General features: G+C 49.1%; 8 non-coding genes across 8 annotated transcripts; all 8 read right to left on the bottom strand.

The window, feature by feature from the left end:
* Positions 1–27,773: 27,773 nt before the first annotated feature.
* Trnaa-cgc (transfer RNA alanine (anticodon CGC)) lies at positions 27,774–27,846 on the bottom strand. Its single transcript has one exon. It is a non-coding gene; the product is annotated as a tRNA-Ala (tRNA).
* Positions 27,847–29,353: 1,507 nt separating this feature from the next.
* Trnaa-cgc (transfer RNA alanine (anticodon CGC)) lies at positions 29,354–29,426 on the bottom strand. The gene has a single exon. It is a non-coding gene; the product is annotated as a tRNA-Ala (tRNA).
* A 3,088-nt stretch (positions 29,427–32,514) lies between these two features.
* Trnaa-cgc (transfer RNA alanine (anticodon CGC)) lies at positions 32,515–32,587 on the bottom strand. Its single transcript has one exon. It is a non-coding gene; the product is annotated as a tRNA-Ala (tRNA).
* Positions 32,588–45,231: 12,644 nt separating this feature from the next.
* On the bottom strand, positions 45,232–45,304 carry Trnaa-cgc (transfer RNA alanine (anticodon CGC)). Its single transcript has one exon. It is a non-coding gene; the product is annotated as a tRNA-Ala (tRNA).
* Positions 45,305–48,391: 3,087 nt separating this feature from the next.
* Positions 48,392–48,464, bottom strand: Trnaa-cgc (transfer RNA alanine (anticodon CGC)). The gene has a single exon. It is a non-coding gene; the product is annotated as a tRNA-Ala (tRNA).
* Positions 48,465–49,982: 1,518 nt separating this feature from the next.
* On the bottom strand, positions 49,983–50,055 carry Trnaa-cgc (transfer RNA alanine (anticodon CGC)). Its single transcript has one exon. It is a non-coding gene; the product is annotated as a tRNA-Ala (tRNA).
* A 16,109-nt stretch (positions 50,056–66,164) lies between these two features.
* Trnat-agu (transfer RNA threonine (anticodon AGU)) lies at positions 66,165–66,237 on the bottom strand. The gene has a single exon. It is a non-coding gene; the product is annotated as a tRNA-Thr (tRNA).
* Positions 66,238–71,574: 5,337 nt separating this feature from the next.
* Trnat-agu (transfer RNA threonine (anticodon AGU)) lies at positions 71,575–71,647 on the bottom strand. Its single transcript has one exon. It is a non-coding gene; the product is annotated as a tRNA-Thr (tRNA).
* Between the last annotated feature and the right edge of the window lie 442 nt (positions 71,648–72,089).

Raw genomic sequence — 72,089 nt, 5'->3', positions numbered from 1 at the left:
TAGGGGTGGGAGGAGGGTGCTTCCCGCTCACTAATAACAGCACGCTTGCCAATTGTGGATGCTAATCATTCGCTTGTATCTTCCTAGACACATCTGCAGGCTGAGAATTATTCCACTTGCATGGCAAGGTGCGCATGTAGGTGTGTTAAAAATTCTGGAGGCACTGGGTATTGATCCCAGTACCTCACGCTTACTAAGCGAGCGCTCTACCATCTGAGCTACGCCCGCCCCCCCCCGAAGACTAATGGTGCTACATACAGCCATATAGAAGACACAGACCCTTGCACTCCCATTATTCAGCAGACAAACACTACTCTCTATGTATCCGTTAGGGTGTCTTTCAAGTTTCGTGCATTCTGTATCGAATCGTAGTTGGCCACACTGAAAGTGGCACGTATAACGTCGAAAATAGAGTTCGGACACCGCTCTGAGTAAGACGAACGTGTTGTCCACCCTCTAGACTTCAATGAGGTTAAGCCGTGATACCTAAGACAGATCTGCACTCGATGACACCTCGATTACAGCCGGTCCCCACACTTACATCTTGCTCTCCTTACGTCAGTATACATCATTTCAGTTTGTGACGCTGGCTTTGCAACATCTTGCGTGCCTTTAGGTTCGCCGCGACCAACACTTACAATGCACTGCCCACAAAAAATTGGGGCGCCGCGGCTTGAACCCTGCACCTTTCTCATGCGAAGCGAACGCTCTACCATCTCAGCTACGCCCCAGGCACGACCAAACTGCGCTATTCCCCATTCTTTGCGACTCTGATGCGCACGGACACGATGGTTGGTTGGTTTGTAGCGGTGAAGGGAGCAGAGTACAAAGGCGCGGACACGTTCATATACACAAAAGTTCCAAGTAGTTTCGATGCTCTGGTATTACAAATGCAAATTCCGTCTGTTTTTAACGTCTTAAATTGAAAGAGCCGTCACAAATTGCTCCGTTTTCACTCCTTGTCGACAATCATACAGCACCTGAGGTAACAAACACATCTCGAGCCCCATTGTGCACTCCATTATTCATGCCAACTCAGTGCCTCGCTCTTTACTACTGTGTACTAATCTTGTCGTCCAACTGCAAAACACTGGGCCACAACAAGTTTCCGTGTCTCCATTGCACTGTGCATACTACAAAACGCTCCCCAAACTTGGCACTCACCCACGCAGCCGACTTTTCCGACTTTCCACGACGCTCACGCAACGCTCACGCTAGTGACAGCATTATTTATAGTTCGACGTCGCGCGAAAGCGAATGAGCACATTTCGCCTACGGCTTAGGCCGCCCTCCTAGAGTGGCTGCTCGGTGTCTGCAGGCAGCGAGGGTCTGCTAGCTTCCTGTGTTCGCACCTATGTCACCTGTGCTTGCTTGTCAGAGACAGACTATCGCAAAACATACAACTCACTCCATGAATTGATTGCTACGGCATCTGTTATCAGCAGTCACAACTAGCAACACCAGTAGCAGCCGACTGCACGCAAAGAATAGGAATGTGCCGTGGGATTTACGTGAACTCGGCGCAAGGCAGATCTTTCCGACATAGGCTTGAGAATCTTACGGGAACACTTGTACTGTTTCTAAATAAAGCGTAGGGGTGGGAGGAGGGTGCTTCCCGCGCACTAATAACAGCACGCTTGCCAATTGTGGATGCTAATCATTCGCTTGTATCTTCCTAGACACATCTGCAGGCTGAGAATTATTCCACTTGCATGGCAAGGTGCGCATGTAGGTGTGTTAAAAATTCTGGAGGCACTGGGTATTGATCCCAGTACCTCACGCTTACTAAGCGAGCGCTCTACCATCTGAGCTACGCCCGCCCCCCCGAAGACTAATGGTGCTACATACAGCCATATAGAAGACACAGACCCTTGCACTCCCATTATTCAGCAGACAAACACTACTCTCTATGTATCCGTTAGGGTGTCTTTCAAGTTTCGTGCATTCTGTATCGAATCGTAGTTGGCCACACTGAAAGTGGCACGTATAACGTCGAAAATAGAGTTCGGACACCGCTCTGAGTAAGACGAACGTGTTGTCCACCCTCTAGACTTCAATGAGGTTAAGCCGTGATACCTAAGACAGATCTGCACTCGATGACACCTCGATTACAGCCGGTCCCCACACTTACATCTTGCTCTCCTTACGTCAGTATACATCATTTCAGTTTGTGACGCTGGCTTTGCAACATCTTGCGTGCCTTTAGGTTCGCCGCGACCAACACTTACAATGCACTGCCCACAAAAAATTGGGGCGCCGCGGCTTGAACCCTGCACCTTTCTCATGCGAAGCGAACGCTCTACCATCTCAGCTACGCCCCAGGCACGACCAAACTGCGCTATTCCCCATTCTTTGCGACTCTGATGCGCACGGACACGATGGTTGGTTGGTTTGTAGCGGTGAAGGGAGCAGAGTACAAAGGCGCGGACACGTTCATATACACAAAAGTTCCAAGTAGTTTCGATGCTCTGGTATTACAAATGCAAATTCCGTCTGTTTTTAACGTCTTAAATTGAAAGAGCCGTCACAAATTGCTCCGTTTTCACTCCTTGTCGACAATCATACAGCACCTGAGGTAACAAACACATCTCGAGCCCCATTGTGCACTCCATTATTCATGCCAACTCAGTGCCTCGCTCTTTACTACTGTGTACTAATCTTGTCGTCCAACTGCAAAACACTGGGCCACAACAAGTTTCCGCGTCTCCATTGCACTGTGCATACTACAAAACGCTCCCCAAACTTGGCACTCACCCACGCAGCCGACTTTTCCGACTTTCCACGACGCTCACGCAACGCTCACGCTAGTGACAGCATTATTTATAGTTCGACGTCGCGCGAAAGCGAATGAGCACATTTCGCCTACGGCTTAGGCCGCCCTCCTAGAGTGGCTGCTCGGTGTCTGCAGGCAGCGAGGGTCTGCTAGCTTCCTGTGTTCGCACCTATGTCACCTGTGCTTGCTTGTCAGAGACAGACTATCGCAAAACATACAACTCACTCCATGAATTGATTGCTACGGCATCTGTTATCAGCAGTCACAACTAGCAACACCAGTAGCAGCCGACTGCACGCAAAGAATAGGAATGTGCAGTGGGATTTACGTGAACTCGGCGCAAGGCAGATCTTTCCGACATAGGCTTGAGAATCTTACGGGAACACTTGTACTGTTTCTAAATAAAGTGTAGGCGTGGGAGGAGGGTGCTTCCCGCGCACTAATAACAGCACGCTTGCCAATTGTGGATGCTAATCATTCGCTTGTATCTTCCTAGACACATCTGCAGGCTGAGAATTATTCCACTTGCATGGCAAGGTGCGCATGTAGGTGTGTTAAAAATTCTGGAGGCACTGGGTATTGATCCCAGTACCTCACGCTTACTAAGCGAGCGCTCTACCATCTGAGCTACGCCCGCCCCCCCCGAAGACTAATGGTGCTACATACAGCCATATAGAAGACACAGACCCTTGCACTCCCATTATTCAGCAGACAAACACTACTCTCTATGTATCCGTTAGGGTGTCTTTCAAGTTTCGTGCATTCTGTATCGAATCGTAGTTGGCCACACTGAAAGTGGCACGTATAACGTCGAAAATAGAGTTCGGACACCGCTCTGAGTAAGACGAACGTGTTGTCCACCCTCTAGACTTCAATGAGGTTAAGCCGTGATACCTAAGACAGATCTGCACTCGATGACACCTCGATTACAGCCGGTCCCCACACTTACATCTTGCTCTCCTTACGTCAGTATACATCATTTCAGTTTGTGACGCTGGCTTTGCAACATCTTGCGTGCCTTTAGGTTCGCCGCGACCAACACTTACAATGCACTGCCCACAAAAAATTGGGGCGCCGCGGCTTGAACCCTGCACCTTTCTCATGCGAAGCGAACGCTCTACCATCTCAGCTACGCCCCAGGCACGACCAAACTGCGCTATTCCCCATGCTTTGCGACTCTGATGCGCACGGACACGATGGTTGGTTGGTTTGTAGCGGTGAAGGGAGCAGAGTACAAAGGCGCGGACACGTTCATATACACAAAAGTTCCAAGTAGTTTCGATGCTCTGGTATTACAAATGCAAATTCCGTCTGTTTTTAACGTCTTAAATTGAAAGAGCCGTCACAAATTGCTCCGTTTTCACTCCTTGTCGACAATCATACAGCACCTGAGGTAACAAACACATCTCGAGCCCCATTGTGCACTCCATTATTCATGCCAACTCAGTGCCTCGCTCTTTACGACTGTGTACTAATCTTGTCGTCCAACTGCAAAACACTGGGCCACAACAAGTTTCCGCGTCTCCATTGCACTGTGCATACTACAAAACGCTCCCCAAACTTGGCACTCACCCACGCAGCCGACTTTTCCGACTTTCCACGACGCTCACGCTAGTGACAGCATTATTTATAGTTCGACGTCGCGCGAAAGCGAATGAGCACATTTCGCCTACGGCTTAGGCCGCCCTCCTAGAGTGGCTGCTCGGTGTCTGCAGGCAGCGAGGGTCTGCTAGCTTCCTGTGTTCGCACCTATGTCACCTGTGCTTGCTTGTCAGAGACAGACTATCGCAAAACATACAACTCACTCCATGAATTGATTGCTACGGCATCTGTTATCAGCAGTCACAACTAGCAACACCAGTAGCAGCCGACTGCACGCAAAGAATAGGAATGTGCAGTGGGATTTACGTGAACTCGGCGCAAGGCAGATCTCTCCGACATAGGCTTGAGAATCTTACGGGAACACTTGTACTGTTTCTAAATAAAGCGTAGGGGTGGGAGGAGGGTGCTTCCCGCTCACTAATAACAGCACGCTTGCCAATTGTGGATGCTAATCATTCGCTTGTATCTTCCTAGACACATCTGCAGGCTGAGAATTATTCCACTTGCATGGCAAGGTGCGCATGTAGGTGTGTTAAAAATTCTGGAGGCACTGGGTATTGATCCCAGTACCTCACGCTTACTAAGCGAGCGCTCTACCATCTGAGCTACGCCCGCCCCCCCGAAGACTAATGGTGCTACATACAGCCATATAGAAGACACAGACCCTTGCACTCCCATTATTCAGCAGACAAACACTACTCTCTATGTATCCGTTAGGGTGTCTTTCAAGTTTCGTGCATTCTGTATCGAATCGTAGTTGGCCACACTGAAAGTGGCACGTATAACGTCGAAAATAGAGTTCGGACACCGCTCTGAGTAAGACGAACGTGTTGTCCACCCTCTAGACTTCAATGAGGTTAAGCCGTGATACCTAAGACAGATCTGCACTCGATGACACCTCGATTACAGCCGGTCCCCACACTTACATCTTGCTCTCCTTACGTCAGTATACATCATTTCAGTTTGTGACGCTGGCTTTGCAACATCTTGCGTGCCTTTAGGTTCGCCGCGACCAACACTTACAATGCACTGCCCACAAAAAATTGGGGCGCCGCGGCTTGAACCCTGCACCTTTCTCATGCGAAGCGAACGCTCTACCATCTCAGCTACGCCCCAGGCACGACCAAACTGCGCTATTCCCCATTCTTTGCGACTCTGATGCGCACGGACACGATGGTTGGTTGGTTTGTAGCGGTGAAGGGAGCAGAGTACAAAGGCGCGGACACGTTCATATACACAAAAGTTCCAAGTAGTTTCGATGCTCTGGTATTACAAATGCAAATTCCGTCTGTTTTTAACGTCTTAAATTGAAAGAGCCGTCACAAATTGCTCCGTTTTCACTCCTTGTCGACAATCATACAGCACCTGAGGTAACAAACACATCTCGAGCCCCATTGTGCACTCCATTATTCATGCCAACTCAGTGCCTCGCTCTTTACTACTGTGTACTAATCTTGTCGTCCAACTGCAAAACACTGGGCCACAACAAGTTTCCGCGTCTCCATTGCACTGTGCATACTACAAAACGCTCCCCAAACTTGGCACTCACCCACGCAGCCGACTTTTCCGACTTTCCACGACGCTCACGCTAGTGACAGCATTATTTATAGTTCGACGTCGCGCGAAAGCGAATGAGCACATTTCGCCTACGGCTTAGGCCGCCCTCCTAGAGTGGCTGCTCGGTGTCTGCAGGCAGCGAGGGTCTGCTAGCTTCCTGTGTTCGCACCTATGTCACCTGTGCTTGCTTGTCAGAGACAGACTATCGCAAAACATACAACTCACTCCATGAATTGATTGCTACGGCATCTGTTATCAGCAGTCACAACTAGCAACACCAGTAGCAGCCGACTGCACGCAAAGAATAGGAATGTGCAGTGGGATTTACGTGAACTCGGCGCAAGGCAGATCTTTCCGACATAGGCTTGAGAATCTTACGGGAACACTTGTACTGTTTCTAAATAAAGCGTAGGGGTGGGAGGAGGGTGCTTCCCGCGCACTAATAACAGCACGCTTGCCAATTGTGGATGCTAATCATTCGCTTGTATCTTCCTAGACACATCTGCAGGCTGAGAATTATTCCACTTGCATGGCAAGGTGCGCATGTAGGTGTGTTAAAAATTCTGGAGGCACTGGGTATTGATCCCAGTACCTCACGCTTACTAAGCGAGCGCTCTACCATCTGAGCTACGCCCGCCCCCCCGAAGACTAATGGTGCTACATACAGCCATATAGAAGACACAGACCCTTGCACTCCCATTATTCAGCAGACAAACACTACTCTCTATGTATCCGTTAGGGTGTCTTTCAAGTTTCGTGCATTCTGTATCGAATCGTAGTTGGCCACACTGAAAGTGGCACGTATAACGTCGAAAATAGAGTTCGGACACCGCTCTGAGTAAGACGAACGTGTTGTCCACCCTCTAGACTTCAATGAGGTTAAGCCGTGATACCTAAGACAGATCTGCACTCGATGACACCTCGATTACAGCCGGTCCCCACACTTACATCTTGCTCTCCTTACGTCAGTATACATCATTTCAGTTTGTGACGCTGGCTTTGCAACATCTTGCGTGCCTTTAGGTTCGCCGCGACCAACACTTACAATGCACTGCCCACAAAAAATTGGGGCGCCGCGGCTTGAACCCTGCACCTTTCTCATGCGAAGCGAACGCTCTACCATCTCAGCTACGCCCCAGGCACGACCAAACTGCGCTATTCCCCATTCTTTGCGACTCTGATGCGCACGGACACGATGGTTGGTTGGTTTGTAGCGGTGAAGGGAGCAGAGTACAAAGGCGCGGACACGTTCATATACACAAAAGTTCCAAGTAGTTTCGATGCTCTGGTATTACAAATGCAAATTCCGTCTGTTTTTAACGTCTTAAATTGAAAGAGCCGTCACAAATTGCTCCGTTTTCACTCCTTGTCGACAATCATACAGCACCTGAGGTAACAAACACATCTCGAGCCCCATTGTGCACTCCATTATTCTTGCCAACTCAGTGCCTCGCTCTTTACTACTGTGTACTAATCTTGTCGTCCAACTGCAAAACACTGGGCCACAACAAGTTTCCGCGTCTCCATTGCACTGTGCATACTACAAAACGCTCCCCAAACTTGGCACTCACCCACGCAGCCGACTTTTCCGACTTTCCACGACGCTCACGCTAGTGACAGCATTATTTATAGTTCGACGTCGCGCGAAAGCGAATGAGCACATTTCGCCTACGGCTTAGGCCGCCCTCCTAGAGTGGCTGCTCGGTGTCTGCAGGCAGCGAGGGTCTGCTAGCTTCCTGTGTTCGCACCTATGTCACCTGTGCTTGCTTGTCAGAGACAGACTATCGCAAAACATACAACTCACTCCATGAATTGATTGCTACGGCATCTGTTATCAGCAGTCACAACTAGCAACACCAGTAGCAGCCGACTGCACGCAAAGAATAGGAATGTGCAGTGGGATTTACGTGAACTCGGCGCAAGGCAGATCTTTCCGACATAGGCTTGAGAATCTTACGGGAACACTTGTACTGTTTCTAAATAAAGCGTAGGGGTGGGAGGAGGGTGCTTCCCGCGCACTAATAACAGCACGCTTGCCAATTGTGGATGCTAATCATTCGCTTGTATCTTCCTAGACACATCTGCAGGCTGAGAATTATTCCACTTGCATGGCAAGGTGCGCATATAGGTGTGTTAAAAATTCTGGAGGCACTGGGTATTGATCCCAGTACCTCACGCTTACTAAGCGAGCGCTCTACCATCTGAGCTACGCCCGCCCCCCCGAATAACAGCACGCTTGCCAATTGTGGATGCTAATCATTCGCTTGTATCTTCCTAGACACATCTGCAGGCTGAGAATTATTCCACTTGCATGGCAAGGTGCGCATGTAGGTGTGTTAAAAATTCTGGAGGCACTGGGTATTGATCCCAGTACCTCACGCTTACTAAGCGAGCGCTCTACCATCTGAGCTACGCCCGCCCCCCCGAAGACTAATGGTGCTACATACAGCCATATAGAAGACACAGACCCTTGCACTCCCATTATTCAGCAGACAAACACTACTCTCTATGTATCCGTTAGGGTGTCTTTCAAGTTTCGTGCATTCTGTATCGAATCGTAGTTGGCCACACTGAAAGTGGCACGTATAACGTCGAAAATAGAGTTCGGACACCGCTCTGAGTAAGACGAACGTGTTGTCCACCCTCTAGACTTCAATGAGGTTAAGCCGTGATACCTAAGACAGATCTGCACTCGATGACACCTCGATTACAGCCGGTCCCCACACTTACATCTTGCTCTCCTTACGTCAGTATACATCATTTCAGTTTGTGACGCTGGCTTTGCAACATCTTGCGTGCCTTTAGGTTCGCCGCGACCAACACTTACAATGCACTGCCCACAAAAAATTGGGGCGCCGCGGCTTGAACCCTGCACCTTTCTCATGCGAAGCGAACGCTCTACCATCTCAGCTACGCCCCAGGCACGACCAAACTGCGCTATTCCCCATTCTTTGCGACTCTGATGCGCACGGACACGATGGTTGGTTGGTTTGTAGCGGTGAAGGGAGCAGAGTACAAAGGCGCGGACACGTTCATATACACAAAAGTTCCAAGTAGTTTCGATGCTCTGGTATTACAAATGCAAATTCCGTCTGTTTTTAACGTCTTAAATTGAAAGAGCCGTCACAAATTGCTCCGTTTTCACTCCTTGTCGACAATCATACAGCACCTGAGGTAACAAACACATCTCGAGCCCCATTGTGCACTCCATTATTCATGCCAACTCAGTGCCTCGCTCTTTACGACTGTGTACTAATCTTGTCGTCCAACTGCAAAACACTGGGCCACAACAAGTTTCCGCGTCTCCATTGCACTGTGCATACTACAAAACGCTCCCCAAACTTGGCACTCACCCACGCAGCCGACTTTTCCGACTTTCCACGACGCTCACGCTAGTGACAGCATTATTTATAGTTCGACGTCGCGCGAAAGCGAATGAGCACATTTCGCCTACGGCTTAGGCCGCCCTCCTAGAGTGGCTGCTCGGTGTCTGCAGGCAGCGAGGGTCTGCTAGCTTCCTGTGTTCGCACCTATGTCACCTGTGCTTGCTTGTCAGAGACAGACTATCGCAAAACATACAACTCACTCCATGAATTGATTGCTACGGCATCTGTTATCAGCAGTCACAACTAGCAACACCAGTAGCAGCCGACTGCACGCAAAGAATAGGAATGTGCAGTGGGATTTACGTGAACTCGGCGCAAGGCAGATCTTTCCGACATAGGCTTGAGAATCTTACGGGAACACTTGTACTGTTTCTAAATAAAGTCTAGGCGTGGGAGGAGGGTGCTTCCCGCGCACTAATAACAGCACGCTTGCCAATTGTGGATGCTAATCATTCGCTTGTATCTTCCTAGACACATCTGCAGGCTGAGAATTATTCCACTTGCATGGCAAGGTGCGCATGTAGGTGTGTTAAAAATTCTGGAGGCACTGGGTATTGATCCCAGTACCTCACGCTTACTAAGCGAGCGCTCTACCATCTGAGCTACGCCCGCCCCCCCGAAGACTAATGGTGCTACATACCGCCATATAGAAGACACAGACCCTTGCACTCCCATTATTTAGCAGACAAACACTACTCTCTATGTATCCGTTAGGGTGTCTTTCAGGTTTCGTGCATTCTGTATCGAATCGTAGTTGGCCACACTGAAAGTGGCACGTATAACGTCGAAAATAGAGTTCGGACACCGCTCTGAGTAAGACGAAGGTGTTGTCCACCCTCTAGACTTCAATGAGGTCAAGCCGTGATACCTAAGACAGATCTGCACTCGATGACACCTCGATTACAGCCGGTCCCCACACTTACATCTTGCTCTCCTTACGTCAGTATACATCATTTCAGTTTGTGACGCTGGCTTTGCAACATCTTGCGTGCCTTTAGGTTCGCCGCGACCAACACTTACAATGCACTGCCCACAAAAAATTGGGGCGCCGCGGCTTGAACCCTGCACCTTTCTCATGCGAAGCGAACGCTCTACCATCTCAGCTACGCCCCAGGCACGACCAAACTGCGCTATTCCCCATTCTTTGCGACTCTGATGCGCACGGACACGATGGTTGGTTGGTTTGTAGCGGTGAAGGGAGCAGAGTACAAAGGCGCGGACACGTTCATATACACAAAAGTTCCAAGTAGTTTCGATGCTCTGGTATTACAAATGCAAATTCCGTCTGTTTTTAACGTCTTAAATTGAAAGAGCCGTCACAAATTGCTCCGTTTTCACTCCTTGTCGACAATCATACAGCACCTGAGGTAACAAACACATCTCGAGCCCCATTGTGCACTCCATTATTCATGCCAACTCAGTGCCTCGCTCTTTACTACTGTGTACTAATCTTGTCGTCCAACTGCAAAACACTGGGCCACAACAAGTTTCCGCGTCTCCATTGCACTGTGCATACTACAAAACGCTCCCCAAACTTGGCACTCACCCACGCAGCCGACTTTTCCGACTTTCCACGACGCTCACGCTAGTGACAGCATTATTTATAGTTCGACGTCGCGCGAAAGCGAATGAGCACATTTCGCCTACGGCTTAGGCCGCCCTCCTAGAGTGGCTGCTCGGTGTCTGCAGGCAGCGAGGGTCTGCTAGCTTCCTGTGTTCGCACCTATGTCACCTGTGCTTGCTTGTCAGAGACAGACTATCGCAAAACATACAACTCACTCCATGAATTGATTGCTACGGCATCTGTTTTCAGCAGTCACAACTAGCAACACCAGTAGCAGCCGACTGCACGCAAAGAATAGGAATGTGCAGTGGGATTTACGTGAACTCGGCGCAAGGCAGATCTTTCCGACATAGGCTTGAGAATCTTACGGGAACACTTGTACTGTTTCTAAATAAAGTGTAGGCGTGGGAGGAGGGTGCTCCCCGCGCACTAATAACAGCACGCTTGCCAATTGTGGATGCTAATCATTCGCTTGTATCTTCCTAGACACATCTGCAGGCTGAGAATTATTCCACTTGCATGGCAAGGTGCGCATGTAGGTGTGTTAAAAATTCTGGAGGCACTGGGTATTGATCCCAGTACCTCACGCTTACTAAGCGAGCGCTCTACCATCTGAGCTACGCCCGCCCCCCCCCGAAGACTAATGGTGCTACATACAGCTATATAGGAGACACAGACCCTTGCACTCCCATTATTCAGCAGACAAACACTACTCTCTATGTATCCGTTAGGGTGTCTTTCAGGTTTCGTGCATTCTGTATCGAATCGTAGTTGGCCACACTGAAAGTGGCACGTATAACGTCGAAAATAGAGTTCGGACACCGCTCTGAGTAAGACGAAGGTGTTGTCCACCCTCTAGACTTCATTGAGGTTAAGCCGTGATACCTAAGACAGATCTGCACTCGATGACACCTCGATTACAGCCGGTCCCCACACTTACATCTTGCTCTCCTTACGTCAGTATACATCATATCAGTTTGTGACGCTGGCTTTGCAACATCTTGCGTGCCTTTAGGTTCGCCGCGACCAACACTTACAATGCACTGCCCACAAAAAATTGAGGCGCCGCGGCTTGAACCCTGCACCTTTCACATGCGAAGCGAACGCTCTACCATCTCAGATACGCCCCAGGCACGACCAAACTGCGCTATTCCCCATTCTTTGCGACTCTGATGCGCACGGACACGATGGTTGGTTGGTTTGTAGCGGTGAAGGGAGCAGAGTATAAAGGCGCGGACACGTTCATATACACAAAAGTTCCAAGTAGTTTCGATGCTCTGGTATTACAAATGCAAATTCCGTCTGTTTTTAACGTCTTAAATTGAAAGAGCCGTCACAAATTGCTCCGTTTTCACTCCTTGTCGACAATCATACAGCACCTGAGGTAACAAACACATCTCGAGCCCCATTGTGCACTCCATTATTCATGCCAACTCAGTGCCTCGCTCTTTACTACTGTGTACTAATCTTGTCGTCCAACTGCAAAACACTGGGCCACAACAAGTTTCCGCGTCTCCATTGCACTGCGCATAGTACAAAACGCTCCCCAAACTTGGCACTCACCCACGCAGCCGACTTTTCCGACTTTCCACGACGCTCACGCTAGTGACAGCATTATTTATAGTTCGACGTCGCGCCAAAGCGAATGAGCACATTCCGCCTACGGCTTAGGCAGCCCTCCTAGTGTGGCTGCTCGGTGTCTGCAGGCAGCGAGGGTCTGCTAGCTTCCTGTGTTCGCACCTATGTCACCTGTGCTTGCTTGTCAGAGACAGACTATCGCAAAACATACAACTCACTCCATGAATTGATTGCTACGGCATCTGTTATCAGCAGTCACAACTAGCAACACCAGTAGCAGCCGACTGCACGCAAAGAATAGGAATGTGCAGTGGGATTTACGTGAACTCGGCGCAAGGCAGATCTTTCCGACATAGGCTTGAGAATCTTACGGGAACACTTGTACTGTTTCTAAATAAAGTGTAGGCGTGGGAGGAGGGTGCTTCCCGCGCACTAATAACAGCACGCTTGCCAATTGTAGATGCTAATCATTCGCTTGTATCTTCCTAGACACATCTGCAGGCTGAGAATTATTCCACTTGCATGGCAAGGTGCGCATGTAGGTGTGTTAAAAATTCTGGAGGCACTGGGTATTGATCTCAGTACCTCACGCTTACTAAGCGAGCGCTCTACCATCTGAGCTACGCCCGTCACCCCGAAGACTAATGGTGCTACATACAGCCATATAGAAGACACAGACCCTTGAACTCCCATTATTCAGCAGACAAACACTACTCTCTATGTATCCGTTAGGGTGTCTTTCAGGTTTCGTGCATTCTGTATCGAATCGTAGTTGGCCACACTGAAAGTGGCACGTATAACGTCGAAAATAGAGTTCGGACACCGCTCTGAGTAAGACGAAGGTGTTGTCCACCCTCTAGACTTCAATGAGGTTAAGCCGCGATACCTAAGACAGATCTGCACTCGATGACACCTCGATTACAGCCGGTCCCCACACTTACATCTTGCTCTCCTTACGTCAGTATACATCATATCAGTTTGTGACGCTGGCTTTGCAACATCTTGCGTGCCTTTAGGTTCGCCGCGACCAACACTTACAATGCACTGCCCACAAAACATTGGGGCGCCGCGGCTTGAACCCTGCACCTTTCTCATGCGAAGCGAACGCTCCACCATCTCAGCTACGCCCTAGGCACGACCAAACCGCGCTATTCCCCATTCTTTGCGACTCTGATGCGCACGGACACGATGGTTGGTTGGTTTGTAGCGGTGAAGGGAGCAGAGTACAAAGGCGCGGACACGTTCATATACACAAAAGTTCCAAGTAGTTTCGATGCTCTGGTATTACAAATGCAAATTCCGTCTGTTTTTAACGTCTTAAATTGAAAGAGCCGTCACAAATTGCTCCGTTTTCACTCCTTGTCGACAATCATACAGCACCTGAGGTAACAAACACATCTCGAGCCCCATTGTGCACTCCATTATTCATGCCAACTCAGTGCCTCGCTCTTTACTACTGTGTACTAATCTTGTCGTCCAACTGCAAAACACTGGGCCACAACAAGTTTCCGCGTCTCCATTGCACTGCGCATAGTACAAAACGCTCCCCAAACTTGGCACTCACCCACGCAGCCGACTTTTCCGACTTTCCACGACGCTCACGCTAGTGACAGCATTATTTATAGTTCGACGTCGCGCCAAATCGAATGAGCACATTTCGCCTACGGCTTAGGCAGCCCTCCTAGTGTGGCTGCTCGGTGTCTGCAGGCAGCGAGGGTGTGCTAGCTTCCTGTGTTCGCACCTATGTCACCTGTGCTTGCTTGTCAGAGACAGACTATCGCAAAACATACAACTCACTCCATGAATTGATTGCTACGGCATCTGTTATCAGCAGTCACAACTAGCAACACCAGTAGCAGCCGACTGCACGCAAAGAATAGGAATGTGCAGTGGGATTTACGTGAACTCGGCGCAAGGCAGATCTTTCCGACATAGGCTTGAGAATCTTACGGGAACACTTGTACTGTTTCTAAATAAAGTGTAGGCGTGGGAGGAGGGTGCTTCCCGCGCACTAATAACAGCACGCTTGCCAATTGTGGATGCTAATCATTCGCTTGTATCTTCCTAGACACATCTGCAGGCTGAGAATTATTCCACTTGCATGGCAAGGTGCGCATGTAGGTGTGTTAAAAATTCTGGAGGCACTGGGTATTGATCCCAGTACCTCACGCTTACTAAGCGAGCGCTCTACCATCTGAGCTACGCCCGCCCCCCCCGAAGACTAATGGTGCTACATACAGCCATATAGAAGACACAGACCCTTGCACTCCCATTATTCAGCAGACAAACACTACTCTCTATGTATCCGTTAGGGTGTCTTTCAGGTTTCGTGCATTCTGTATCGAATCGTAGTTGGCCACACTGAAAGTGGCACGTATAACGTCGAAAATAGAGTTCGGACACCGCTCTGAGTAAGACGAAGGTGTTGTCCACCCTCTAGACTTCAATGAGGTTAAGCCGTGATACCTAAGACAGATCTGCACTCGATGACACCTCGATTACAGCCGGTCCCCACACTTACATCTTGCTCTCCTTACGTCAGTATACATCATATCAGTTTGTGACGCTGGCTTTGCAACATCTTGCGTGCCTTTAGGTTCGCCGCGACCAACACTTACAATGCACTGCCCACAAAAAATTGGGGCGCCGCGGCTTGAACCCTGCACCTTTCTCATGCGAAGCGAACGCTCTACCATCTCAGCTACGCCCCAGGCACGACCAAACTGCGCTATTCCCCATTCTTTGCGACTCTGATGCGCACGGACACGATGGTTGGTTGGTTTGTAGCGGTGAAGGGAGCAGAGTACAAAGGCGCGGACACGTTCATATACACAAAAGTTCCAAGTAGTTTCGATGCTCTGGTATTACAAATGCAAATTCCGTCTGTTTTTAACGTCTTAAATTGAAAGAGCCGTCACAAATTGCTCCGTTTTCACTCCTTGTCGACAATCATACAGCACCTGAGGTAACAAACACATCTCGAGCCCCATTGTGCACTCCATTATTCATGCCAACTCAGTGCCTCGCTCTTTACTACTGTGTACTAATCTTGTCGTCCAACTGCAAAACACTGGGCCACAACAAGTTTCCGCGTCTCCATTGCACTGCGCATAGTACAAAACGCTCCCCAAACTTGGCACTCACCCACGCAGCCGACTTTTCCGACTTTCCACGACGCTCACGCTAGTGACAGCATTATTTATAGTTCGACGTCGCGCCAAAGCGAATGAGCACATTCCGCCTACGGCTTAGGCAGCCCTCCTAGTGTGGCTGCTCGGTGTCTGCAGGCAGCGAGGGTCTGCTAGCTTCCTGTGTTCGCACCTATGTCACCTGTGCTTGCTTGTCAGAGACAGACTATCGCAAAACATACAACTCACTCCATGAATTGATTGCTACGGCATCTGTTATCAGCAGTCACAACTAGCAACACCAGTAGCAGCCGACTGCACGCAAAGAATAGGAATGTGCAGTGGGATTTACGTGAACTCGGCGCAAGGCAGATCTTTCCGACATAGGCTTGAGAATCTTACGGGAACACTTGTACTGTTTCTAAATAAAGTGTAGGCGTGGGAGGAGGGTGCTTCCCGCGCACTAATAACAGCACGCTTGCCAATTGTAGATGCTAATCATTCGCTTGTATCTTCCTAGACACATCTGCAGGCTGAGAATTATTCCACTTGCATGGCAAGGTGCGCATGTAGGTGTGTTAAAAATTCTGGAGGCACTGGGTATTGATCCCAGTACCTCACGCTTACTAAGCGAGCGCTCTACCATCTGAGCTACGCCCGTCACCCCGAAGACTAATGGTGCTACATACAGCCATATAGAAGACACAGACCCTTGCACTCCCATTATTCAGCAGACAAACACTACTCTCTATGTATCAGTTAGGGTGTCTTTCAGGTTTCGTGCATTCTGTATCGAATCGTAGTTGGCCACACTGAAAGTGGCACGTATAACGTCGAAAATAGAGTTCGGACACCGCTCTGAGTAAGACGAAGGTGTTGTCCACCCTCTAGACTTCAATGAGGTTAAGCCGCGATACCTAAGACAGATCTGCACTCGATGACACCTCGATTACAGCCGGTCCCCACACTTACATCTTGCTCTCCTTACGTCAGTATACATCATATCAGTTTGTGACGCTGGCTTTGCAACATCTTGCGTGCCTTTAGGTTCGCCGCGACCAACACTTACAATGCACTGCCCACAAAACATTGGGGCGCCGCGGCTTGAACCCTGCACCTTTCTCATGCGAAGCGAACGCTCCACCATCTCAGCTACGCCCTAGGCACGACCAAACCGCGCTATTCCCCATTCTTTGCGACTCTGATGCGCACGGACACGATGGTTGGTTGGTTTGTAGCGGTGAAGGGAGCAGAGTACAAAGGCGCGGACACGTTCATATACACAAAAGTTCCAAGTAGTTTCGATGCTCTGGTATTACAAATGCAAATTCCGTCTGTTTTTAACGTCTTAAATTGAAAGAGCCGTCACAAATTGCTCCGTTTTCACTCCTTGTCGACAATCATACAGCACCTGAGGTAACAAACACATCTCGAGCCCCATTGTGCACTCCATTATTCATGCCAACTCAGTGCCTCGCTCTTTACTACTGTGTACTAATCTTGTCGTCCAACTGCAAAACACTGGGCCACAACAAGTTTCCGCGTCTCCATTGCACTGCGCATAGTACAAAACGCTCCCCAAACTTGGCACTCACCCACGCAGCCGACTTTTCCGACTTTCCACGACGCTCACGCTAGTGACAGCATTATTTATAGTTCGACGTCGCGCCAAATCGAATGAGCACATTTCGCCTACGGCTTAGGCAGCCCTCCTAGTGTGGCTGCTCGGTGTCTGCAGGCAGCGAGGGTCTGCTAGCTTCCTGTGTTCGCACCTATGTCACCTGTGCTTGCTTGTCAGAGACAGACTATCGCAAAACATACAACTCACTCCATGAATTGATTGCTACGGCATCTGTTATCAGCAGTCACAACTAGCAACACCAGTAGCAGCCGACTGCACGCAAAGAATAGGAATGTGCAGTGGGATTTACGTGAACTCGGCGCAAGGCAGATCTTTCCGACATAGGCTTGAGAATCTTACGGGAACACTTGTACTGTTTCTAAATAAAGTGTAGGCGTGGGAGGAGGGTGCTTCCCGCGCACTAATAACAGCACGCTTGCCAATTGTGGATGCTAATCATTCGCTTGTATCTTCCTAGACACATCTGCAGGCTGAGAATTATTCCACTTGCATGGCAAGGTGCGCATGTAGGTGTGTTAAAAATTCTGGAGGCACTGGGTATTGATCCCAGTACCTCACGCTTACTAAGCGAGCGCTCTACCATCTGAGCTACGCCCGCCCCCCCCGAAGACTAATGGTGCTACATACAGCCATATAGAAGACACAGACCCTTGCACTCCCATTATTCAGCAGACAAACACTACTCTCTATGTATCCGTTAGGGTGTCTTTCAGGTTTCGTGCATTCTGTATCGAATCGTAGTTGGCCACACTGAAAGTGGCACGTATAACGTCGAAAATAGAGTTCGGACACCGCTCTGAGTAAGACAAAGGTGTTGTCCACCCTCTACACTTCAATGAGGTTAAGCCGTGATACCTAAGACAGATCTGCACTCGATGACACCTCGATTACAGCCGGTCCCCACACTTACATCTTGCTCTCCTTACGTCAGTATACATCATATCAGTTTGTGACGCTGGCTTTGCAACATCTTGCGTGCCTTTAGGTTCGCCGCGACCAACACTTACAATGCACTGCCCACAAAAAATTGAGGCGCCGCGGCTTGAACCCTGCACCTTTCTCATGCGAAGCGAACGCTCTACCATCTCAGCTACGCCCCAGGCACGACCAAACTGCGCTATTCCCCATTCTTTGCGACTCTGATGCGCACGGACACGATGGTTGGTTAGTTTGTAGCGGTGAAGGAAGCAGAGTACAAAGGCGCGGACACGTTCATATACACAAAAGTTCCAAGTAGTTTCGATGCTCTGGTATTACAAATGCAAATTCCGTCTGTTTTTAACGTCTTAAATTGAAAGAGCCGTCAGAAATTGCTCCGTTTTCACTCCTTGTCGACAATCATACAGCACCTGAGGTAACAAACACATCTCGAGCCCCATTGTGCACTCCATTATTCATGCCAACTCAGTGCCTCGCTCTTTACTACTGTGTACTAATCTTGTCGTCCAACTGCAAAACACTGGGCCACAACAAGTTTCCACGTCTCCATTGCACTGCGCATACTACAAAACGCTCCCCAAACTTGGCACTCACCCACGCAGCCGACTTTTCCGACTTTCCACGACGCTCACGCTAGTGACAGCATTATTTATAGTTCGACGTCGCGCCAAAGCGAATGTGCACATTTCGCCTACGGCTTAGGCCGCCCTCCTAGAGTGGCTGCTCGGTGTCTGCAGGCAGCGAGGGTCTGCTAGCTTCCTGTGTTCGCACCTATGTCACCTGTGCTTGCTTGTCAGAGACAGACTATCGCAAAACATACAACTCACTCCATGAATTGATTGCTACGGCATCTGTTGTCAGCAGTCACAACTAGCAACACCAGTAGCAGCCGACTGCACGCAAAGAATAGGAATGTGCAGTGGGATTTACGTGAAATCGGCGCAAGGCAGATCTTTCCGACATAGGCTTGAGAATCTTACGGGAACACTTGCACTGTTTCTAAATTAAGTGTAGGCGTGGGAGGAGGGTGCTTCCCGCGCACTAATAACAGCACGCTTGCCAATTGTGGATGCTAATCATTCGCTTGTATCTTCCTAGACACATCTGCAGGCTGAGAATTATTCCACTTGCATGGCAAGGTGCGCATGTAGGTGTGTTAAAAATTCTGGAGGCACTGGGTGTTGATCCCAGTACCTCACGCTTACTAAGCGAGCGCTCTACCATCTGAGCTACGCCCGCCCCCCCGAAGACTAATGGTGCTACATACAGCCATATAGAAGACACAGACCCTTGCACTCCCATTATTCAGCAGACAAACACTACTCTCTATGTATCCGTTAGGGTGTCTTTCAGGTTTCGTGCATTCTGTATCGAATCGTAGTTGGCCACACTGAAAGTGGCACGTATAACGTCGAAAATAGAGTTCGGACACCGCTCTGAGTAAGACGAAGGTGTTGTCCACCCTCTAGACTTCAATGAGGTTAAGCCGTGATACCTAAGACAGATCTGCACTCGATGACACCTCGATTACAGCCGGTCCCCACACTTACATCTTGCTCTCCTTACGTCAGTATACATCATATCAGTTTGTGACGCTGGCTTTGCAACATCTTGCGTGCCTTTAGGTTCGCCGCGACCAACACTTACAATGCACTGCCCACAAAAAATTGAGGCGCCGCGGCTTGAACCCTGCACCTTTCTCATGCGAAGCGAACGCTCTACAATCTCTGCTACGCCCCAGGCACGACCAAACTGCGCTATTCCCCATTCTTTGCGACTCTGATGCGCACGGACACGATGGTTGGTTGGTTTGTAGCGGTGAAGGGAGCAGAGTATAAAGGCGCGGACACGTTCATATACACAAAAGTTCCAAGTAGTTTCGATGCTCTGGTATTACAAATGCAAATTCCGTCTGTTTTTAACGTCTTAAATTGAAAGAGCCGTCACAAATTGCTCCGTTTTCACTCCTTGTCGACAATCATACAGCACCTGAGGTAACAAACACATCTCGAGCCCCATTGTGCACTCCATTATTCATGCCAACTCAGTGCCTCGCTCTTTACTACTGTGTACTAATCTTGTCGTCCAACTGCAAAACACCGGGCCACAACAAGTTTCCGCGTCTCCATTGCACTGCGCATACTACAAAACGCTCCCCAAACTTGGCACTCACCCACGCAGCCGACTTTTCCGACTTTCCACGACGCTCACGCAACGCTCACGCTAGTGACAGCATTATTTATAGTTCGACGTCGCGCAAAAGCGAATGAGCACATTTCGCCTACGGCTCAGGCCGCCCTCCTAGAGTGGCTGCTCGGTGTCTGCAGGCAGCGAGGGTCTGCTAGCTTCCTGTGTTCGCACCTATGTCACCTGTGCTTGCTTGTCAGAGACAGACTATCGCAAAACATACAACTCACTCCATGAATTGATTGCTACGGCATCTGTTTTCAGCAGTCACAACTAGCAACACCAGTAGCAGACGACTGCACGCAAAGAATAGGAATGTGCAGTGGGATTTACGTGAACTCGGCGCAAGGCAGATCTTTCCGACATAGGCTTGAGAATCTTACGGGAACACTTGTACTGTTTCTAAATAAAGTGTAGGCGTGGGAGGAGGGTGCTCCCCGCGCACTAATAACAGCACGCTTGCCAATTGTGGATGCTAATCATTCGCTTGTATCTTCCTAGACACATCTGCAGGCTGAGAATTATTCCACTTGCATGGCAAGGTGCGCATGTAGGTGTGTTAAAAATTCTGGAGGCACTGGGTGTTGATCCCAGTACCTCACGCTTACTAAGCGAGCGCTCTACCATCTGAGCTACGCCCGCCCCCCCGAAGACTAATGGTGCTACATACAGCCATATAGAAGACACAGACCCTTGCACTCCCATTATTCAGCAGACAAACACTACTCTCTATGTATCCGTTAGGGTGTCTTTCAGGTTTCGTGCATTCTGTATCGAATCGTAGTTGGCCACACTGAAAGTGGCACGTATAACGTCGAAAATAGAGTTCGGACACCGCTCTGAGTAAGACGAAGGTGTTGTCCACCCTCTAGACTTCAATGAGGTTAAGCCGTGATACCTAAGACAGATCTGCACTCGATGACACCTCGATTACAGCCGGTCCCCACACTTACATCTTGCTCTCCTTACGTCAGTATACATCATATCAGTTTGTGACGCTGGCTTTGCAACATCTTGCGTGCCTTTAGGTTCGCCGCGACCAACACTTACAATGCACTGCCCACAAAAAATTGAGGCGCCGCGGCTTGAACCCTGCACCTTTCTCATGCGAAGCGAACGCTCTACAATCTCAGCTACGCCCCAGGCACGACCAAACTGCGCTATTCCCCATTCTTTGCGACTCTGATGCGCACGGACACGATGGTTGGTTGGTTTGTAGCGGTGAAGGGAGCAGAGTATAAAGGCGCGGACACGTTCATATACACAAAAGTTCCAAGTAGTTTCGATGCTCTGGTATTACAAATGCAAATTCCGTCTGTTTTTAACGTCTTAAATTGAAAGAGCCGTCACAAATTGCTCCGTTTTCACTCCTTGTCGACAATCATACAGCACCTGAGGTAACAAACACATCTCGAGCCCCATTGTGCACTCCATTATTCATGCCAACTCAGTGCCTCGCTCTTTACTACTGTGTACTAATCTTGTCGTCCAACTGCAAAACACCGGGCCACAACAAGTTTCCGCGTCTCCATTGCACTGCGCATACTACAAAACGCTCCCCAAACTTGGCACTCACCCACGCAGCCGACTTTTCCGACTTTCCACGACGCTCACGCAACGCTCACGCTAGTGACAGCATTATTTATAGTTCGACGTCGCGCAAAAGCGAATGAGCACATTTCGCCTACGGCTCAGGCCGCCCTCCTAGAGTGGCTGCTCGGTGTCTGCAGGCAGCGAGGGTCTGCTAGCTTCCTGTGTTCGCACCTATGTCACCTGTGCTTGCTTGTCAGAGACAGACTATCGCAAAACATACAACTCACTCCATGAATTGATTGCTACGGCATTTGTTATCAGCAGTCACAACTAGCAACACCAGTAGCAGCCGACTGCACGCAAAGAATAGGAATGTGCAGTGGGATTTACGTGAACTCGGCGCAAGGCAGATCTTTCCGACATAGGCTTGAGAATCTTACGGGAACACTTGTACTGTTTCTAAATAAAGTGTAGGCGTGGGAGGAGGGTGCTTCCCGCGCACTAATAACAGCACGCTTGCCAATTGTGGATGCTAATCATTCGCTTGTATCTTCCTAGACACATCTGCAGGCTGAGAATTATTCCACTTGCATGGCAAGGTGCGCATGTAGGTGTGTTAAAAATTCTGGTGGCACTGGGTATTGATCCCAGTACCTTACACTTACTAAGCGAGCGCTCTACCATCTGAGCTACGCCCGCCCCCCCGAAGACTAATGGTGCTACATACAGCCATATAGAAGACACAGCCCCTTGCACTCCCATTATTCAGCAGACAAACACTACTCTCTATGTATCCGTTAGGGTGTCTTTCAGGTTTCGTGCATTCTGTATCGAATCGTAGTTGGCCACACTGAAAGTGGCACGTATAACGTCGAAAATAGAGTTCGGACACCGCTCTGAGTAAGACGAAGGTGTTGTCCACCCTCTAGACTTCAATGAGGTTAAGCCGTGATACCTAAGACAGATCTGCACTCGATGACACCTCGATTACAGCCGGTCCCCACACTTACATCTTGCTCTCCTTACGTCAGTATACATCATATCAGTTTGTGACGCTGGCTTTGCAACATCTTGCGTGCCTTTAGGTTCGCCGCGACCAACACTTACAATGCACTGCCCACAAAAAATTGGGGCGCCGCGGCTTGAACCCTGCACCTTTCTCATGCGAAGCGAACGCTCTACCATCTCAGCTACGCCCCAGGCACGACCAAACTGCGCTATTCCCCATTCTTTGCGACTCTGATGCGCACGGACACGATGGTTGGTTGGTTTGTAGCGGTGAAGGGAGCAGAGTACAAAGGCGCGGACACGTTCATATACACAAAAGTTCCAAGTAGTTTCGATGCTCTGGTATTACAAATGCAAATTCCGTCTGTTTTTAACGTCTTAAATTGAAAGAGCCGTCACAAATTGCTCCGTTTTCACTCCTTGTCGACAATCATACAGCACCTGAGGTAACAAACACATCTCGAGCCCCATTGTGCACTCCATTATTCATGCCAACTCAGTGCCTCGCTCTTTACTACTGTGTACTAATCTTGTCGTCCAACTGCAAAACACTGGGCCACAACAAGTTTCCGCGTCTCCATTGCACTGTGCATACTACAAAACGCTCCCCAAACTTGGCACTCACCCACGCAGCCGACTTTTCCGACTTTCCACGACGCTCACGCTAGTGACAGCATTATTTATAGTTCGACGTCGCGCCAAAGCGAATGAGCACATTTCGCCTACGGCTTAGGCAGCCCTCCTAGTGTGGCTGCTCGGTGTCTGCAGGCAGCGAGGGTCTGCTAGCTTCCTGTGTTCGCACCTATGTAACCTGTGCTTGCTTGTCAGAGACAGACTATCGCAAAACATACAACTCACTCCATGAATTGATTGCTACGGCATCTGTTATCAGCAGTCACAACTAGCAACACCAGTAGCAGCCGACTGCACGCAAAGAATAGGAATGTGCAGTGGGATTTACGTGAACTCGGCGCAAGGCAGATCTTTCCGACATAGGCTTGAGAATCTTACGGGAACACTTGTACTGTTTCTAAATAAAGTGTAGGCGTGGGAGGAGGGTGCTTCCCGCGCACTAATAACAGCACGCTTGCCAATTGTGGATGCTAATCATTCGCTTGTATCTTCCTAGACACATCTGCAGGCTGAGAATTATTCCACTTGCACGGCGAGGTGCGCATGTAGGTGTGTTAAAAATTCTGGAGGCACTGGGTATTGATCCCAGTACCTCACGCTTACTAAGCGAGCGCTCTACCATCTGAGCTACGCCCGCCCCCCCCCCCCCCCCCGAAGACTAATGGTGCTACATACAGCCATATAGAAGACACAGACCCTTGCACTCCCATTATTCAGCAGACAAACACTACTCTCTCTGTATCCGTTAGAGTGTCTTTCAGGTTTCGTGCATTCTGTATCGAATCGTAGTTGGCCACACTGAAAGTGGCACGTATAACGTCGAAAATAGAGTTCGGACACCGCTCTGAGTAAGACGAAGGTGTTGTCCACCCTCTAGACTTCAATGAGGTTAAGCCGTGATACCTAAGACAGATCTGCACTCGATGACACCTCGATTACAGCCGGTCCCCACACTTACATCTTGCTCTCCTTACGTCAGTATACATCATATCAGTTTGTGACGCTGGCTTTGCAACATCTTGCGTGCCTTTAGGTTCGCCGCGACCAGCACTTACAATGCACTGACCACAAAAAATTGAGGCGCCGCGGCTTGAACCCTGCACCTTTCTCATGCGAAGCGAACGCTCTACCATCTCAGCTACGCCCCAGGCACGACGAAACTGCGCTATTCCCCATTCTTTGCGACTCTGATGCGCACGGACACGATGGTTGGTTGGTTTGTAGCGGTGAAGGGAGCAGAGTACAAAGGCGCGGACACGTTCATATACACAAAAGTTCCAAGTAGTTTCGATGCTCTGGTATTACAAATGCAAATTCCGTCTGTTTTTAACGTCTTAAATTGAAAGAGCCGTCACAAATTGCTCCGTTTTCACTCCTTGTCGACAATCATACAGCACCTGAGGTAACAAACACATCTCGAGCCCCATTGTGCACTCCATTATTCATGCCAACTCAGTGCCTCGCTCTTTACTACTGTGTACTAATCTTGTCGTCCAACTGCAAAACACTGGGCCACAACAAGTTTCCGCGTCTCCATTGCACTGCGCATACTACAAAACGCTCCCCAAACTTGGCACTCACCCACGCAGCCGACTTTTCCGACTTTCCACGACGCTCACGCTAGTGACAGCATTATTTATAGTTCGACGTCGCGCCAAAGCGAATGAGCACATTTCGCCTACGGCTTAGGCCGCCCTCCTAGAGTGGCTGCTCGGTGTCTGCAGGCAGCGAGGGTCTGCTAGCTTCCTGTGTTCGCACCTATGTCACCTGTGCTTGCTTGTCAGAGACAGACTATCGCAAAACATACAACTCACTCCATGAATTGATTGCTACGGCATCTGTTATCAGCAGTCACAACTAGCAACACCAATAGCAGCCGACTGCACGCAAAGAATAGGAATGTGCAGTGGGATTTACGTGAACTCGGCGCAAGGCAGATCATTCCGACATAGGCTTGAGAATCTTACGGGAACACTTGCACTGTTTCTAAATTAAGTGTAGGCGTGGGAGGAGGGTGCTTCCCGCGCACTAATAACAGCACGCTTGCCAATTGTGGATGCTAATCATTCGCTTGTATCTTCCTAGACACATCTGCAGGCTGAGAATTATTCCACTTGTATGGCAAGGTGCGCATGTAGGTGTGTTAAAAATTCTGGAGGCACTGGGTATTGATCCCAGTACCTCACGCTTACTAAGCGAGCGCTCTACCATCTGAGCTACGCCCGCCCCCCAGAAGACTAGTGGTGCTACATACAGACATATAGAAGACACAGACCCTTGCACTCCCATTATTCAGCAGACAAACACTACTCTCTATGTATCCGTTAGGGTGTCTTTCAGGTTTCGTGCATTCTGTATCGAATCGTAGTTGGCCACACTGAAAGTGGCACGTATAACGTCGAAAATAGAGTTCGGACACCGCTCTGAGTAAGACGAAGGTGTTGTCCACCCTCTAGACTTCAATGAGGTTAAGCCGTGATACCTAAGACAGATCTGCACTCGATGACACCTCGATTACAGCCGGTCCCCACACTTACATCTTGCTCTCCTTACGTCAGTATACATCATATCAGTTTGTGACGCTGGCTTTGCAACATCTTGCGTGCCTTTAGGTTCGCCGCGACCAACACTTACAATGCACTGCCCACAAAAAATTGAGGCGCCGCGGCTTGAACCCTGCACCTTTCTCATGCGAAGCGAACGCTCTACCATCTCAGCTACGCCCCAGGCACGACCAAACTGCGCTATTCCCCATTCTTTGCGACTCTGATGCGCACGGACACGATGGTTGGTTGGTTTGTAGCGGTGAAGGGAGCAGAGTATAAAGGCGCGGACACGTTCATATACACAAAAGTTCCAAGTAGTTTCGATGCTCTGGTATTACAAATGCAAATTCCGTCTGTTTTTAACGTCTTAAATTGAAAGAGCCGTCACAAATTGCTCCGTTTTCACTCCTTGTCGACAATCATACAGCACCTGAGGTAACAAACACATCTCGAGCCCCATTGTGCACTCCATTATTCATGCCAACTCAGTGCCTCGCTCTTTACTACTGTGTACTAATCTTGTCGTCCAACTGCAAAACACTGGGCCACAACAAGTTTCCGCGTCTCCATTGCACTGCGCATACTACAAAACGCTCCCCAAACTTGGCACTCACCCACGCAGCCGACTTTTCCGACTTTCCACGACGCTCACGCAACGCTCACGCTAGTGACAGCATTATTTATAGTTCGACGTCGCGCCAAAGCGAATGAGCACATTTCGCCTACGGCTTAGGACGTTCTCATAGCGTGGCTGCTCGGTGTCTGCATGCAGCGAGGGTCTGCTAGCTTCCTGTGTTCGCACCTATGTCACCTGTGCTTGCTTGTCAGAGACAGACTATCGCAAAACATACAACTCACTCCATGAATTGATTGCTACGGCATTTGTTATCAGCAGTCACAACTAGCAACACCAGTAGCAGCCGACTGCACGCAAAGAATAGGAATGTGCAGTGGGATTTACGTGAACTCGGCGCAAGGCAGATCTTTCCGACATAGGCTTGAGAATCTTACGGGAACACTTGTACTGTTTCTAAATAAAGTGTAGGCGTGGGAGGAGGGTGCTTCCCGCGCACTAATAACAGCACGCTTGCCAATTGTGGATGCTAATCATTCGCTTGTATCTTCCTAGACACATCTGCAGGCTGAGAATTATTCCACTTGCATGGCAAGGTGCGCATGTAGGTGTGTTAAAAATTCTGGAGGCACTGGGTATTGATACCAGTACCTCTCGCATACTAAGCAAGCGCTCTACCATCTGAGCTGCGCCCGCCCCCCGACGACTAATGGTGCTACATACAGCCATATAGACGACACATACCCTTGCACTCCCATTAATCAGCAGACAAACACTACTCTCTATGTATCCGTTAGGGTGTCTTTCAGGTTTCGTGCATTCTGTATCGAATCGTAGTTGGCCACACTGAAAGTGGCACGTATAACGTCGAAAATAGAGTTCGGACACCGCTCTGAGTAAGACGAAGGTGTTGTCCACCCTCTAGACTTCAATGAGGTTAAGCCGTGATACCTAAGACAGATCTGCACTCGATGACACCTCGATTACAGCCGGTCCCCACACTTACATCTTGCTCTCCTTACGTCAGTATACATCATATCAGTTTGTGACGCTGGCTTTGCAACATCTTGCGTGCCTTTAGGTTCGCCGCGACCAACACTTACAATGCACTGCCCACAAAAAATTGAGGCGCCGCGGCTTGAACCCTGCACCTTTCACATGCGAAGCGAACGCTCTACCAACTGAGCTACGCCCCAGGCACGACCAAACTGCGCTATTCCCCATTCTTTGCGACTCTGATGCGCACGGACACGATGGTTGGTTGGTTTGTAGCGGTGAAGGGAGCAGAGTACAAAGGCGCGGACACGTTCATATACACAAAAGTTCCAAGTAGTTTCGATGCTCTGGTATTACACATGCAAATTCCGTCTGTTTTTAACGTCTTAAATTGAAAGAGCCGTCACAAATTGCTCCGTTTTCACTCCTTGTCGACAATCATACAGCACCTGAGGTAACAAACACATCTCGAGCCCCATTGTGCACTCCATTATTCATGCCAACTCAGTGCCTCGCTCTTTACTACTGTGTACTAATCTTGTCGTCCAACTGCAAAACACTGGGCCACAACAAGTTTCCGCGTCTCCATTGCACTGCGCATACTACAAAACGCTCCCCAAACTTGGCACTCACCCACGCAGCCGACTTTTCCGACTTTCCACGACGCTCACGCTAGTGACAGCATTATTTATAGTTCGACGTCGCGCCAAAGCGAATGAGCACATTTCGCCTACGGCTTAGGCCGCCCTCCTAGAGTGGCTGCTCGGTGTCTGCAGGCAGCGAGGGTCTGCTAGCTTCCTGTGTTCGCACCTATGTCACCTGTGCTTGCTTGTCAGAGACAGACTATCGCAAAACATACAACTCACTCCATGAATTGATTGCTACGGCATCTGTTATCAGCAGTCACAACTAGCAACACCAGTAGCAGCCGACTGCACGCAAAGAATAGGAATGTGCAGTGGGATTTACGTGAACTCGGCGCAAGGCAGATCTTTCCGACATAGGCTTGAGAATCTTACGGGAACACTTGTACTGTTTCTAAATAAAGTGTAGGCGTGGGAGGAGGGTGCTTCCCGCGCACTAATAACAGCACGCTTGCCAATTGTGGATGCTAATCATTCGCTTGTATCTTCCTAGACACATCTGCAGGCTGAGAATTATTCCACTTGCATGGCAAGGTGCGCATGTAGGTGTGTTAGAAATTCTGGAGGCACTGGGTATTGATCCCAGTACCTCTCGCATACTAAGCGAGCGCTCTACCATCTGAGCTACGCCCGCCCCCCACGAAGACTAATGGTGCTACATACAGCCATATAGACGACACAGACCCTTGCACTCCCATTATTCAGCAGACAAACACTACTCTCTATGTATCCATTAATGTGTAATTCAGGTTTCGTGCATTCTGTATCGAATCGTAGTTTGCCACAATGAAAGTGGCACGTATAACGTTGAAAATAGAGTTCGGACACCGCTCTGAGTAAGACGAACGTGTTGTCCACCCTCTAGACTTCAATGAGGTTAAGCCGTGATACCTAAGACAGATCTGTACTCGATGACACCTCGATAACAGCCGGTCCCCACACTTACATCTTGCTCTCCTTACGTCAGTATACATCATATCAGTCTGTGACGCTGGCTTTGCAACATCTTGCGTGCCTTTAGGTTCGCCGCGACCAACACTTACAATGCACTGACCACAAAAAATTGAGGCGCCGCGGCTTGAACCCAGCACCTTTCACATGCGAAGCGAACGCTCTACCAACTGAGCTACGCCCCAGGCACGACCAAACTGCGCTATTCCCCATTCTTTGCGACTCTGATGTGCACGGACACGATGGTTGGTTGGTTTGTAGCGGTGAAGGGAGCAGAGTATAAAGGCGCGGACACGTTCATATACACAAAAGTTCCAAGTAGTTTCGATGCTCTGGTATTACAAATGCAAATTCCGTCTGTTTTTAACGTCTTAAATAGAAAGAGCCGTCACAAATTGCTCCGTTTTCACTCCTTGTCGACAATCATACAGCACCTGAGGTAACAAACACATCTCGAGCCCCATTGTGCACTCCATTATTCATGCCAACTCAGTGCCTCGCTCTTTACTACTGTGTACTAATCTTGTCGTCCAACTGCAAAACACTGGGCCACAACAAGTTTCCGCGTCTCCATTGCACTGCGCATACTACAAAACGCTCCCCAAACTTGGCACTCACCCACGCAGCCGACTTTTCCGACTTTCCACGACGCTCACGCTAGTGACAGCATTATTTATAGTTCGACGTCGCGCCAAAGCGAATGAGCACATTTCGCCTACGGCTTAGGCCGCCCTCCTAGAGTGGCTGCTCGGTGTCTGCAGGCAGCGAGGGTCTGCTAGCTTCCTGTGTTCGCACCTATGTCACCTGTGCTTGCTTGTCAGAGACAGACTATCGCAAAACATACAACTCACTCCATGAATTGATTGCTACGGCATCTGTTATCAGCAGTCACAACTAGCAACACCAGTAGCAGCCGACTGCACGCAAAGAATAGGAATGTGCAGTGGGATTTACGTGAACTCGGCGCAAGGCAGATCTTTCCGACATAGGCTTGAGAATCTTACGGGAACACTTGTACTGTTTCTAAATAAAGTGTAGGCGTGGGAGGAGGGTGCTTCCCGCGCACTAATAACAGCACGCTTGCCAATTGTGGATGCTAATCATTCGCTTGTATCTTCCTAGACACATCTGCAGGCTGAGAATTATTCCACTTGCATGGCAAGGTGCGCATGTAGGTGTGTTAGAAATTCTGGAGGCACTGGGTATTGATCCCAGTACCTCTCGCATACTAAGCGAGCGCTCTACCATCTGAGCTACGCCCGCCCCCCACGAAGACTAATGGTGCTACATACAGCCATATAGACGACACAGACCCTTGCACTCCCATTATTCAGCAGACAAACACTACTCTCTATGTATCCATTAGGGTGTACTTCAGGTTTCGTGCATTCTGTATCGAATCGTAGTTTGCCACAATGAAAGTGGCACGTATAACGTTGAAAATAGAGTTCGGACACCGCTCTGAGTAAGACGAACGTGTTGTCCACCCTCTAGACTTCAATGAGGTTAAGCCGTGATACCTAAGACAGATCTGTACTCGATGACACCTCGATAACAGCCGGTCCCCACACTTACATCTTGCTCTCCTTACGTCAGTATACATCATATCAGTCTGTGACGCTGGCTTTGCAACATCTTGCGTGCCTTTAGGTTCGCCGCGACCAACACTTACAATGCACTGACCACAAAAAATTGAGGCGCCGCGGCTTGAAACCAGCACCTTTCACATGCGAAGCGAACGCTCTACCAACTGAGCTACGCCCCAGGCACGACCAAACTGCGCTATTCCCCATTCTTTGCGACTCTGATGTGCACGGACACGATGGTTGGTTGGTTTGTAGCGGTGAAGGGAGCAGAGTATAAAGGCGCGGACACGTTCATATACACAAAAGTTCCAAGTAGTTTCGATGCTCTGGTATTACAAATGCAAATTCCGTCTGTTTTTAACGTCTTAAATAGAAATAGCCGTCACAAATTGCTCCGTTTTCACTCCTTGTCGACAATCATACAGCACCTGAGGTAACAAACACATCTCGAGCCCCATTGTGCACTCCATTATTCATGCCAACTCAGTGCCTCGCTCTTTACTACTGTGTACTAATCTTGTCGTCCAACTGCAAAACACCGGGCCACAACAAGTTTCCGCGTCTCCATTGCACTGCGCATACTACAAAACGCTCCCCAAACTTGGCACTCACCCACGCAGCCGACTTTTCCGACTTTCCACGACGCTCACGCTAGTGACAGCATTATTTATAGTTCGACGTCGCGCCAAAGCGAATGAGCACATTTCGCCTACGGCTTAGGCCACCCTCCTAGAGTGGCTGCTCGGTGTATGCAGGCAGCGAGGGTCTGCTAGCTTCCTGTGATCGCACCTATGTCACCTGTGCTTGATTGTCAGAGACAGACTATCGCAAAACATACAACTCACTCCATGAATTGATTGCTACGGCATCTGTTATCAGCAGTTACAACTAGCAACACAAGTAGCAGCCGACTGCACGCAAAGAATAGGAATGTGCAGTGGGATTTACGTGAACTCGGCGCAAGGCAGATCTTTCCGACATAGGCTTGAGAATCTTACGGGAACACTAGTACTGTTTCTAAATTAAGTGGTGGCGTGGAAGGAGGGTGCTTCCCGCGCACTAATTACAGCACGCTTGCCAATTGTGGATGCTAATCATTCGCTTGTATCTTCCTGGCACACATCTGCAGGCTGAGAATTATTCCACTTGCATGGCAAGGTGCGCATGTAGGTGTGTTAAAAATTCGGGAGGCACTGGGTATTGATCCCAGTACCTCTCGCATACTAAGCGAGCGCTCTACCATCTGAGCTACGCCCGCCCCCCACGAAGACTAATGGTGCTACATACAGCCATATAGACGACACAGACCCTTGCACTCCCATTATTCAGCAGACAAACACTACTCTCTATGTATCCATTAGGGTGTACTTCAGGTTTCGTGCATTCTGTATCGAATCGTAGTTGGCCACAATGAAAGTGGCACGTATAACGTTGAAAATAGAGTTCGGACACCGCTCTGAGTAAGACGAACGTGTTGTCCACCCTCTAGACTTCAATGAGGTTAAGCCGTGATACCTAAGACAGATCTGCACTCGATGACACCTCGATAACAGCCGGTCCCCACACTTACATCTTGCTCTCCTTACGTCAGTATACATCATATCAGTCTGTGACGCTGGCTTTGCAACATCTTGCGTGCCTTTAGGTTCGCCGCGACCAACGCTTACAATGCACTGACCACAAAAAATTGAGGCGCCGCGGCTTGAACCCTGCACCTTTCACATGCGAAGCGAACGCTCTACCAACTGAGCTACGCCCCAGGCACGACCAAACTGCGCTATTCCCCATTCTTTGCGACTCTGATGCGCACGGACACGATGGTTGGTTGGTTTGTAGCGGTGAAGGGAGCAGAGTACAAAGGCGCGGACACGTTCATATACACAAAAGTTCCAAGTAGTTTCGATGCTCTGGTATTACAAATGCAAATTCCGTCTGTTTTTAACGTCTTAAATTGAAAGAGCCGTCACAAATTGCTCCGTTTTCACTCCTTGTCGACAATCATACAGCACCTGAGGTAACAAACACATCTCGAGCCCCATTGTGCACTCCATTATTCATGAAAACTCAGTGCCTTGCTCTTTACCACTGTGTACCAATCTTGTCGTCCAACTACAAAACACTGGGCCACAACAAGTTTCCGCGTCTCCATTGCACTGCGCATACTACAAAACGCTCCCCAAACTTGGCACTCACCCACGCAGCCGACTTTTCCGACTTTCCACGACGCTCACGCAACGCTTACGCTAGTGACAGCATTATTTATAGTTCGACGTCGCGCCAAAGCGAATGAGCACATTTCGCCTACGGCTTAGGCCGCCCTCCTAGAGTGGCTGCTCGGTGTCTGCAGGCAGCGAGGGTCTGCTAGCTTCCTGTGTTCGCACCTATGTAACCTGTGCTTGCTTGTCAGAGACAGACTATCGCAAAACATACAACTCACTCCATGAATTGATTGCTACGGCATCTGTTATCAGCAGTCACAACTAGCAACACCAGTAGCAGCCGACTGCACGCAAAGAATAGGATTGTGCAGTGGGATTTACGTGAACTCGGCGCAAGGCAGATCTTTCCGACATAGGCTTGAGAATCTTACGGGAACACTTGTACTGTTTCTAAATTAAGTGGTGGCGTGGAAGGAGGGTGCTTCCCGCGCACTAATTACAGCACGCTTGCCAATTGTGGATGCTAATCATTCGCTTGTATCTTCCTGGCACACATCTGCAGGCTGAGAATTATTCCACTTGCATGGCAAGGTGCGCATGTAGGTGTGTTAGAAATTCTGGAGGCACTGGGTATTGATCCCAGTACCTCTCGCATACTAAGCGAGCGCTCTACCATCTCAGCTACGCCCGCCCCCCACGAAGACTAATGGTGCTACATACAGCCATATAGACGACACAGACCCTTGCACTCCCATTATTCAGCAGACAAACACTACTCTCTATGTATCCATTAGGGTGTACTTCAGGTTTCGTGCATTCTGTATCGAATCGTAGTTGGCCACAATGAAAGTGGCACGTATAACGTTGAAAATAGAGTTCGGACACCGCTCTGAGTAAGACGAACGTGTTGTCCACCCTCTAGACTTCAATGAGGTTAAGCCGTGATACCTAAGACAGATCTGCACTCGATGACACCTCGATAACAGCCGGTCCCCACACTTACATCTTGCTCTCCTTACGTCAGTATACATCATATCAGTCTGTGACGCTGGCTTTGCAACATCTTGCGTGCCTTTAGGTTCGCCGCGACCAACGCTTACAATGCACTGACCACAAAAAATGGAGGCGCCGCGGCTTGAACCCTGCACCTTTCACATGCGAAGCGAACGCTCTACCAACTGAGCTACGCCCCAGGCACGACCAAACTGCGCTATTCCCCATTCTTTGCGACTCTGATGCGCACGGACACGATGGTTGGTTGGTTTGTAGCGGTGAAGGGAGCAGAGTACAAAGGCGCGGACACGTTCATATACACAAAAGTTCCAAGTAGTTTCGATGCTCTGGTATTACAAATGCAAATTCCGTCTGTTTTTAACGTCTTAAATTGAAAGAGCCGTCACAAATTGCTCCGTTTTCACTCCTTGTCGACAATCATACAGCACCTGAGGTAACAAACACATCTCGAGCCCCATTGTGCACTCCATTATTCATGAAAACTCAGTGCCTTGCTCTTTACCACTGTGTACCAATCTTGTCGTCCAACTACAAAACACTGGGCCACAACAAGTTTCCGCGTCTCCATTGCACTGCGCATACTACAAAACGCTCCCCAAACTTGGCACTCACCCACGCAGCCGACTTTTCCGACTTTCCACGACGCTCACGCAACGCTTACGCTAGTGACAGCATTATTTATAGTTCGACGTCGCGCCAAAGCGAATGAGCACATTTCGCCTACGGCTTAGGCCGCCCTCCTAGAGTGGCTGCTCGGTGTCTGCAGGCAGCGAGGGTCTGCTAGCTTCCTGTGTTCGCACCTATGTAACCTGTGCTTGCTTGTCAGAGACAGACTATCGCAAAACATACAACTCACTCCATGAATTGATTGCTACGGCATCTGTTATCAGCAGTCACAACTAGCAACACCAGTAGCAGCCGACTGCACGCAAAGAATAGGAATGTGCAGTGGGATTTACGTGAACTCGGCGCAAGGCAGATCTTTCCGACATAGGCTTGAGAATCTTACGGGAACACTTGTACTGTTTCTAAATTAAGTGGTGGCGTGGAATGAGGGTGCTTCCCGCGCACTAATTACAGCACGCTTGCCAATTGTGGATGCTAATCATTCGCTTGTATCTTCCTAGACACATCTGCAGGCTGAGAGTTATTCCACTTGCATGGCAAGGTGCGCATGTAGGTGTGTTAAAAATTCTGGAGGCACTGGGTATTGATCCCAGTACCTCTCGCATACTAAGCGAGCGCTCTACCATCTCAGCTACGCCCGCCCCCCACGAAGACTAATGGTCTACATACAGCCATATAGACGACACAGACCCTTGCACTCCCATTATTCAGCAGACAAACACTACTCTCTATGTATCCATTAGGGTGTACTTCAGGTTTCGTGCATTCTGTATCGAATCGTAGTTGGCCACAATGAAAGTGGCACGTATAACGTTGAAAATAGAGTTCGGACACCGCTCTGAGTAAGACGAACGTGTTGTCCACCCTCTAGACTTCAATGAGGTTAAGCCGTGATACCTAAGACAGATCTGCACTCGATGACACCTCGATAACAGCCGGTCCCCACACTTACATCTTGCTCTCCTTACGTCAGTATACATCATATCAGTCTGTGACGCTGGCTTTGCAACATCTTGCGTGCCTTTAGGTTCGCCGCGACCAACGCTTACAATGCACTGACCACAAAAAATGGAGGCGCCGCGGCTTGAACCCTGCACCTTTCACATGCGAAGCGAACGCTCTACCAACTGAGCTACGCCCCAGGCACGACCAAACTGCGCTATTCCCCATTCATTGCGACTCTGATGTGCACGGACACGATGGTTGGTTGGTTTGTAGCGGTGAAGGGAGCAGAGTATAAAGGCGCGGACACGTTCATATACACAAAAGTTCCAAGTAGTTTCGATGCTCTGGTATTACAAATGCAAATTCCGTCTGTTTTTAACGTCTTAAATTGAAAGAGCCGTCACAAATTGCTCCGTTTTCACTCCTTGTCGACAATCATACAGCACCTGAGGTAACAAACACATCTCGAGCCCCATTGTGCACTCCATTATTCATGCCAACTCAGTGCCTCGCTCTTTACTACTGTGTACTAATCTTGTCGTCCAACTGCAAAACACTGGGCCACAACAAGTTTCCGCGTCTCCATTGCACTGCGCATACTACAAAACGCTCCCCAAACTTGGCACTCACCCACGCAGCCGACTTTTCCGACTTTCCACGACGCTCACGCAACGCTCACGCTAGTGACAGCATTATTTATAGTTCGACGTCGCGCCAAGGCGAATGAGCACATTTCGCCTACGGCTTAGGCCACCCTCCTAGAGTGGCTGCTCGGTGTATGCAGGCAGCGAGGGTCTGCTAGCTTCCTGTGTTCGCACCTATGTCACCTGTGCTTGATTGTCAGAGACAGACTATCGCAAAACATACAACTCACTCCATGAATTGATTGCTACGGCATCTGTTATCAGCAGTCACAACTAGCAACACAAGTAGCAGCCGACTGCACGCAAAGAATAGGAATGTGCAGTGGGATTTACGTGAACTCGGCGCAAGGCAGATCTTTCCGACATAGGCTTGAGAATCTTACGGGAACACTTGTACTGTTTCTAAATAAAGTGTATGCGTGGGAGGAGGGTGCTTCCCGAGCACTAATAACAGCACGCTTGCCAATTGTGGATGCTAATCATTCGCTTGTATCTTCCTAGACACATCTGCAGGCTGAGAATTATTCCACTTGCATGGCAAGGTGCGCATGTAGGTGTGTTACAAATTCCGGAGGCACTGGGTATTGATCCCAGTACCTCTCGCATACTAAGCGAGCGCTCTACCATCTGAGCTACGCCCGCCCCCCACGAAGACTAATGGTGCTACATACAGCCATATAGACGACACAGACCCTTGCACTCCCATTATTCAGCAGACAAACACTACTCTCTATGTATCCATTAGGGTGTACTTCAGGTTTCGTGCATTCTGTATCGAATCGTAGTTGGCCACAATGAAAGTGGCACGTATAACGTTGAAAATAGAGTTCGGACACCGCTCTGAGTAAGACGAACGTGTTGTCCACCCTCTAGACTTCAATGAGGTTAAGCCGTGATACCTAAGACAGATCTGCACTCGATGACACCTCGATAACAGCCGGTCCCCACACTTACATCTTGCTCTCCTTACGTCAGTATACATCATATCAGTCTGTGACGCTGGCTTTGCAACATCTTGCGTGCCTTTAGGTTCGCCGCGACCAACACTTACAATGCACTGACCACAAAAAATTGAGGCGCCGCGGCTTGAACCCTGCACCTTTCACATGCGAATCGAACGCTCTACCAACTGAGCTACGCCCCAGGCACGACCAAACTGCGCTATTCCCCATTCTTTGCGACTCTGATGCGCACGGACACGATGGTTGGTTGGTTTGTAGCGGTGAAGGGAGCAGAGTACAAAGGCGCGGACACGTTCATATACACAAAAGTTCCAAGTAGCTTCGATGCTCTGGTATTACAAATGCAAATTCCGTCTGTTTTTAACGTCTTAAATTGAAAGAGCCGTCACAAATTGCTCCGTTTTCACTCCTTGTCGACAATCATACAGCACCTGAGGTAACAAACACATCTCGAGCCCCATTGTGCACTCCATTATTCATGCCAACTCAGTGCCTCGCTCTTTACTATTGTGTACTAATCTTGTCGTCCAACTGCAAAACACTGGGCCACAACAAGTTTCCGCGTCTCCATTGCACTGCGCATACTACAAAACGCTCCCCAAACTTGGCACTCACCCACGCAGCCGACTTTTCCGACTTTCCACGACGCTCACGCAACGCTCACGCTAGTGACAGCATTATTTATAGTTCGACGTCGCGCCAAGGCGAATGAGCACATTTCGCCTACGGCTTAGGCCACCCTCCTAGAGTGGCTGCTCGGTGTATGCAGGCAGCGAGGGTCTGCTAGCTTCCTGTGTTCGCACCTATGTCACCTGTGCTTGATTGTCAGAGACAGACTATCGCAAAACATACAACTCACTCCATGAATTGATTGCTACGGCATCTGTTATCAGCAGTCACAACTAGCAACACAAGTAGCAGCCGACTGCACGCAAAGAATAGGAATGTGCAGTGGGATTTACGTGAACTCGGCGCAAGGCAGATCTTTCCGACATAGGCTTGAGAATCTTACGGGAACACTTGTACTGTTTCTAAATAAAGTGTATGCGTGGGAGGAGGGTGCTTCCCGCGCACTAATTACAGCACGCTTGCCAATTGTGGATGCTAATCATTCGCTTGTATCTTCCTAGACACATCTGCAGGCTGAGAATTATTCCACTTGCATGGCAAGGTGCGCATGTAGGTGTGTTACAAATTCCGGAGGCACTGGGTATTGATCCCAGTACCTCTCGCATACTAAGCGAGCGCTCTACCATCTGAGCTACGCCCGCCCCCCACGAAGACTAATGGTGCTACATACAGCCATATAGACGACACAGACCCTTGCACTCCCATTATTCAGCAGACAAACACTACTCTCTATGTATCCATTAGGGTGTACTTCAGGTTTCGTGCATTCTGTATCGAATCGTAGTTGGCCACAATGAAAGTGGCACGTATAACGTTGAAAATAGAGTTCGGACACCGCTCTGAGTAAGACGAACGTGTTGTCCACCCTCTAGACTTCAATGAGGTTAAGCCGTGATACCTAAGACAGATCTGCACTCGATGACACCTCGATAACAGCCGGTCCCCACACTTACATCTTGCTCTCCTTACGTCAGTATACATCATATCAGTCTGTGACGCTGGCTTTGCAACATCTTGCGTGCCTTTAGGTTCGCCGCGACCAACACTTACAATGCACTGACCACAAAAAATTGAGGCGCCGCGGCTTGAACCCTGCACCTTTCACATGCGAATCGAACGCTCTACCAACTGAGCTACGCCCCAGGCACGACCAAACTGCGCTATTCCCCATTCTTTGCGACTCTGATGCGCACGGACACGATGGTTGGTTGGTTTGTAGCGGTGAAGGGAGCAGAGTACAAAGGCGCGGACACGTTCATATACACAAAAGTTCCAAGTAGCTTCGATGCTCTGGTATTACAAATGCAAATTCCGTCTGTTTTTAACGTCTTAAATTGAAAGAGCCGTCACAAATTGCTCCGTTTTCACTCCTTGTCGACAATCATACAGCACCTGAGGTAACAAACACATCTCGAGCCCCATTGTGCACTCCATTATTCATGCCAACTCAGTGCCTCGCTCTTTACTACTGTGTACTAATCTTGTCGTCCAACTGCAAAACACTGGGCCACAACAAGTTTCCGCGTCTCCATTGCACTGCGCATACTACAAAACGCTCCCCAAACTTGGCACTCACCCACGCAGCCGACTTTTCCGACTTTCCACGACGCTCACGCAACGCTCACGCTAGTGACAGCATTATTTATAGTTCGACGTCGCGCCAAGGCGAATGAGCACATTTCGCCTACGGCTTAGGCCACCCTCCTAGAGTGGCTGCTCGGTGTATGCAGGCAGCGAGGGTCTGCTAGCTTCCTGTGTTCGCACCTATGTCACCTGTGCTTGATTGTCAGAGACAGACTATCGCAAAACATACAACTCACTCCATGAATTGATTGCTACGGCATCTGTTATCAGCAGTCACAACTAGCAACACAAGTAGCAGCCGACTGCACGCAAAGAATAGGAATGTGCAGTGGGATTTACGTGAACTCGGCGCAAGGCAGATCTTTCCGACATAGGCTTGAGAATCTTACGGGAACACTTGTACTGTTTCTAAATAAAGTGTAGGCGTGGGAGGAGGGTGCTCCCCGAGCACTAATAACAGCACGCTTGCCAATTGTGGATGCTAATCATTCGCTTGTATCTTCCTCGACACATCTGCAGGCTGAGAATTATTCCACTTGCATGGCAAGGTGCGCATGTAGGTGTGTTACAAATTCCGGAGGCACTGGGTATTGATCCCAGTACCTCTCGCATACTAAGCGAGCGCTCTACCATCTGAGCTACGCCCGCCCCCCACGAAGACTAATGGTGCTACATACAGCCATATAGACGACACAGACCCTTGCACTCCCATTATTCAGCAGACAAACACTACTCTCTATGTATCCATTAGGGTGTACTTCAGGTTTCGTGCATTCTGTATCGAATCGTAGTTGGCCACAATGAAAGTGGCACGTATAACGTTGAAAATAGAGTTCGGACACCGCTCTGAGTAAGACGAAGGTGTTGTCCACCCTCTAGACTTCAATGAGGTTAAGCCGTGATACCTAAGACAGATCTGCACTCGATGACACCTCGATAACAGCCGGTCCCCACACTTACATCTTGCTCTCCTTACGTCAGTATACATCATATCAGTCTGTGACGCTGGCTTTGCAACATCTTGCGTGCCTTTAGGTTCGCCGCGACCAACACTTACAATGCACTGACCACAAAAAATTGAGGCGCCGCGGCTTGAACCCTGCACCTTTCACATGCGAATCGAACGCTCTACCAACTGAGCTACGCCCCAGGCACGACCAAACTGCGCTATTCCCCATTCTTTGCGACTCTGATGCGCACGGACACGATGGTTGGTTGGTTTGTAGCGGTGAAGGGAGCAGAGTACAAAGGCGCGGACACGTTCATATACACAAAAGTTCCAAGTAGCTTCGATGCTCTGGTATTACAAATGCAAATTCCGTCTGTTTTTAACGTCTTAAATTGAAAGAGCCGTCACAAATTGCTCCGTTTTCACTCCTTGTCGACAATCATACAGCACCTGAGGTAACAAACACATCTCGAGCCCCATTGTGCACTCCATTATTCATGCCAACTCAGTGCCTCGCTCTTTACTACTGTGTACTAATCTTGTCGTCCAACTGCAAAACACTGGGCCACAACAAGTTTCCGCGTCTCCATTGCACTGCGCATACTACAAAACGCTCCCCAAACTTGGCACTCACCCACGCAGCCGACTTTTCCGACTTTCCACGACGCTCACGCAACGCTCACGCTAGTGACAGCATTATTTATAGTTCGACGTCGCGCCAAGGCGAATGAGCACATTTCGCCTACGGCTTAGGCCACCCTCCTAGAGTGGCTGCTCGGTGTATGCAGGCAGCGAGGGTCTGCTAGCTTCCTGTGTTCGCACCTATGTCACCTGTGCTTGATTGTCAGAGACAGACTATCGCAAAACATACAACTCACTCCATGAATTGATTGCTACGGCATCTGTTATCAGCAGTCACAACTAGCAACACAAGTAGCAGCCGACTGCACGCAAAGAATAGGAATGTGCAGTGGGATTTACGTGAACTCGGCGCAAGGCAGATCTTTCCGACATAGGCTTGAGAATCTTACGGGAACACTTGTACTGTTTCTAAATAAAGTGTATGCGTGGGAGGAGGGTGCTCCCCGAGCACTAATAACAGCACGCTTGCCAATTGTGGATGCTAATCATTCGCTTGTATCTTCCTAGACACATCTGCAGGCTGAGAATTATTCCACTTGCATGGCAAGGTGCGCATGTAGGTGTGTTACAAATTCCGGAGGCACTGGGTATTGATCCCAGTACCTCTCGCATACTAAGCGAGCGCTCTACCATCTGAGCTACGCCCGCCCCCCACGAAGACTAATGGTGCTACATACAGCCATATAGACGACACAGACCCTTGCACTCCCATTATTCAGCAGACAAACACTACTCTCTATGTATCCATTAGGGTGTACTTCAGGTTTCGTGCATTCTGTATCGAATCGTAGTTGGCCACAATGAAAGTGGCACGTATAACGTTGAAAATAGAGTTCGGACACCGCTCTGAGTAAGACGAACGTGTTGTCCACCCTCTAGACTTCAATGAGGTTAAGCCGTGATACCTAAGACAGATCTGCACTCGATGACACCTCGATAACAGCCGGTCCCCACACTTACATCTTGCTCTCCTTACGTCAGTATACATCATATCAGTCTGTGACGCTGGCTTTGCAACATCTTGCGTGCCTTTAGGTTCGCCGCGACCAACACTTACAATGCACTGACCACAAAAAATTGAGGCGCCGCGGCTTGAACCCTGCACCTTTCACATGCGAATCGAACGCTCTACCAACTGAGCTACGCCCCAGGCACGACCAAACTGCGCTATTCCCCATTCTTTGCGACTCTGATGCGCACGGACACGATGGTTGGTTGGTTTGTAGCGGTGAAGGGAGCAGAGTACAAAGGCGCGGACACGTTCATATACACAAAAGTTCCAAGTAGCTTCGATGCTCTGGTATTACAAATGCAAATTCCGTCTGTTTTTAACGTCTTAAATTGAAAGAGCCGTCACAAATTGCTCCGTTTTCACTCCTTGTCGACAATCATACAGCACCTGAGGTAACAAACACATCTCGAGCCCCATTGTGTACTCCATTATTCATGCCAACTCAGTGCCTCGCTCTTTACTACTGTGTACTAATCTTGTCGTCCAACTGCAAAACACTGGGCCACAACAAGTTTCCGCGTCTCCATTGCACTGCGCATACTACAAAACGCTCCCCAAACTTGGCACTCACCCACGCAGCCGACTTTTCCGACTTTCCACGACGCTCACGCTAGTGACAGCATTATTTATAGTTCGACGTCGCGCCAAAGCGAATGAGCACATTTCGCCTACGGCTTAGGCCGCCCTCCTAGAGTGGCTGCTCGGTGTCTGCAGGCAGCGACGGTCTGCTAGCTTCCTGTGTTCGCACCTATGTAACCTGTGCTTGCTTGTCAGAGACAGACTATCGCAAAACATACAACTCACTCCATGAATTGATTGCTACGGCATCTGTTATCAGCAGTCACAACTAGCAACACCAGTAGCAGCCGACTGCACGCAAAGAATAGGAATGTGCAGTGGGATTTACGTGAACTCGGCGCAAGGCAGATCTTTCCGACATAGGCTTGAGAATCTTACGGGAACACTTGTACTGTTTCTAAATTAAGTGGTGGCGTGGAAGGAGGGTGCTTCCCGCGCACTAATTACAGCACGCTTGCCAATTGTGGATGCTAATCATTCGCTTGTATCTTCCTAGACACATCTGCAGGCTGAGAATTATTCCACTTGCATGGCAAGGTGCGCATGTAGGTGTGTTAAAAGTTCTGGAGGCACTGGGTATTGATCCCAGTACCTCTCGCATACTAAGCGAGCGCTCTACCATCTGAAATACGCCCGCCCCCCACGAAGACTAATGGTGCTACATACAGCCATATAGACGACACAGACCCTTGCACTCCCATTATTCAGCAGACAAACACTACTCTCTATGTATCCATTAGGGTGTACTTCAGGTTTCGTGCATTCTGTATCGAATCGTAGTTGGCCACAATGAAAGTGGCACGTATAACGTTGAAAATAGAGTTCGGACACCGCTCTGAGTAAGACGAACGTGTTGTCCACCCTCTAGACTTCAATGAGGTTAAGCCGTGATACCTAAGACAGATCTGCACTCGATGACACCTCGATAACAGCCGGTCCCCACACTTACATCTTGCTCTCCTTACGTCAGTATACATCATATCAGTCTGTGACGCTGGCTTTGCAACATCTTGCGTGCCTTTAGGTTCGCCGCGACCAACGCTTACAATGCACTGACCACAAAAAATGGAGGCGCCGCGGCTTGAACCCTGCACCTTTCATATGCGAAGCGAACGCTCTACCAACTGAGCTACGCCCCATGCACGACCAAACTGCGCTATTCCCCATTCTTTGCGACTCTGATGCGCACGGACACGATGGTTGGTTGGTTTGTAGCGGTGAAGGGAGCAGAGTACAAAGGCGCGGACACGTTCATATACACAAAAGTTCCAAGTAGTTTAGATGCTCTGGTATTACAAATGCAAATTCCGTCTGTTTTTAACGTCTTAAATTGAAAGAGCCGTCACAAATTGCTCCGTTTTCACTCCTTGTCGACAATCATACAGCACCTGAGGTAACAAACACATCTCGAGCCCCATTGTGCACTCCATTATTCATGAAAACTCAGTGCCTCGCTCTTTACCACTGTGTACCAATCTTGTCGTCCAACTACAAAACACTGGGCCACAACAAGTTTCCGCGTCTCCATTGCACTGCGCATACTACAAAACGCTCCCCAAACTTGGCACTCACCCAAGCAGCCGACTTTTCCGACTTTCCACGACGCTCACGCAACGCTTACGCTAGTGACAGCATTATTTATAGTTCGACGTCGCGCCAAAGCGAATGAGCACATTTCGCCTACGGCTTAGGCCGCCCTCCTAGAGTGGCTGCTCGGTGTCTGCAGGCAGCGACGGTCTGCTAGCTTCCTGTGTTCGCACCTATGTCACCTGTGCTTGCTTGTCAGAGACAGACTATCGCAAAACATACAACTCACTCCATGAATTGATTGCTACGGCATCTGTTATCAGCAGTCACAACTAGCAACACCAGTAGCAGCCGACTGCACGCAAAGAATAGGAATGTGCAGTGGGATTTACGTGAACTCGGCGCAAGGCAGATCTTTCCGACATAGGCTTGAGAATCTTACGGGAACACTAGTACTGTTTCTAAATTAAGTGGTGGCGTGGAAGGAGGGTGCTTCCCGCGCACTAATTACAGCACGCTTGCCAATTGTGGATGCTAATCATTCGCTTGTATCTTCCTAGACACATCTGCAGGCTGAGAATTATTCCACTTGCATGGCAAGGTGCGCATGTAGGTGTGTTAAAAATTCTGGAGGCACTGGATATTGATCCCAGTACCTCTCGCATACTAAGCGAGCGCTCTACCATCTGAGCTACGCCCGCCCCCCACGAAGACTAATGGTGCTACATACAGCCATATAGACGACACAGACCCTTGCACTCCCATTATTCAGCAGACAAACACTACTCTCTATGTATCCATTAGGGTGTACTTCAGGTTTCGTGCATTCTGTATCGAATCGTAGTTGGCCACAATGAAAGTGGCACGTATAACGTTGAAAATAGAGTTCGGACACCGCTCTGACTAAGACGAACGTGTTGTCCACCCTCTAGACTTCAATGAGGTTAAGCCGTGATACCTAAGACAGATCTGCACTCGATGACACCTCGATAACAGCCGGTCCCCACACTTACATCTTGCTCTCCTTACGTCAGTATACATCATATCAGTCTGTGACGCTGGCTTTGCAACATCTTGCGTGCCTTTAGGTTCGCCGCGACCAACACTTACAATGCACTGACCACAAAAAATTGAGGCGCCGCGGCTTGAACCCTGCACCTTTCACATGCGAAGCGAACGCTCTACCAACTGAGCTACGCCCCAGGCACGACCAAACTGCGCTATTCCCCATTCTTTGCGACTCTGATGCGCACGGACACGATGGTTGGTTGGTTTGTAGCGGTGAAGGGAGCAGAGTACAAAGGCGCGGACACGTTCATATACACAAAAGTTCCAAGTAGCTTCGATGCTCTGGTATTACAAATGCAAATTCCCTCTGTTTTTAACGTCTTAAATTGAAAGAGCCGTCACAAATGGCTCCGTTTTCACTCCTTGTCGACAATCATACAGCACCTGAGGTAACAAACACATCTCGAGCCCCATTGTGCACTCCATTATTCATGCCAACTCAGTGCCTCGCTCTTTACTACTGTGTACTAATCTTGTCGTCCAACTGCAAAACACTGGGCCACAACAAGTTTCCGCGTCTCCATTGCACTGCGCATACTACAAAACGCTCCCCAAACTTCGCACTCACCCACGCAGCCGACTTTTCCGACTTTCCACGCCGCTCACGCTAGTGACAGCATTATTTATAGTTCGACGTCGCGCCAAAGCGAATGAGCACATTTCGCCTACGGCTTAGGCCGCCCTCCTAGAGTGGCTGCTCGGTGTCTGCAGGCAGCGACGGTCTGCTAGCTTCCTGTGTTCGCACCTATGTAACCTGTGCTTGCTTGTCAGAGACAGACTATCGCAAAACATACAACTCACTCCATGAATTGATTGCTACGGCATCTGTTATCAGCAGTCACAACTAGCAACACCAGTAGCAGCCGACTGCACGCAAAGAATAGGAATGTGCAGTGGGATTTACGTGAACTCGGCGCAAGGCAGATCTTTCCGACATAGGCTTGAGAATCTTACGGGAACACTAGTACTGTTTCTAAATTAAGTGGTGGCGTGGAAGGAGGGTGCTTCCCGCGCACTAATTACAGCACGCTTGCCAATTGTGGATGCTAATCATTCGCTTGTATCTTCCTAGACACATCTGCAGGCTGAGAATTATTCCACTTGCATGGCAAGGTGCGCATGTAGGTGTGTTAAAAATTCTGGAGGCACTGGATATTGATCCCAGTACCTCTCGCATACTAAGCGAGCGCTCTACCATCTGAGCTACGCCCGCCCCCCACGAAGACTAATGGTGCTACATACAGCCATATAGACGACACAGACCCTTTCACTCCCATTATTCAGCAGACAAACACTACTCTCTATGTATCCATTAGGGTGTACTTCAGGTTTCGTGCATTCTGTATCGAATCGTAGTTGGCCACAATGAAAGTGGCACGTATAACGTTGAAAATAGAGTTCGGACACCGCTCTGACTAAGACGAACGTGTTGTCCACCCTCTAGACTTCAATGAGGTTAAGCCGTGATACCTAAGACAGATCTGCACTCGATGACACCTCGATAACAGCCGGTCCCCACACTTACATCTTGCTCTCCTTACGTCAGTATACTTCATATCAGTCTGTGACGCTGGCTTTGCAACATCTTGCGTGCCTTTAGGTTCGCCGCGACCAACACTTACAATGCACTGACCACAAAAAATTGAGGCGCCGCGGCTTGAAACCTGCACCTTTCACATGCGAAGCGAACGCTCTACCAACTGAGCTACGCCCCAGGCACGACCAAACTGCGCTATTCCCCATTCTTTGCGACTCTGATGCGCACGGACACGATGGTTGGTTGGTTTGTAGCGGTGAAGGGAGCAGAGTACAAAGGCGCGGACACGTTCATATACACAAAAGTTCCAAGTAGCTTCGATGCTCTGGTATTACAAATGCAAATTCCCTCTGTTTTTAACGTCTTAAATTGAAAGAGCCGTCACAAATGGCTCCGTTTTCACTCCTTGTCGACAATCATACAGCACCTGAGGTAACAAACACATCTCGAGCCCCATTGTGCACTCCATTATTCATGCCAACTCAGTGCCTTGCTCTTTACTACTGTGTACTAATCTTGTCGTCCAACTGCAAAACACTGGGCCACAACAAGTTTCCGCGTCTCCATTGCACTGCGCATACTACAAAACGCTCCCCAAACTTGGCACTCACCCACGCAGCCGACTTTTCCGACTTTCCACGCCGCTCACGCTAGTGACAGCATTATTTATAGTTCGACGTCGCGCCAAAGCGAATGAGCACATTTCGCCTACGGCTTAGGCCGCCCTCCTAGAGTGGCTGCTCGGTGTCTGCAGGCAGCGACGGTCTGCTAGCTTCCTGTGTTCGCACCTATGTAACCTGTGCTTGCTTGTCAGAGACAGACTATCGCAAAACATACAACTCACTCCATGAATTGATTGCTACGGCATCTGATATCAGCAGTCACAACTAGCAACACCAGTAGCAGCCGACTGCACGCAAAGAATAGGAATGTGCAGTGGGATTTACGTGAACTCGGCGCAAGGCAGATCTTTCCGACATAGGCTTGAGAATCTTACGGGAACACTTGTACTGTTTCTAAATAAAGTGTAGGCGTGGGAGGAGGGTGCTTCCCGCGCACTAATAACAGCACGCTTGCCAATTGTGGATGCTAATCATTCGCTTGTATCTTCCTAGACACATCTGCAGGCTGAGAATTATTCCACTTGCATGGCATGGTGCGCATGTAGGTGTGTTAAAAGTTCTGGAGGCACTGGGTATTGATCCCAGTACCTCACGCTTACTAAGCGAGCGCTCTACCATCTGAGCTACGCCCGCCCCCCCCGAAGACTAATGGTGCTACATACAGCCATATAGAAGACACAGCCCCTTGCACTCCCATTATTCAGCAGACAAACACTACTCTCTATGTATCCGTTAGGGTGTCTTTCAGGTTTCGTGCATTCTGTATCGAATCGTAGTTGGCCACACTGAAAGTGGCACGTATAACGTCGAAAATAGAGTTCGGACACCGCTCTGAGTAAGACGAAGGTGTTGTCCACCCACTAGACTTCAATGAGGTTAAGCCGTGATACCTAAGACAGATCTGCACTCGATGACACCTCGATTACAGCCGGTCCCCACACTTACATCTTGCTCTCCTTACGTCAGTATACATCATATCAGTTTGTGACGCTGGCTTTGCAACATCTTGCGTGCCTTTAGGTTCGCCGCGACCAACACTTACAATGCACTGACCACAAAAAATTGAGGCGCCGCGGCTTGAACCCTGCACCTTTCACATGCGAAGCGAACGCTCTACCAACTGAGCTACGCCCCAGGCACGACCAAACTGCGCTATTCCCCATTCTTTGCGACTCTGATGCGCACGGACACGATGGTTGGTTGGTTTGTAGCGGTGAAGGGAGCAGAGTACAAAGGCGCGGACACGTTCATATACACAAAAGTTCCAAGTAGTTTCGATGCTCTGGGATTACAAATGCAAATTCCGTCTGTTTTTAACGTCTTAAATTGAAAGAGCCGTCACAAATTGCTCCGTTTTCACTCCTTGTCGACAATCATACAGCACCTGAGGTAACAAACACATCTCGAGCCCCATTGTGCACTCCATTATTCATGCCAACTCAGTGCCTCGCTCTTTACTACTGTGTACTAATCTTGTCGTCCAACTGAAAAACACTGGGCCACAACAAGTTTCCGCGTCTCCATTGCACTGCGCATACTACAAAACGCTCCCCAAACTTGGCACTCACCCACGCAGCCGACTTTTCCGACTTTCCACGACGCCCACGCAACGCTCACGCTAGTGACAGCATTATTTATAGTTCGACGTCGCGCCAAAGCGAATGAGCACATTTCGCCTACGGCTTAGGCCGCCCTCCTAGAGTGGCTGCTCTTTGTCTGCAGGCAGCGAGGGTCTGCTAGCTTCCTGTGTTCGCACCTATGTCATCTGTGCTTGCTTGTCAGAGACAGACTATCGCAAAACATACAACTCACTCCATGAATTGATTGCTACGGCATCTGTTATCAGCAGTCACAACTAGCAACACCAGTAGCAGCCGACTGCACGCAAAGAATAGGAATGTGCAGTGGGATTTACGTGAACTCGGCGCAAGGCAGATCTTTCCGACATAGGCTTGAGAATCTTACGGGAACACTTGTACTGTTTCTAAATAAACTGGTGGCGTGGGAGGAGGGTGCTTCCCGCGCACTAATAACAGCACGCTTGCCAATTGTGGATGCTAATCATTCGCTTGTATCTTCCTAGACACATCTGCAGGCTGAGAATTATTCCACTTGCATGGCAAGGTGCGCATGTAGGTGTGTTAAAAATTCTGGGGGCACTGGATATTGATCCCAGTACCGCTCGCATACTAAGCGAGCGCTCTACCATCTGAGCTACGCCCGCCCCCCACGTAGACTAATGGTGCTACATACAGCCATATAGACGACACAGACCCTTGCACTCCCATTATTCAGCAGACAAACACTACTCTCTATGTATCCGTTAGGGTGTCTTTCAGGTTTCGTGCATTCTGTATCGAATCGTTGTTGGCCACACTGAAAGTGGAACGTATAACGTCGAAAATAGAGTTCGGACACCGCTCTGAGTAAGACGAAGGTGTTGTCCACCCTCTAGACTTCAATGAGGTTAAGCCGTGATACCTAAGACAGATCTGCACTCGATGACACCTCGATAACAGCCGGGCCCCACACTTACATCTTGCTCTCCTTACGTCAGTATACATCATATCAGTCTGTGACGCTGGCTTTGCAACATCTTGCGTGCCTTTAGGTTCCCCGCGACCAACACTTACAATGCACTGACCACAAAAAATTGAGGCGCCGCGGCTTGAACCCTGCACCTTTCACATGCGAAGCGAACGCTCTACCAACTGAGCTACGCCCCAGGCACGACCAAACTGCGCTATTCCCATTCTTTGCGACTCTGATGCGCACGGACACGATGGTTGGTTGGTTTGTAGCGGTGAAGGGAGCAGAGTACAAAGGCGCGGACACGTTCATATACACAAAAGTTCCAAGTAGTTTCGATGCTCTGGTATTACACATGCAAATTCCGTCTGTTTTTAACGTCTTAAATTGAAAGAGCCGTCACAAATTGCTCCGTTTTCACTCCTTGTCGACAATCATACAGCACCTGAGGTAACAAACACATCTCGAGCCCCATTGTGCACTCCATTATTCATGCCAACTCAGTGCCTCGCTCTTTACTACTGTGTACTAATCTTGTCGTCCAACTGCAAAACACTGGGCCACAACAAGTTTCCGCGTCTCCATTGCACTGCGCATACTACAAAACGCTCCCCAAACTTGGCACTCACCCACGCAGCCGACTTTTCCGACTTTCCACGACGCTCACGCAACGCTCACGCTAGTGACAGCATTATTTATAGTTCGACGTCGCGCGAAAGCGAATGAGCACATTTCGCCTACGGCTTAGGCCGCCCTCGTAGAGTGGCTGCTCGGTGTCTGCAGGCAGCGAGGGTCTGCTAGCTTCCTGTGTTCGCACCTATGTCACCTGTGCTTGCTTGTCAGAGACAGACTATCGCAAAACATACAACTCACTCCATGAATTGATTGCTACGGCATCTGTTTTCAGCAGTCACAACTAGCAACACCAGTAGCAGCCGACTGCTCGCAAAGAATAGGAATGTGCAGTGGGATTTACGTGAACTCGGCGCAAGGCAGATCTTTCCGACATAGGCTTGAGAATCTTACGGGAACACTTGTACTGTTTCTAAATAAAGTGTAGGCGTAGGAGGAGGGTGCTTCCCGCGCACTAATAACAGCACGCTTGCCAATTGTGGATGCTAATCATTCGCTTGTATCTTCCGAGACACATCTGCAGGCTGAAAATTATTCCACTTGCATGGCAAGGTGCGCATGTAGGTGTGTTAAAAATTCTGGAGGCACTGGGTATTGATCCCATTACCTCTCGCATACTAAGCGAGCGCTCTACCATCTGAGCTTCGCCCGTCCCCCGAAGACTAATGTTGCTACATACAGCCATATAGACGACACAGACCCTTGCACTCCAGTTATTCAGCAGACAAACACTATTCTCTATGTATCCGTTAGGGTGTCTTTCAGGTTTCGTGCATTCTGTATCGAATCGTAGTTGGCCACAATGAAAGTGGCACGTATAACGTAGAAAATAGAGTTCGGACACCGCTCTGAGTAAGACGAAGGTGTTGTCCACCCTCTAGACTTCAATGAGGTTAAGCCGTGATACCTAAGACAGATCTGCACTCGATGACACCTCGATAACAGCCGGTCCCCACACTTACATCTTGCTCTCCTTACGTCAGTATACATCATATCAGTCTGTGACGCTGGCTTTGCAACATCTTGCGTGCCTTTAGGTTCACCGCGACCAACACTTACCGTGCACTGACCACAAAAAATGGAGGCGCCGCGGCCTGAACCCTGCACCTTTCACATGCGAAGCGAACGCTCTACCAACTGAGCTACGCCACATGCACGACGAAACTGCGCTATTCCCCATTCTTTGCGACTCTGATGCGCACGGACACGATGGTTGGTTGGTTTGTAGCGGTGAAGGGAGCAGAGTACAAAGGCGCGGACACGTTCATATACACAAAAGTTCCAAGTAGTTTCGATGCTCTGGTATTACAAATGCAAATTACGTCTTTTTTTAACGTCTTAAATTGAAAGAGCCGTCACAAATTGCTCCGTTTTCACTCCTTGTCGACAATCATACAGCACCTGAGGTAACAAACACATCTCGAGCCCCATTGTGCACTCCATTATTCATGCCAACTCAGTGCCTCGCTCTTTACTACTGTGTACCAATCTTGTCGTCCAACAGCAAAACACTTTGCCACAACAAGTTTCCGCATCTCCATTGCACTACGCATACTACGAAACGCTCCCCGAACTTGGCACTCACCCACGCAGCCGACTTTTCCGACTTTCCACGACGCTCACGCTAGTGACAGCATTATTTATAGTTCGACGTCGCGCCAAAGCGAATGAGCACATTTCGCCTACGGCTTAGGCCGCCCTCCTAGAGTGGCTGCTCGGTGTCTGCAGGCAGCGAGGGTCTGCTAGCTTCCTGTGTTCGCACCTATGTCACTTGTGCTTGCTTGTCAGAGACAGACTATCGCAAAACATACAACTCACTCCATGAATTGATTGCTACGGCATCTGTTATCAGCAGTCACAACTAGCAACACCAGTAGCAGCCGACTGCACGCAAAGAATAGGAATGTGCAGTGGGATTTACGTGAACTCGGCGCAAGGCAGATCTATCCGACATAGGCTTGAGAATCTTACGGGAACACTTGTACTGCTTCTAAATTAAGTGTAGGCGTGGGAGGAGGGTGCTTCCCGCGCACTAATAACAGCACCTCTCGCATACTAGGCGAGCGCTCTGCCATCTGAGCTACGCCCGCCCCCCCGAAGACTAATGGTGCTACATACAGCCATATAGACGACACAGACCCTTGCACTCCCATTATTCAGCAGACAAACACTACTCTCTATGTATCCGTTAGGGTGTCTTTCAGGTTTCGTGCATTCTGTATCGAATCGTAGTTAGCCACAATGAAAGTGGCACGTATAACGTCGAAAATAGAGTTCGGACACCGCTCTGAGTAAGACGAACGTGTTGTCCACCCTCTAGACTTCAATGAGGTTTAGCCGTGATACCTAAGACAGATCTGCACTCGATGACACCTCGATAACAGCCGGTCCCCACACTTACATCTTGCTCTCCTTACGTCAGTATACATCATATCAGTCTGTGACGCTGGCTTTGCAACATCTTGCGTGCCTTTAGGTTCGCCTCGACCAACACTTACCATGCACTGACCACAAAAAATGGAGGGGCCGCGGCTTGAGCCCTGGACCTTTCACATGCGAAGCGAACGCTCTATCAACTGAGCTACGCCACATGCACGACGAAACTGCGCTATTCCCCATTCTTTGCGACTCTGATGCGCACTGACACGATGGTTGGTTGGTTTGTAGCGGTGAAGGGAGCAGAGTACAAAGGCGCGGACACGTTCATATACACAAAAGTTCCAAGTAGTTTCGATGCTCTGGTATTACAAATGCAAATTCCGTCTGTTTTTAACGTCTTAAATTGAAAGAGCCGTTACAAATTGCTCCGTTTTCACTCCTTGTCGACAATCTACATCTACATCTACATCCGTACTCCGCAAGCCACCTGACGGTGTGTGGCGGAGGGTACCCTGAGTACCTCTATCGGTTCTCCCTTCTATTCCAGTCTCGTATTGTACGTGGAAAGAAGGACTGTCGGTATGCTTGTGTGTGGGCTCTAATCTCTCTGATTTTATCCTCATGGTCTCTTCGCGAGATATACGTAGGAGGGAGCAATATACTGCTTGACTCTTCGGTGAAGGTATGTTCTCGAAACTTCAACAAAAGCCCGTACCGAGCTACTGAGCGTCTCTCCTGCAGAGTCTTCCACTGGAGTTTATCTATCATCTCCGTAACGCTTTCGCAATTACTAAATGATGCTGTAACGAAGCGCGCTGCTCTCCGTTGGATCTTCTCTATCTCTTCTATCAACCCTACCTGGTGCGGATCCCACACTGCTGAGCAGTATTCAAGCATTGGGCGAACAAGCGTACTGTAACCTACTTCCTTTGTTGTCGGATTGCATTTCCTTAGGATTCTTCCAATGAATCTCAGTCTGTCATCTGCTTTACCGACGATCAACTTTATATGATCATTCCATTTTAAATCACTCCTAATGCGTACTCCCAGATAATTTATGGAATTAACTGCTTCCAGTTGCTGACCTGCTATTTTGTAGCTAAATGATAAGGGACCTATCTTTCTATGTATTCGCATCACATTACACTTCGCTACATTGAGATTCAATTGCCATTCCGTGCACCATGCGTCAATTCGCTGCAGATCCTCCTGCATTTCAGTACAATTTTCCATTGTTGCAACCTCTCGATACACCACAGCATCATCTGCAAAAAGCCTCAGTGAACTTCCGATGTCATCCACCAGGTCATTTATGTATATTGTGAATAGCAACGGTCCTATGACACTCCCCTGCGGCACACCTGAAATCACTCTTACTTCGGAAGACTTCTCTCCATTGAGAATGACGTGCTGCGTTCTGTTATCTAGGAACTCCTCAATCCAATCACACAATTGATCTGATAGTCCGTATGCTCTTACTTTGTTCATTAAACGAGTATGGGGAACTGTGTCAAACGCCTTGCGGAAGTCAAGAAACACGGCATCTACCTGTGAACCCGTGTCTAAGGCCCTCTGAGTCTCGTGGACGAATAGCGCGAGCTGGGTTTCACACGATCGTCTTTTTCGAAACCCATGCTGATTCCTACAGAGTAGGTTTCTAGTCTCCAGAAAAGACATTATACTCGAACATAATACGTGTTCCAAAATTCTACAACTGATCGACGTTAGAGATATAGGTCTATAGTTCTGCACATCTGTTCGACGTCCCTTCTTGAGAACGGGGATGACCTGTGCCCTTTTCCAATCCTTTGGAACGCTTCGCTCTTCTAGAGACCTACGGTACACCGCTGCAAGAAGGGGGGCAAGTTCCTTCGCGTACTCTGTGTAAAATCGAACTGGTATCCCATCAGGACCAGCGGCCTTTCCTCTTTTGAGCGATTTTAATTGTTTCTCTATCCCTCTGTCGTCTACTTCGATATCTACCATTTTGTCAACTGTGCGACAATCTAGAGAAGGAAGCACAGTGCAGTCTTCCTCTGTGAAACAGCTTTGGAAGAAGACATTTAGTAATTCGGCCTTTAGTCTGTCATCCTCTGTTTCAGTACCATTTTGGTCACAGAGTGTCTGGACATTTTGTTTTGATCCACCTACCGCTTTGACATAGGACCAAAATTTCTTAGGATTTTCTGCCAAGTCAGTACATAGAACGTTACTTTCGAATTCATTGAAAGCCTCTCGCATAGCCCTCCTCACACTACATTTCGCTTCGCGTAATTTTTGTTTGTCTGCAAGGCTTTGGCTATGTTTATGTTTGCTGTGAAGTTCCCTTTGCTTCCGCAGCAGTTTTCTAACTCGGTTGTTGTACCACGGTGGCTCTTTTCCATCTCTTACGATCTTGCTTGGCACATACTCATCTAACGCATATTGTACCGTGGTTTTGAACTTTGTCCACTGATCCTCAACACTATCTGCACTTGAGACAAAACTTTTGTGTTGAGCCGTCAGGTACTCTGTAATCTGCTTTTTGTCACTTTTGCTAAACAGAAAAATCTTCCTACCTTTTTTAATATTTCTATTTACGGCTGAAATCATCGACGCAGTAACCGCTTTATGATCGCTGATTCCCTGTTCAGCATTAACTGATTCAAATAGTTCGGGTCTGTTTGTCACCAGAAGGTCTAATATATTATCGCCACGAGTCGGTTTTCTGTTTAACTGCTCAAGGTAGTTTTCAGATAAAGCACTTAAAAATATTTCACTGGATTCTTTGTCCCTGCCACCCGTTATGAACGTTTGAGTATCCCAGTCTATATCCGGCAAATTAAAATCTCCACCCAGAACTATAACATGGTGGGGAAATCTACTCGAAATATTTTCCAAATTATTCTTCAGGTGCTGAGCCACAACAGCTGCTGAGCCCGGAGGCCTATAGAGACATCCAATTACCATGTCTGAGCCTGCTTTAACCGTGACCTTCACCCAAATCATTTCACAATTCGAATCTCCGTCAATTTCCTTCGATACTATTGCACTTTTTATCGCTATAAACACGCCTCCCCCTTCACTGTCCAGCCTATCTCTGCGGTATACATTCCAATCAGAGTTTAGGATTTCATTACTGTTTACGTCTGGTTTCAGCCAACTTTCTGTTCCTAGTACTATATGGGCGTTGTGACCGTTTATTAATGAGAGCAGTTCTGGGACCTTTCTATAGACACTTCTGCAGTTTACTATTAGCACATTAATATTGTTATTCCTTGTTGCATTTTGCCTACTCCTGCCTTGCCGCGTCTCAGGAGGCACCTGAGGTAACAAACACATCTCGAGCCCCATTATGCACTCCATTATTCATGCCAACTCAGTGCCTCGCTCTTTACTACTGTGTACCAATCTTGTCGTCCAACTGCAAAACACTGGGCCACAACACGTTTCCGCGTCTCCATTGCACTGCGCATACTACGAAACGCTCCCAAAACTTGGCACTCACCCACGCAGCCGACTTTTCCGACTTTCCACGACGCTCACGCTAGTGACAGCATTATTTATAGTTCGACGTCGCGCCAAAGCGAATGAGCACATTTCGCCTACGGCTTAGGCCGCCCTCCTAGTGTGGCTGCTCGGTGAATGCAGGCAGCGAGGGTCTGCAAGCTTCCTGTGTTCGCACCTATGTCACCTGTGATTGCTTGTCAGAGACAGACTATCGCAAAACATACAACTCACTCCATGAATTGATTGCTACGGTATCTGTTATCAGCAGTCACAACTAGCAACACCAGTAGCAGCCGACTGCACGCATAGAATAGGAATGTGCAGTGGGATTTACGTGAATTCGGCGCAAGGCAGATCTTTCCGACATAGGCTTGAGAATCTTACGGGAACACTTGAACTGTTCCTAAATTAAGTGTAGGCGTGGGAGGAAGGTGCTTCCCGCGCACTAATAACAGCACGCTTGCCAATTGTGGATGCTAATCATTCGCTTGTATCTTCCTAGACACATCTGCTGGCTGTGAATTATTCCACTTGCATGGCAAGGTGCGCATGTAGGTGTGTTAAAAATTCTGGACGCACTGGGTATTGGACCCAGTACCTCTCACATACTAAGCGAGCGCTCTACCATCTGAGCTACGCCCGCACCCCACGAAGACTAATGGTGCTACATACAGCCATATAGACGACACAGACCCTTGCACTCCCATTATTCAGCAGACAAACACTACTCTCTATGTATCCGTTAGGGTGTCTTTCAGGTTTCGTGCATTCTGTATCGAATCGTAGTTGGCCACAATGAAAGTGGCACGTATAACGTCGAAAATAGAGTTCGGACACCGCTCTGAGTAAGACGAACGTGTTGTCCACCCTCTAGACTTCAATGAGGTTAAGCCGTGATACCTAAGACAGATGTGCACTCGATGACACCTCGATAACAGCCGGTCCCCACACTTACATCTTGCTCTCCTTACGTCAGTATACATCATATCAGTCTGTGACTCTGGCTTTGCAACATCTTTAGGTTCGCCTCTACCAACACTTACCACGCACTGACGACAAAAAATGGAGGCGCCGCGGCTTGAACCGTGCACCTTTCACATGCGAAGCGAACACTGTACCAACTGAGCTACGCCCCATGCACGACCAAACTGCGCTATTCCCCATTCTTTGCGACTCTGATGCGCACGGACACGATGGTTGGTTGGTTTGTAGCGGTGAAGGGAGCAGAGTACAAAGGCGCGGACACGTTCATATACACAAAAGTTCCAAGTAGTTTCGATGCTCTGGTATTACAAATGCAAATTCCGTCTGTTTTTAACGTCTTAAATTGAAAGAGCCGTCACAAATGGCTCCGTTTTCACTCCTTGTCGACAATCATACAGCACCTGAGGTAACAAACACATCTCGAGCCCCATTGTGCACTCCATTATTCATGCCAACTCAGTGCCTCGCTCTTTACCACTGTGTACCAATCTTGTCGTCCAACTGCCAAACACTGGGCCACAACAAGTTTCCGCGTCTCCATTGCACTGCGCATATTACGAAACGCTCCCCAAACTTGGCACTCACCCACGCAGACGACTTTTCCGGCTTTCCACGACGCTCACGCTAGTGACAGCATTATTTATAGTTCGACGTCGCGCCAAAGCGAATGAGCACATTTCGCCTACGGCTTAGGCGGCCCTCCTAGTGTGGCTGATCGGTGTCTGCAGGCAGCGAGGGTCAGCAAGCTTCCTGTGTTCGCACCTATGTCATCTGTGCTTGCTTGTCAGAGACAGACTATCGCAAAACATACAACTCACTCCAAGAATTGATTGCTACGGCATCTGTCATCAGCAGTCACATCTAGCAACACCAGTAGCAGCCGACTGCACGCAAAGAATAGGAATGTGCAGTGGGATTTACGTGAACTCGGCGCAAGGCAGATCTTTTCGACATAGGCTTGAGAAGCTTACGGGAACACTTGTACTGTTTCTAAATTAAGTGTAGGCGTGGGAGGAGGGTCTTCCCGCGCACTAATAACAGCACGCTTGCCAATTGTGGATGCTAATCATTCGCTTGTATCTTCCTAGACACATCTGCAGGCTGAGAATTATTCCACTTGCATGGCAAGGTGCGCATGTAGGTGTGTTAAAAATTCTGGAGGCACTGGGTATTGATCCCAGTACCTCTCGCATACTAAGCGAGCGCTCTACCATCTGAGCTACGCCCGCCCCCCCGAAGACTGATGGTGCTACATACAGCCATATAGAGGACACAGACCCTTGCACTCCCATTATTTAGCAGACAAACACTACTCTCTATGTATCCGTTAGGGTGTCTTTCAGGTTTCGTGCATTCTGTATCGAATCGTAGTTGGCCACACTGAAAGTGGCACGTATAACGTCGAAAATAGAGTTCGGACACCGCTCTGAGTAAGACGAAGGTGTTGTCCACCCTCTAGACTTCAATGAGGTTAAGCCGTGATACCTAAGACAGATCTGCACTCGATGACACCTCGATAACAGCCGGTCCCCACACTTACATCTTGCTCTCCTTACGTCAGTATACATCATATCAGTCTGTGACGCTGGCTTTGCAACATCTTGCGTGCCTTTAGGTCCGCCGCGACCAACACTTACCATGCACTCACCACAAAAAATGGAGGCACCGTGGCTTGAACCCTGGACCTTTCACATGCAAGGCGAACGCTCTACCAACTGAGCTACGCCCAATGCACGGCCAAACTCCGCTATTCCCCATTCTTTGTGACTCTGATGTGCACGGACACGAAGGTTGGTTGGTTTGTAGCGATGAAGGGAGCAGAGTACAAAGGCGTGGACTCGTTCATATACACAAAATTTCCAAGTAGTTTCGATGCTCTGGTATTACAAATGCAAATTCCGTCTGTTTTTAACATCATATCAGTCTGTGACGCGGCATTGCAACATCTTGCGTGCCTTTAGGTTCGCCGCGACCAACACTTACCATGCACTGACCACAAAAAGTGGAGGCGCCGCGGCTTCAACCCTGGACCTTTCACATGCGAAGCGAACGCTCTACCAACTGAGCTACACCCCATGCACGACCAAACTGCGCTAATCCCCATTCTTTGCGACTCTGATGTGCACGGACACGATTGTTGGTTGGTTTGTAGCGGTGAAGGGAGCAGAGTACAAAGGCGCGGACTCGTTCATATACACAAAAGTTCCAAGTAGTTTAGATGCTCTGGTATTACAAATGCAAATTCCGTCTGTTTTTAACATCATATCAGTATGTGACACTGGCTTTGCAACATCTTGCGTGCCTTTAGGTTCGCCGCGACCGACACTTACCATGCACTGACCACAAAAAGTGGAAGCGCCGGGGCTTGAAACCTGGACTTTCACATGCGAAGCGAACGCTCTACCAACTGAGCTACACCCCATGCACGACCAAACTGCGCTATTCCCCATTGTTTGCGACTCTGATGTGCACGGACACGATGGTTGGTTGGTTTCTAGCGGTGAAGGGAGCAGAGTACAAAGGCGCGGACACGTTCATATACACAAAAGTTCCGAGTAGTTTCGATGCTCTGGTATTACAAATGCAAATTCCGTCTGTTTTTAACATCATATCAGTCTGTGACGCTGGCTTTGCAACATCTTGCGTGCCTTTAGGTTCGCCGCGACCAACACTTACCACAAAAATTGGAGGCGCCGCGGCTTGAACTCTGGACCTGTCACATGCGAAGCGACCGCTCTACCAACTGAGCTACGCCCCATGCACGAGCAGACTGCGCTGTTCCCCATTCTTTGCGACTCTGATGTGCACGGACACGATGGTTGGTTGGTTTGTAGCGGTGAAGGGAGCAGAGTACAAAGGCGCGGACACGTTCATATACACAAAAGTTCCAAGTAGTTTCGATGCTCTGTTATTACAAATGCAAATTCCGTCTGTTTTTAACGTCTTAAATTGAAAGAGCCGTCACAAATTGCTCCGTTTTCACTCCTTGTCGACAGTCATACAGCACCTGAGGTAACAAACACATCTCGAGCCCCATTGTGCACTCCATTATTCATGCCAACTCAGTGCCTCGCTCTTTACTACTGTGTACTAATCTTGTCGTCCAACTGAAAAACACTGGGCCACAACAAGTTTCCGCGTCTCCATTGCACTGCGCATACTACGAAACGCTCCCCGAACTTGGCACTCACCCACGCAGCCGACTTTTCCGACTTTCCACGTCGCTCACCCTAGTGACAGCATTATTTATAGTTCGACGTCGCGCCAAAGCGAATGAGCACATTTCGCCTACGGCTTAGGCCGTTCTCATAGTGTGGCTGCTCGGTGTCTGCATGCAGCGAGGGTCTGCAAGCTTCCTGTGTTCGCACCTATGTCACCTGTGCTTGCTTGTCAGAGACAGACTATCGCAAAACATACAACTCACTCCATGAATTGATTGCTACGGCATCTGTTATCAGCAGTCACAACTAGCAACACCAGTAGCAGCCGACTGCACGCAGAGAATAGGAATGTGCAGTGGGATTTACGTGAACACGGCGCAAGGCAGATCTTTCCGACATAGGCTTGAGAATCTTACGGGAACACTTGTACTGTTTCTAAATTAAGTGTAGGCGTGGGAGGAGGGTGCTTCCCGCGCACTAATAACAGCACGCTTGCCAATTGTGGATGCTAATCATTCGCTTGTATCTTCCTAGACACATCTGCAGGCTGTGAATTATTCCACTTGCATGGCAAGGTGCGCATGTAGGTGTGTTAAAAATTCTGCAGGCACTGGGTATTGATCCCAGTACCTCTCGCATACTAAGCGAGCGCTCTTCCATCTGAGCTACGCCAGCCCCCCCAAAGACTAATGGTGCTACATACAGCCATATAGACGACACAGATCCTTGCACTCCCATTATTCAGCAGACAAACACTACTCTCTATGTATCCGTTAGGGTGTCTTTCAGGTTTCGTGCATTCTGTATCGAATCGTAGTTGGCCACAATGAAAGTGGCACGTATAACGTCGAAAATAGAGTTCGGACACCGCTCTGAGTAAGACGAACGTGTTGTCTACCCTCTAGACTTCAATGAGGTTAAGCCGTGATACCTAAGACAGATCTGCACTCGATGACACCTCGATAACAGCCGGTCCCCACACTTACATCTTGCTCTCCTTACGTCAGTATACATTATATCAGTCTGTGACGCTGGCTTTGCAACATCTTGCGTGCCCTTAGTTTCGCCGCGACCAACACTTACCATGCACTGACCACAAAAGATGGAGGCGCCGCGGCTTGAACCCTGGACCTTTCACATGCGAAGCGAACGCTGTACAAACTGCGCTATTCCCCATTCTTTGCGACTCTGATGCGCACAGACACGATGATGGGTTGGTTTGTAGCTGTGAAGGGAGCAGAGTACAAAGGCGCGGACACGTTCATATACACAAAAGTTCCAAGTAGATTCGATGCTCTGGTATTACAAATGCAAATTCCGTCTGTTTTTAACATCATATCAGTCTGTGACGCTGGCTCTGCAACATCTTGCGTGCCTTTAGGTTCGCCGCGACCAACACTTACCATGCACTGACCACAAAAAGTGGAGGCGCCGCGGCTTGAACCCCGGACCTTTCACATGCGAAGCGAACGCTCTACCAACTGAGCTACGCCCCATGCTCGACCATACTGCACTATTCCCCATTCTTTGCGACTCTGATGTGCACGGACACGATGGTTGGTTGGTTTGTAGCGGTGAAGGGAGCAGAGTACAAAGGCGCGGACACGTTCATATACACAAAAGTTCCAAGTAGTTTCGATGCTCTGTTATTACAAATGCAAATTCCGTCGGTTTTTAACGTCTTAAATTGAAAGAGCCGTCACAAATTGCTCCGTTTTCTTTCCTTGTCGACAGTCATACAGCACCTGAGGTAGCAAACACATCTCGAGCCCCATTGTGCACTCCATTATTCATGCCAACTCAGTGCCTCGCTCTTTACTACTGTGTACCAATCTTGTCGTCCAACTGCCAAACACTGGGCCACAACCAGTTTCCGCGTCTCCATTGCACTGCGCATACTACGAAACGCTCCCCAAACTTGGCACTCACCAACGCAGCCGACTTTTCCGACTTTCCACGACGCTCACGCAATGCTCACGCTAGTGACAGCATTATTTATAGTTCGACGTCGCGCCAAAGCGAATGAGCACATTTCGCCTACGGCTTAGGCCGTTCTCATAGCGTGGCTGCTCGGTGTCTGCATGCAGCGAGGGTCTGCAAGCTTCCTGTGTTCGCACCTATGTCACCTGTGCTTGCTTGTCAGAGACAGACTATCGCAAAACATACAACTCACTCCATGAATTGATTGCTACGGCATCTGTTATCAGCAGTCACAACTAGCAACACCAGTAGCAGCCGACTGCACGCAAAGAATAGGAATGTGCAGTGGGATTTACGTGAACTCGGCGCAAGGCAGATCTTTCCGACATAGGATTGAGAATCTTACGGGAACACTTGTACTGTTTCTAAATGAAGTGTAGGCGTGGGAGGAAGGTGCTTCCCGCGCACTAATAACAGCTCGCTTGCCAATTGTGGATGCTAATCATTCGCTTATATCTTCGTAGACACATCTGCTGGCTGTGAATTATTCCACTTGCTTAGGCAAGGTGCGCATGTAGGTGTGTTAAAAATTCTGGAGGCACTGGGTATTGATCGCATACTAAGCGAGCGCTCTACCATCTGAGCTACGCCCGCCCCCCCCCCCCCCCCCCAAAGACTAATGGAGCTACATAGAGCCATATAGACGACACAGACCCTTGCACTCCCATTATTCAGCAGACAAACACTACTCTCTATGTATCCGTTAGAGTGTCTTTCAGGTTTCGTGCATTCTGTATCGAATCGTAGTTGGCCACAATGAAAGTGGCACGTATAACGTCGAAAATAGAGTTCGGACACCGCTCTGACTAAGACGAACGTGTTGTCCCCCCTCTAGACTTCAATGAGGTTAAGCCGTGATACCTAAGGCAGATGTGCACTCGATGACACCTCGATAACAGCCGGTCCCCACACTTACATCTTGCTCTCCTTATCATCATATCAGTCTGTGACTCTGGCTTTGCAACATCTTGCGTGCCCTTAGTTTCGCCGCGACCAACACTTACCATGCACTGACCACAAAAAATGGAGGCGTCGCGGCTTGAACCCTGGACCTTTCACATGCGAAGCGAACGCTCTACCAAGTGAGCTACGCCCCATGCACGACCAAACTGCCCTATTCCCCATTCTTTGCGACTCTGATGCGCACGGACACGATGGTTGGTAGGTTTGTAGCGGTGAAGGGAGCAGAGTACAAAGGCGCGGACACGTTCATATACACAAGAGTTCCAAGTAGTTTCGATGCTCTGGTATTACAAATGCAAATTCCATCTGTTTTTAACGTCTTAAATTAAAAGAGCCGTCACAAATTGCTCCGTTTTCACTCCTTGTCGACAATCATACAGCACCTGAGGTAACAAACACATCTCGAGCCCCATTGTGCACTCCATTATTCATGCCAACTCAGTGCCTCCCTCTTTACTACTGTGTACCAATCTTGTCGTCCAACTGCAAAACACTGGGCCACAACAAGTTTCCGTGTCTCCATTGCACTGCGCATACTACGAAACGCTCCCCAAACTTGGCACTCACCCACGCAGCCGGCTTTTACGACTTTCCACGACGCTCACGCTAGTGACAGCATTATTTATAGTTCGACGTCGCGCCAAAGCGAATGAGCACATTTCGCCTACGGCTTAGGCCGCCCTCCTAGTGTGGCTGCTGGGTGTTTGCAGGCAGCGAGGGTCAGCAAGCTTCCTGTGTTCGCACCTATGTCACCTGTGCTTGCTTGTCAGAGACAGACTATCGCAAAACATACAACTCACTCCATGAATTGATTGCTACGGCATCTGTTATCAGCAGTCACAACTAGCAACACCAGCAGCAGCCGACTGCACGCAGAGAATAGGAATGTGCAGTGGGATTTACGTGAACTCGGCGCAAGGCAGATATTTCCGACATAGGCTTGAGAATCTTACGGGAACACTTGTACTGTTTCTAAATTAAGTGTAGGCGTGGGAGGAGGGTGCTTCCCGCGCACTAATAACAGCACGATTGCCAATTGTGGATGCTGATCATTCGCTTGTATCTTCCTAGACACATCTGCTGGCTGTGAATTATTCCACTTGCATGGTAAGGTGCGCATGTAGGTGTGTTAAAAATTCTGCAGGCACTGGGTATTGATGCCAATACCTCTCGCATACTAAGCGAGCGCTCTACCATCTGAGCTACGCCCGCCCCCCGAACACTAATGGTGCTACATACAGCCATATAGACGACACAGACCCTTGCACTTCCATTATTCTGCAGACAAACACTACTCTCTATGTATCCGTTAGGGTGTCTTTCAGGTTGCATGCATTCTGTATCGAATCGTAGTTGGCAACAAAGAAAGTGGCACGTATAACGTCGAAAATAGAGTTCGGACACCGCTCTGAGTAAGACGAACGTGTTGTCCACCCTCTAGACTTCAATGAGGTTAAGCCGTGATACCTAAGACAGATCTGCACTCGATGACACCTCGATAACAGCCGGTCCCCACACTTACATCTTGCTCTCCTTACGTCAGTATACATCATATCAGTCTGTGACTCTGGCTTTGCAACATCTTGCGTGCCCTTAGGTTCGCCGCGACCAACACTTACCATGCACTGACCACAAAAAATGGAGGCGCCGCAGCTAGAACCCTGGACCTTTCACATGCGAAGCGAACGCTGTACCAACTGATCTACGCCAGATGCACGACTAAGCAGCGCTATTCCCCATTCTTTGCGACTCTGATGCGTACGGACACGATGATTGGTTGGTTTGTAGCGGTGAAGGGAGCAGAGTACAAAGGCGCGGACACGTTCATATACACAAAAGTTCGAAGTAGTTTCGATGCTCTGTTATTACAAATGCAAATTCCGTCTGTTTTTAACGTCTTAAATTGAAAGAGCCGTCACAAATTGCTCCGTTTTCACTCCTTGTCGACAGTCATACAGCACCTGAGGTAACAAACACATCTCGAGCCCCATTGTGCACTCCATTATTCATGCCAACTCAGTGCCTCGCTCTTTACTCCTGTTTACCAATCTTGTCGTCCAACTGCCAAACACTGGGCCACAACAATTTTCCGCGTCTCCATTGCACTGCGCATACTACGAAACGCTCCCCGAACTTGGCACTCACCCACGCAGCCGACTTTTCCGACTTTCCACGACGCTCACGCTATTGACAGCATTATTTATAGTTCGACGTCGCGCCAAAGCGAATGAGCACATTTCGCCTACGGCTTAGGCCGTTCTCATAGTGTGGCTGCTCGGTGTCTGCATGCAGCGAGGGTCTGCAAGCTTCCTGTGTTCGCACCTATGTCACCTGTGCTTGCTTGTCAGAGACAGACTATCGCAAAACATACAACTCACTCCATGAATTGATTGCTACGGCATCTGTTATCAGCAGTCACAACTAGCAACACCAGTAGCAGCCGACAGCACGCAGAGAATAGGAATGTGCAGTGGGATTTACGTGAACTCGGCGCAAGGCAGATCTTTCCGACATAGGCTTGAGAATCTTACGGGAACACTTGTACTGTTTCTAAATGAAGTGTAGGCGTGGGAGGAGGGTGCTTCCCGCGCACTAATAACAGCACGCTTGCCAATTGTGGATGCTAATCATTCGCTTGTATCTTCCTAGACACATCTGCTGGCTGTGAATTATTCCACTTGCATGGCAAGGTGCGCATGTAGGTTTGTTAATAATTCTGCAGGCACTGGGTATTGATCCCAGTACCTCTCGCATACTAAGCGAGCGCTCTACCATCTGAGCTACGCCCGCCCCCCCAAAGACTAATGGTGCTACATACAGCCATATAGACGACACAGATCCTTGCACTCCCATTATTCAGCAGACAAACACTACTCTCTATGTATCCGTTAGGGAGTCTTTCAGGTTTCGTGCATTCTGTATCGAATCGTAGTTGGCCACAATGAAAGTGGCACGTATAACGTCGAAAATAGAGTTCGGACACCGCTCTGAGTAAGACGAACGTGTTGTCCACCCTCTAGACTTCAATGAGGTTAAGCCGTGATACCTAAGACAGATGTGCACTCGATGACACCTCGATAACAGCCGGTCCCCACACTTACATCTTGCTCTCCTTACGTCAGTATACATTATATCAGTCTGTGACGCTGGCTTTGCAACATCTTGCGTGCCCTTAGTTTCGCCGCGACCAACACTTACCATGCACTGACCACAAAAAATGGAGGCGCCGCGGCTTGAACCCTGGACCTTTCACATGCGAAGCGAACGCTGTACAAACTGCGCTATTCCCCATTCTTTGCGACTCTGATGCGCACGGACACGATGATGGGTTGGTTTGTAGCGGTGAAGGGAGCAGAGTACAAAGGCGCGGACACGTTCATATACACAAAAGTTCCAAGTAGATTCGATGCTCTGGTATTACAAATTCAAATTCCGTCTGTTTTTAACATCATATCAGTCTGTGACGCTGGCTTTGCAACATCTTGCGTGCCTTTAGGTTCGCCGCGACCAACACTTACCATGCACTGACCACAAAAAGTGGAAGCGCCGCGGCTTGAACCCCGGACCTTTCACATGCGAAACGAACGCTTTACCAACTGAGCTACGCCCCATGCACGACCATACTGCACTATTCCCCATTCTTTGCGACTCTGATGTGCACGGACACGATGGTTGGTTGGTTTGTAGCGGTGAAGGGAGCAGAGTACAAAGGCGCGGACACGTTCATATACACAAAAGTTCCAAGTAGTTTCGATGCTCTGTTATTACAAATGCAAATTCCGTCGGTTTTTAACGTCTTAAATTGAAAGAGCCGTCACAAATTGCTCCGTTTTCACTCCTTGTCGACAGTCATACAGCACCTGAGGTAGCAAACACATCTCGAGCCCCATTGTGCACTCCATTATTCATGCCAACTCAGTGCCTCGCTCTTTACTACTGTGTACCAGTCTTGTCGTCCAACTGCCAAACACTGGGCCACAACCAGTTTCCGCGTCTCCATTGCACTGCGCATACTACAAAACGCTCCCCAAACTTGGCACTCACCCACGCAGCCGACTTTTCCGACTTTCCACGACGCTCACGCTAGTGACAGCATTATTTATAGTTCGACGTCGCGCCAAAGCGAATGAGCACATTTCGCCTACGGCTTAGGCCGTTCTCATAATGTGGCTGCTCGGTGTCTGCATGCAGCGAGGGTCTGCAAGCTTCCTGTGTTCGCACCTATGTCACCTGTGCTTGCTTGTCAGAGACAGACTATCGCAAAACATACAACTCACTCCATGAATTGATTGCTACGGTATCTGTTATCAGCAGTCACAACTAGCAACACCAGTAGCAGCCGACTGCACGCAAAGAATAGGAATGTGCAGTGGGATTTACGTGAACTCGGCGCAAGGCAGATCTTTCCGACATAGGATTGAGAATCTTACGGGAACACTTGTACTGTTTCTAAATGAAGTGTAGGCGTGGGAGGAAGGTGCTTCCCGCGCACTAATAACAGCTCGCTTGCCAATTGTGGATGCTAATCATTCGCTTATATCTTCCTAGACACATCTGCTGGCTGTGAATTATTCCACTTGCATGGCAAGGTGCGCATGTAGGTGTGTTAAAAATTCTGGAGGCACTGGGTATTGATCGCATACTAAGCGAGCGCTCTACCATCTGAGCTACGCCCGCCCCCCCCCCCCCCCCCCCCACCCCGAAGACTAATGGAGCTACATAGAGCCATATAGACGACACAGACCCTTGCACTCCCATTATTCGGCAGACAAACACTACTCTCTATGTATCCGTTAGAGTGTCTTTCAGGTTTCGTGCATTCTGTATCGAATCGTAGTTGGCCACACTGAAAGTGGCACGTATAACGTCGAAAATAGAGTTCGGACACCGCTCTGAGTAAGACGAACGTGTTGTCCACCCTCTAGACTTCAATGAGGTTAAGCCGTGATACCTAAGACAGATGTGCACTCGATGACACCTCGATAACAGCCGGTCCCCACACTTACATCTTGCTCTCCTTACGTCAGTATACATCATATCAGTCTGTGACTCTGGCTTTGCAACATCTTGCGTGCCCTTAGGTTCTCATGCGACCAACACTTACCATGCACTGACCACAAAAAATGGAGGCGTCGCGGCTTGAACCCTGGACCTTTCACATGCGAAGCGAACGCTCTACCAGGTGAGCTACGCCCCATGCACGACCAAACTGCCCTATTCCCCATTCTTTGCGACTCTGATGCGCACGGACACGATGGTTGGTAGGTTTGTAGCGGTGAAGGGAGCAGAGTACAAAGGCGCGGACACGTTCATATACACAAGAGCTCCAAGTAGTTTCGATGCTCTGGTATTACAAATGCAAATTCCATCTGTTTTTAACGTCTTAAATTGAAAGAGCCGTCACAAATTGCTCCGTTTTCACTCCTTGTCGACAATCATACAGCACCTGAGGTAACAAACACATCTCGAGCCCCATTGTGCACTCCATTATTCATGCCAACTCAGTGCCTCCCTCTTTACTACTGTGTACCAATCTTGTCGTCCAACTGCAAAACACTGGGCCACAACAAGTTTCCGTGCCTCCATTGCACTGCGCATACTACGAAACGCTCCCCAAACTTGGCACTCACCCACGCAGCCGGCTTTTACGACTTTCCACGACGCTCACGCTAGTGACAGCATTATTTATAGTTCGACGTCGCGCCAAAGCGAATGAATACATTTCGCCTACGGCTTAGGCCGCCCTCCTAGTGTGGCTGCTGGGTGTTTGCAGGCAGCGAGGGTCAGCAAGCTTCCTGTGTTCGCACCTATGTCACATGTGCTTGCTTGTCAGAGACAGACTATCGCAAAACATACAACTCACTCCATGAATTGATTGCTACGGCATCTGTTATCAGCAGTCACAACTAGCAACACCAGCAGCAGCCGACTGCACGCAAAGAATAGGAATGTGCAGTGGGATTTACGTGAACTCGGCGCAAGGCAGATATTTCCGACATAGGCTTGAGAATCTTACGGGAACACTTGTACTGTTTCTAAATTAAGTGTAGGCGTGGGAGGAGGGTGCTTCCCGCGCACTAATAACAGCACGATTGCCAATTGTGGATGCTGATCATTCGCTTGTATCTTCCTAGACACATCTGCTGGCTGTGAATTATTCCACTTGCATGGCAAGGTGCGCATGTAGGTGTGTTAAAAATTCTGTAGGCACTGGGTATTGATGCCAATACCTCTCGCATACTAAGCGAGCGCTATACCATCTGAGCTACGCCCGCCCCCCGAACACTAATGGTGCTACATACAGCCATATAGACGACACAGACCCTTGCACTTCCATTATTCTGCAGACAAACACTACTCTCTATGTATCCGTTAGGGTGTCTTTCAGGTTGCATGCATTCTGTATCGAATCGTAGTTGGCCACAAAGAAAGTGGCACGTATAACGTCGAAAATAGAGTTCGGACACCGCTCTGAGTAAGACGAACGTGTTGTCCACCCTCTAGACTTCAATGAGGTTAAGCCGTGATACCTAAGACAGATCTGCACTCGATGACACCTCGATAACAGCCGGTCCCCACACTTACATCTTGCTCTCCTTACGTCAGTATACATCATATCAGTCTGTGACGCTGGCTTTGCAACATCTTGCGTGCCCTTAGGTTCGCCGCGACCAACACTTACCATGCACTGACCACAAAAAATGGAGGCCCCGCGGCTTGAACCCTGGACCTTTCACATGCGAAGCGAACGCTGTACCAACTGAGCTACGCCAGATGCACGACTAAACCGCGCTATTCCCCATTCTTTGCGACTCTGATACGCACGGACACGATGATTGGTTGGTTTGTAGCGGTGAAGGGAGCAGAGTACAAAGGCGCGGACACGTTCATATACACAAAAGTTCCAAGTAGATTCGATGCTCTGGTATTACAAATGCAAATTCCGTCTGTTTTTAACATCATATCAGTCTGTGACGCTGGCTTTGCAACATCTTGCGTGCCTTTAGGTTCGCCGCGACCAACACTTACCATGCACTGACCACAAAAAGTGGAGGCGTCGCGGCTTGAACCCCGGACCTTTCACATGCGAAGCGAACGCTCTACCAACTGAGCTACGCCCCATGCACGACCAAACTGCGCTATTCCCCATTCTTTGCGACTCTGATGTGCACGGACACGATGGTTGGTTGGTTTGTAGCGGTGAAGGGAGTAGAGTACAAAGGCGCGGACACGTTCATATACACAAAAGTTCCAAGTAGTTTCGATGCTCTGTTATTACAAATGCAAATTCCGTCTGTTTTTAACGTCTTAAATTGAAAGAGCCGTCACAAATTGCTCCGTTTTCACTCCTTGTCGACAGTCATACAGCACCTGAGGTAACAAACACATCTCGAGCCCCATTGTGCACTCCATTATTCATGCCAACTCAGTGCCTCGCTCTTTACTACTGTGTACCAATCTTGTCGTCCAACTGCCAAACTCTGGGCCACAACAAGTTTCCGCGTCTCCATTGCACTGCGCATACTACGAAACGCTCCCATAACTTGGCACTCACCCACGCAGCCGACTTTTCCGACTTTCCACGACGCTCACGCTAGTGACAGCATTATTTATAGTTCGACGTCGCGCCAAAGCGAATGAGCACATTTCGCCTACGGCTTAGGCCGTTCTCATAGTGTGGCTGCTCGGTGTCTGCATGCAGCGAGGGTCTGCAAGCTTCCTGTGTTCGCACCTATGTCACCTGTGCTTGCTTGTCAGAGACAGACTATCGCAAAACATTCAACTCACTCCATGAATTGATTGCTACGGCATCTGTTATCAGCAGTCACAACTAGCAACACCAGTAGCAGCCGACTGCACGCAGAGAATAGGAATGTGCACTGGGATATACGTGAACTCGGCGCAAGGCAGATCTTTCCGACATAGGCTTGAGAATCTTACGGGAACACTTGTACTGTTTCTAAATGAAGTGTAGGCGTGGGAGGAGGGTGCTTCCCGCGCACTAATAACAGCACGCTTGCCAATTGTGGATGCTAATCATTCGCTTGTATCTTCCTAGACACATCTGCTGGCTGTGAATTATTCCACTTGCATGGCAAGGTGCGCATGTAGGTTTGTTAATAATTCTGCAGGCACTGGGTATTGATCCCAGTACCTCTCGCATACTAAGCGAGCGCTCTACCATCTGAGCTACGCCCGCCCCCCCGAAGACTAATGGTGCTACATACAGCCATATAGACGACACAGATCCTTGCACTCCCATTATTCAGCAGACAAACACTACTCTCTATGTATCCGTTAGGGTGTCTTTCAGGTTTCGTGCATTCTGTATCGAATCGTAGTTGGCCACAATGAAAGTGGCACGTATAACGTCGAAAATAGAGTTCGGACACCGCTCTGAGTAAGACGAACGTGTTGTCCACCCTCTAGACTTCAATGAGGTTAAGCCGTGATACCTAAGACAGATCTGCAATCGATGACACCTCGATAACAGCCGGTCCCCACACTTACATCTTGCTCTCCTTACGTCAGTATACATCATATCAGTCTGTGACGCTGGCTTTGCAACATCTTGCGTGCCCTTAGGTTCGCCGCGACCAACACTTACCATGCACTGACCACAAAAAATGGAGGCGCCGCGG

This window comes from Schistocerca gregaria, chromosome 10, assembly GCF_023897955.1.
Source record: "Schistocerca gregaria isolate iqSchGreg1 chromosome 10, iqSchGreg1.2, whole genome shotgun sequence".
Lineage (NCBI taxonomy): Eukaryota > Metazoa > Arthropoda > Insecta > Orthoptera > Acrididae > Schistocerca > Schistocerca gregaria.
Note: the sequence above shows the minus strand (reverse complement) of the source record. Positions and strands in the feature narration are given on the sequence as shown.